The sequence below is a fragment of the Lagopus muta genome, chromosome 1 (genome assembly GCF_023343835.1).
Source record: "Lagopus muta isolate bLagMut1 chromosome 1, bLagMut1 primary, whole genome shotgun sequence".
NCBI classification, from domain to species: Eukaryota; Metazoa; Chordata; class Aves; order Galliformes; family Phasianidae; genus Lagopus; species Lagopus muta.
The window spans coordinates 41,491,522-41,563,610 of NC_064433.1; the positions used below are offsets into that span (position 1 = coordinate 41,491,522).

Below are 72,089 nucleotides of genomic sequence, written 5' to 3' on the forward strand. Positions count from 1 at the left end.
TGATCAGAAAGCTTAAAGATAATAAACTTTTTGTTTTGTTTATTTTGTCATTTCCCAAAGCAGCTCATAGTAAGTATTTTAATCATTCCTTTGGAAAAAACACTGCAGCATAGATATGTGCAATCTAGTTTTAACCAGAAAGTGCAGGTATAATTTCAGGGAATGCAAAGAGCCAAATTAACTTTTTACATGCAACAAAGTACAGATGTGTTACTGCCCTCCCATTCCCATTCTTTCCTCATACCCACCATTTGGTTCCAGCACCTATCTCACATAGCCTCTGGGACCTCATCCAATCTCCTGGAAAGCTGAAGAAACTCACTCAAATTACGACCCAGCAACAAGAGTTTGCTCTGTCTGTTTTGGACTGATTGACGCTGTGAGTTGGCTTATCTCAGGATCAAACAAGATCAGTCAGACAGTATGATTTCCAAAGCTGATGAAGGGAGGAGTTGAATCAGAAGCAGGACAAAAAGAAGGAAAGAGATGGAGCAAAGTAAAAGAAGGAATCAAAAAGAAAGGAAAGAATGAGACCTCCCCCTTTGGCTATGTGGTAGGACAGCTCGGCAGCAGAGAGTGTTTTAGCATGAAATGACTTCATCTAACCTAATGTCTTGCTGGCCTAAAAAACCGGAGGTCTCTTTCCACTCCCATTGGGCAGACTGCTGACCCTTTCCTTGTGTCAGATCAGGTTGTCAACAAGCTTTGGGCTTACATCATTTTACTTTTCAAATGAATGGAAAACTGATTTGACATGGGAAAGTGAATAAACAGTTTTTTGCTGTGCTAACTAAAGTCACTTACTGAGGTGTCTGGCAGTTGTCAGTAATAGCACACAGGGAGACAAAAAGGATCAAGTTGACAAGAGATGTGGGAAGAGGATTTCCCATCTGAGCAAAGCTGAGCAGCTAGATTGGCTCAGCCACATTGTGAGGCTTGATTCTGACTGCAGCAGTGAGCACCTCCATGGAAGCAGCAAAACTCCCTTAGAAACTAAATAAATTACCCATTCCTTGTTTGAGATTACTATGCGTAGTCCGCTTGTAGTACTCTGACAGCCACATTTTACAACATCATAAATACTTCTGTCTGCTTTAAGTGCAGCCAAGTGTATGAATATGTGACACTAGACTAAATGGTCCAATAGGTTAAGAGGGAAAGCTCAGTGCTGGGATTCTAACTGTTTTAAATGCAGGAAACTGGGTGATGTATCCTCAGAGAGCTCATGGATTTATGCTTTTCAACTTACTTCAGAAAATTTGCAAGAGAGACTCAGAAGACTGATGATAAACTGACAGATAAAAGCCATACTGATGACCTCAGCTCAGTTGGTTAAAGAAATATAACAACTATTTAGGATGAAATCAGGAATGAAGATGAAAAGCTCATTATGATACTGTAAACATTCATTCTGAGCCTACAATTTCAATATAGCAAGTAACCCAACTGAAAAAGAACATAGTAGTATGAGGAAAAGGGGGACAGCTAATGGCAGTGAGAATTTTAAGACACAGATTAATATATGATCAGAAATCCATTAGCAATAACATTTTTCAAGTTTAAAAATCTGTGAATATCTGATTACTATGGAAAAAGTCTATATTATGGAGAAGAAAGTTAGAACAGTGATAACTTCTGGTGTAAATACAAGGGCCTGCAGAAATAATCAGACAGCAAAGTTAAAATATCTTAGTTGCTCCAAAACTAATGCCACCTATTTATTTCCACATAAACTACAACAGATATAAAGAGCACAATAACACTATCTGACAGAGCAAATTCTCAGTAACAAAACACTTTTTTTCAACAGTCATCAATATTAGCTATGTATTTTTGCCAGTGATAAACAAAAGCCTGCACCAATGGAGATGACTCACTGTATTACAGCTATTATGGTGGTGGCATTGCTATGAAATGTCACCACTTGCCGTGCAAAAAACCTTCAGCTCAAACAGGTAGAAGTCAGAAAGCACTAAGTCTGGACTATAGAGTGAGTGTTTTAGGGCAGTCCAGCAAAGACTGGCAATGTGTTCCATCATGTTCAGACTGGTATAGGTCCTGGAATTATTGAATTGTCAGTAAAAGATTATCTCCTCTGGCCTGACTCTGAGAATTTGAGCATTCAGCTTAGTCCATGTTGCAATGTAGTGGTTAGAGTTATGGTTTGTCTGGGTTCCAGGAAATCTACAAGGATCACTCCTTTCCTATCCCAAAAAACAGTGCACATCACTTTATTTGTTGAGGGCTGTATCTCGAGTTTTTCTTCAATGGGGAATTCACATGGACTCCACAGACTGCCATTTTCACTCCGGTTCATAGTGGTGACACCATATCCCACCACCACCAATGACATGATCCAAGAAACTGTCCCTTTCAGACTTGTGTGGGTTCAATAGGTTCTGCATATGATGTTCCTTCTGTTCCTGTGTGAGCATTCATGTCACCCACCTGATGCAAACTTTGTCACGTTTCAACATTGTCACCATTGTTTCCAATGCATGATATTCAGCTGTGTACACAGTTCCCTAGTCATAACTCACTGATTTGCATGGATGAGCTGATTGAGACGCTTTTCACGTCATGGTTTGACAGCTGTACATGGCCATCTGGAATGTGGTTTGACTTTAATGCTGCTATCACCACTGATGAAATGTACCACCTCCACCTCACTTTGCTCACATCCATGATTTGGTCTCCATCAATGTTCAACAAGTGTCAATGAATGTCAGTGAGTATCATTTTTTACCCATGGAGGAATTCGATTACATGCCTTTGCTTTATATGCACTTCCATGTCAGATGCCATTTTGTCAGACTGCCCCTCTGCTGCCATCTGTCACACTGAAACAAAATGTAACGGAATATTGGTGGAAAGGTTCAACTTCTGCTGTACCATCAACATCAGCTTCTGACATCATGCCAACATAATAAAGTAGGAGGCATTACTTTCAGAGCAGCCCTTGTAAATCTGTGCTCTGACTGCCAACTCTGCCACGGACAGAAATGAGTGAATTCAAAAAGCAACTAGGCAAAACTAAACAGCTACTGGAGGTCATATGAATCACAGTTTTCCTAAGTCTTTATTGCCTCTGTACATTTGTTTCCTAAACCTTTTTTTTTCTTTTTTTTTTTTTTTTCTTTTTTTTTTTCCCCACTATCCTGCATTCCCACTGCATTCCCAGTAAAGGCATACCCTTCACTGCAGGAAATCTTGTAGGTTACAATTTGCAAATTGGATCCAGCTGGTGCACCACACCAGCCACTGTGTCCTGTGTAGAGGACTTCTACGTAAGGATTATCCTTACTTTAATACAACAGTAAACAAAACAGACAGCTTGCCCCTCTGTAACTAGGTTTTTATTGATAATTTCAGATACAGAACTAGTTTTACAGTCTACAAGCTCCAAGTACTCCTAACCATAAACATCATTCGATCTCAAGGGAGAGAACCACTCCCCAGATGTGGATTCAAATTCTGTCTCTGCAGAACTTCCAGTCAACACGTTGTTCATCCAGCCCCAAATCTCTTTCTGTCCTTGCTTTCACTGGGTACTGAGCTGATGTCCTGTGACTTATTTTTTTTTCCGTTTACAATACTTACCATTATACATATATTTATAACTTTACCTATAACCCTATAACTTTTTAATGATAAGTTTCTACTCTTTCTCTAATGGTAAATGTCTCTCATTTAGGTACCTGAACAGTCTGCAATAAGAGCTGAAGGAAATTAACCAAACACTGAGGTATACTAATGAATAACCTATCTATTATAGGACTAGTAGATATAATATAATTAAACAAGTTAAATGTAGTGGATTAAACAAGTTTTTGGCTCCAAATGTACTTAAACTGCTGATTACCTGATTTAGGGAATAAAAAGACTATTTCATATTTGCCTTATTTTTACCTTAAAAATCTACCAGTGCAGGACGTGTATCAGGGATAGAATGTGACACCAGTAAGGCATTTGGTGTAGTAAACCAGTTTGTCTGTTAATGATTGGACATAACAAAACAATTGCTCCATTCCTTATGTTTTTTGTTTTGTTTTGTTTTGTTTTTCCTCCAGCAGCCTATTAGATCTTTTTTCTTCACCCTATAATTTTGATTAAAGTGTGTTAAGAGACATGAGTTAATTTTTCAGCTCTTCCAGAACTGCACAGTAATCATGGAAACATCAGATAGAGATAAGTGATCCATCTAATACCCTCCTTTACTTTTTTTTTTTTTAATCCTCTTATGAAATATATAATTACTTTTCACAGCAGTTCATATGGCATGCTACAATAGTGCTTTGTGGTTATATTCTTTGGGTAAGTGTCTGACTTGGTAGTAGCTCTGACTATTGTGGCATCCACATCTAATAAAGCAGTTTGGATGAAATACTGTGTCCCAAGTTGCTGTGTCTGGGTCACCAATAACTGACATAAAGCCTTAATCAGAAAACCTAAAATGGATCTGAGAACAGCTCCAGGAGCCCTAGCTGAGATTGTACCCATTACAAAACACATGTTGGAAATATACCAGGTTCACCAAGAACATTTCCTATTCCTGGAAGAGGTTTAGCAGTTGAGAAGACATATACATATAAAAATAATTTTCCTTATTTAAAAATATACCAAAAATAGTTTTACTGGGGGGGAAGGGGTGGGGAGTGGGAAGGGATATAGATACAATGTGGGGCTATAAACACATCTGAATAAATATTTTCTGAAATTCATTAAATTGCTGAGAGGTTATGGCCAGATCTGATTCCTCAGATAAATACATATCTTGGGTTAATATTTTATTTTTCATCTGATATTTCTAAAGTCTCTCACTCAATTGAGCTGGAGCAATTGGTTCATTATCCAAGTTAGGTGCATTATTTAACACTTCAAGAGTGAAATTCATTTTTAAGTAATTTTAAGTAATTAGCATTTAGAAAAACTGATCTTTGCAACTGAAAATGATTTTCAGAAACAAGTCTCTGTGTCCGTTGAACATCTTTTAGAGCCAAACATCTGAAATACATGCCCCCTGAAGGTGAATACCACTCTAATCATTAGAGAAGCGCTTATGTACTTTAATGCTAGTTCCTAAGATTCTGACAGTACCTGCTCTGATTAAGCCTATCACTTTTCAACTTTACATCAAAATCCTTGATATTGTTTTTCTGATGTACATTTCCAGCATGCCTGTTTTCATCTGCATGGAGATCCTCTCCAGATGTCAGCTCACATATGGGCCAGATATACAAGCTTTCCCTCTTTCAAGATACTAGCCATTCATGAAAAACGCACAGACCTTCTCTAAATGACAAAATACCTCCATCCCTGCAGCCTATTTTCATGCAGGACAATAACAAAGATTTACACCCCTCAATCCTGTATCATGTAGGGAAGGATGGAAAGTATCACACATAATTCCACAGTGGCAGAAAGCTGCTGTTTCACAGTCTTATTCTAGCATACTGACAGTTCATGAATTACGTTTAAAGGAAATTAGTGTACCATGAAGAATAAGAAAGCTTCTTAATAGATAACATACGAAAATTCTAGGCTAAAACAGCCTCTAAATCTTTCTCTCACTCCATTTCTTCTTTAAAAAAAAAGACAAAAAAAGAAAAAAAAGACTTTTCAGCAAGGTTGGAATCTGCATATGATGTAATACCTGGAAACAATTAAATTCACATTTTACATGCTTTTTTGAAGCTTCTGCATTGAAGCCAGTGGGAGTTTTTTCTGATCAAGGCCTTCTTACACAAATGAACAACTGCAAATGTGTTAGGAAAGACTGATCTCCAGAACAATGAATGATGAATGTTTCTCTCCTTTAGGAGAAAAGAACGAACCTCCTGAGACTGGCCAGTAATTCATATTCAAAAGAATTTGTTACCTTCATCCTAACTGTAAGGCAAATTTATTTGACAGAACATTGACTTAACATCAATCTGGTGTTAACTTCAGAATAAAGCAATGCAAATAGAACCAATTTAAGATATAGAAATGAAAAAACAAAACAAAACAAAACAAAGCAAAACCAAACCACCTCCCACCAATAAAAGCAAACAAACAAACATGCAAACAAAAACAATTTTTAAAAATATTGAACCTGCTGCCTTGAAGGGGCAATATATTTTATACTGTATTTTCTGATCCTTTGCCAATTTCAAATTTAATATTACATTTGAAACTGTTTATGTTCTTCAAACATTTGAGTCACAATTTTTTGACAGATTAAGCATTAGCTCCAATGAGGGGAAGAGGTCTCTAAGGAAATATTTAGGAAGATTTGACATATATGAATTTTATGACCTAAATTCAAAATAAGAGATAGTATTGGAGACCAGCTGATAACAAGAAGATTTTCAAAGGGTGCAAAGCCATGTGGGATGCATGCTTGAATCTGACAAACCAAAAAGAAGCACTGGGAAGAAACAGATAACATAGAAGAGAGATAAATATATATCAAGACATACATCTTCTGAATATGTCGCTTTGGGTTGGACTAGGGTAGGATTCCTTACAGTGAAGTAGACTTGCTTTCCTGTAAACAGTCACTGCTGTGTAACTATCCTGTGCCTCTTGGTCAAGGACTTATTTTCCCCAACTAATTGTTTAATTATTGTTTCAGCAAGAAAATTGCCATGGTCCCCGGGACCTCGACTCTAGAGGATAAAAAGAATGTACCCCTTAATTTCTGCCCCATCCTCCTGGTGGCCAGTATCCATATTACTGACAAGTAGTATATGAGGATTATATTTATGTAACAAAGAGGTATTGACACTTTCGACTTAGTATTGCCTCAGGTCCAAATCCTCAAAGTTGCTTATATTATTAACTCCCAATGATTTTAATGAGTAAGGTTACTTGTATTATTTAAAACTAGCTCCCTTACACTAGAAGGTATAGAATTAGAGTGAAGTTAGTCAATCCCTGACTATGACTATGATCGACCATGTAGGCCTGTGTAATGACATGAAATGCTATTCAAAATAGATCTAGTTGGATAGGTGCATAAATCTATGACTGGGGACTGATGTATAGTCAAATCTATGACCACGAAGGGTATGGTCTGGCAAGAATCTGCCACTGAAGCCTATATGCAAAGGTGCAATAAATGACAGAGAACAGCACTGTATTGTTACACGTGGCAAACAAGTACCCTCTCCTTTTATCTTGCGAAGAATAGAAATTGCTGTCAGAACCACTTGTGGAATCTGCCTCTAGTACAAAGCCTCTATGCAGTGATGATGCTGGTGCTTGCACACTGCAAGCATTTCCAAATACAGCTGCAAGCCCTATTCCACTAAAAGAAAATGTACAGGTTCACTCAGCACTGGCTTACCTGATAAAGTTAGAATTATATCTGAACTACCCATCATAAACTACCTCTAACATTTATTTCTGAGAAACTTCAGAAGTGATTTTTAGAGTAGTAAAGTTGGTTAGTACTATGTTATATTCTCTATTAAGGTAAATATGAACTGAACTTCTGAAAACCTACACAGAGGATAATTCTCTCTACTCACAGTGAACATCCTCCTGCCGCAGCTTTGGACTGCAAAGAGTCAAAACTATCTACACTTGTTGTACCTGTATAAGCCTGTCATAGATAACATGCCACACCTGTTAAGTTTAATTTCTTCGCTCCTTTTGCATACCCCTTAGCTCTATAGTGATGCTATCTAACATTATTCTTTCTTCATTAGGACCTCAAGTGTCTGTTCCCACAGCAGAGGGACCTCATTTCTCATCTGCATAACCAAATCTTTTCCCTTTGATGACTTCTGTGGAAACAGAGGCAGAGAGGCTCACTTGCAACAAGTTGCATTGCTCATAGAGGTACAGCCCTATAGAGTGAGACCATTGCAGCTGTGCTTGCTAACCCTAACAGTGAATACCAGTCTATCTCACCAGTTGCCAGTGAGTACAGCTGGAGTATTTGTTCATCCAGAGGAGGCTGGGAAAAAGGAGCAAAAAGAAAAGAAATTGAAGTTTGTTGTTTTGCCCTAAGTTTTTATTCCTGATTTTCAAAAATTTCAGTTTTACCTAAATCAACAATGTGAAATGTTGCAATGGACCACCAGGTACATTTAATACTCTTTAATCCTACTTTTAACGTTGTATTGTTAAAACATTTTCAGTTAGTGCCCAAAGAATTTCAGAAGTTGAAACGAAGAGTTGCAATCCAGGGCTCTCTGTTTAAATCAACAGTTCATATTCTTCTTCACCATGGGTACTTGAAATTTACAGATACAGACAAGCTAGAGTTTCAGCAATTGAGTCATGCTATTCATCATAGAATTAGGCATGTATGAAGGTGTCTGCAGGACTGGGGCTACGTCATGTAGTGATTAGAAAACAGTGGCCTCTGGGTCTCAATTAAACATGGCTCCAGCAGCACTAATCAATGCACAAGGGGTGTGGTCTGAAGCTGAGATCATGTCTGCAGTACAAGGGATGGCTGACATCACTGTGCTAAACTGAGGTGTGAGCACCCTATGCTAGCTGAATCCCCCAGTTTACCTACTGTTGAAAGTAGGGGAGAAAAAAGCTTGGAAATGGATGGCAATTGCACATATGGAACTACTATCATGACACCTGGTCAGGAGCAGGATGCTCTGCTCTTGATGATTTTGATAAGTAACTGGGGTAAAGGTTGCATCTCTTCAGCAGTCCCAGTGATAAGCCTTACCAACACAAACAAGGCTACAAGGCTGGTATAGCCTGCTGCAGATGATGCTTTTTTTTTCTTTTTTTTTTTTTCTTCTTTCCAGAGCAGCATATACTTACAGCTGCATACTAGTTTAGACACAGCTTTAGTTAATTAATGCTTGAAAAGCACTGAAATTGAAAGGTGTTATGCAAATGCAAAATATTCATCAGATGAAAAGCCTGAATGCATTTTTTTCAGAAAAATGTTTGTTTTGTTTTGTTTTGTTTTTGTGTGTTTGCAAGTGATTCATTGCTTGTGTTTGCTGTTGCAAAATATTCCTATTACCACCCTGTCTTTCTTTATTGGAATGTCTGCTTTTTGGTCTCCAAGGAATTTCTTAAATGCTATACATGCAAATTTCAGTTTACAGATGTGCAAATTACATAGATGCTTTTCATCTCTCATAGGCTGCATGTTGCAGAAAGGGTGTAGATTTGGAATCTGCATGCTGGCACAATACTGAAACCACAGCTCACTGTGGTTCTGAAGATATTTTGGTTGTAAAGATAATTAATACATCAAGAGCAATCCAATCTAACATTTTTTAAAATGATTTACACATAAATGGTGATACCAAGCACCTTGTATATGAATAATAAATTTAAGTAAAAATAGTTCTTTTACCCTGTTTAATGAAGTTTTCTGAAAAAGGAAGATAAGTAAAAATAATAAGCAAAAACAAGAAACACTTCTACATAACGAGGTCATGATTGTTTTTTTTCATGCTACAGCAGACTGCAGTCAGTCATGCTACAGTCAGTGACTCCTGAGGCTTCTTCTTATGAAAACTGAAAGGTTACTGATAGTTAGGAAACCTGTTACAGTCTCCTGGTGAGGAACCCGTATCATGCTAAATCGAAGGTATCAGCATGATCTCACTGATTTACAGCAATAATAACATGTTGCTTCTCTACTGTGCACAAAGGAAATATTCCTCTGCATTTTTAACACAAGGTAGTTTCGTGGCTGTATGATTTCTAAGTAACTAGTTAAATTGAAACTGTCTCTTGGGAACAAGGAAATAGTGCGATTATTTAAGAAATTTGTGAAGGTGGCCTAAGAGGCAAAATAGAATAATTTCAATAATTTCACAGTGCAGGGTCCAATTCCTGCCTACATTATGTAAGTGCAGTATAACAATGAATACTACATATATATTTGGTTGCCATGTTCAAGGGAAAACTGAGGAACAATTGTTGACAAAATCAAAATATTGTTGGAAAAAGGCAGTCACGCTTCTGAATTCAGATCAATTTCATTTCACTCTTTCAATTTAGCACAAAATTTTCAAGCAGAATCACCCTGATAAACAGGGAATCACACAAATACGCAGTCTTCAATAGAGTTACATCAGGCTGTTCACCCATGTCCATTGTATATATTACATGCTGAAAGTTGCATTAAAATATTCACGGTTCACTGGAGACAAATGAAAAATTGATTAAGTTGGCTATTTGGAGAAAATATGTAATCAAGAAATAACAAAGATGCAGTCTGGCCTGGGGATGCACTGCTGAGAGGTGAAAGTAAGCAGGAGGTGTCCAAAGCATAACTCCCATGACACACTGTGGTGGCACTTCTAAACTGCACTGCTCGCTAGTATGAAGATACCAGTAAAAGAAAAAAAATGGAAAGTAGGAGTAGGAGGGAAGATAGTTTTCTTCCAGCCTATTTTATCCAAAATAATTTTCCTAAACAATGCCCAAACATTTACACATACATATGACTGAAAGGTTCACAATTTGGCAGTTCATAATAGCTTTAACTGCACATACATACAGCTGCATACGTTCCATACTTGCTTTACAGTCATAAAGACAGAATCTATTTTGCCAGCAGAAGGATTAGGGAATCTCAATGTCTCAAAAATGTAATGCCTATGTTTAAAATTAAAAAAAAAAATAAAAGAAAAAATGAGACTTTAGATCATTCTATTGAGATGATAACACCTAAAATATTCTGTGATTGGAGAACTGTGGGCCTTTGGGGTACTAAGATGTTGTTGCTATTTGAAGTGTCAAAGTATCACGAATAAAAACCTTGCCAGACATGTAGTCCTCAGATGCAGAGGCTGCACAAGAGTGCCTCTTTCACTGCCTCTTTCACAGCTTCAGACACTGGAACTTTAAAACTTAAAGAAATTAGCCATTAGATGTATATAAATCTGTGCTGATTTGCAGCTCATTGCAAAATGTGTCGTAGATTTGCTGTGTATTAAAAAAAAAAATCTGATTCAGATGATTGCTTTTAGGGTTTTTTTTGTTTTTGTTTTTGTTTTTCCTACAACAGTAAATTTCAGTATCATTCCGTTGGATCTTCAGTGTTTCCTTAAAGTGCACAATCTCACAAATTTCAAATATCATATGACAGAATGCGTAAAGGAGATGGAGTTTAGAATGGAGGGGATGCTTAATTTTTTATTTACTTAGGAATGATCCAGTTTGTGAAATGTCTTCCCTTACTTCCGAGCTTTTTTATGATACTGTCATCAGCAGCACAGATGGTCTCCAGAGTCTTAAGACTTTCAGCATTTGAACACAGCGCTAAAATTTGAGCATCACTGTCCTGACTAAACTGAATGAAAAACCCTAGACATATTTTGTGACAAAGAAAGTGATGCTGCAGACTTAAACTACCTGAGAAACTCATCTGCACTGTCTACTTTATACTTCAGATGTTCTCTACTTTTCTGGAGCTGACATGACAGAAATTAATGTTTCCAGTTTTATATCAAGAAAATTAACTTAAACTGCTGGTAGCCAAACTGCTGCAGGGGCAAAGCAACCTAAATCAACTAAATTTGAATTTGATATGATGAACTAGCATCTTGAGCCAGTGCGCTGTTTAAAAACTTGTGAAATAATTCCTAGGTGAATGAATCTTGAATGATTCATCTTCCATCTCCTGAAGGTTTGGATACAACATTCCTCTTCCCCAAACAAAAACCACACATGAACACAAAAATCTCAGACAAATTAATAATTTAATATCAAAATACAAACAGCCTGAATTGGATCTCATTCTCACTGTGCTTATTTTTGTTTCTAAGGCATAAAACTGCTAACTGGAAATAATGACTACCATATTATAGTTTCCACTATTTCCTATGGCAGAGTGGTTCTCTCCTTTCTGGTGCGTATAGTTTTTGTGTTAGGTGTCATCCACATGTAGAGATGGTATTTTTTTTTTGTTCCAGTGATGAAGTAAAGATATCTGTTCTTTAATGAATCTACCATTTGCCTAATAGTTTCACTATCTTCAGATGTCTCACAGTTGTGAATGGAGATGATTTGTGGGCCTGGATAGACTGTTTAAATCATGTTGAGGGCAAGCAGATAAAATGATTCCCAAGTGGACTAACGTTAATGAAGAGCTATACATGTTTTCTCTAGCTGAGAAATACTTAAGAAGAAAGAGGAATAGAAGGAGGTCTAAGAATTTGTTTTCCTTATAAAAGTTTTTCTGGGATAATCCTTTGCAAGAAAACAAGGCTCTTTCTCACCTTGCAGAAAACAAGGTGATTTAAGGCATTCATTTTTAAAAGGCTTGAAAGTACTAGCATGCAAGGAATAGAAGGAGCTACAGATGTAGAAAAGAGTTAGAAAAAGCAATCACAGGAACATCTGGGAAATAGAAGATAGTTTAGTTCTATTGGGAAAAAAAATGTAATTGTCCAAACTCAGTTATGCCTGATCCAGGGCATCTGAAGATAATGTGTGAAGAACATTCAACGTGATGAGAAAGCAAAGACTTTTAATACTGAAGTTTCTGCTTTTACATTTCTCTTGACAAAAACAAAACAAACAACAACAACAAAATAACAACTAAACAGGTGAAAACAGAACAATTATAAGAAATATTATGGCTCATAACATAACATACAGTCATTTCCTAAGATGCACGAATATTAGAATTCCAGGGTTATTATTTTTTATTTTAAAGCAATTAGGTGATTTTTTTAATGGCAGGAAAACTGGCAATTACTCTCTTCCTGAGGAAAAAAAAATAAAACGTCATTCCTATAAATTCCAGTTACATAAGAATATGGGCAATTACACTATTGAGGAAATCTGTGACAGAGAGTAGGCACTAGAAAATACCTATGAAATATGATTCTCATTCATAGAGCTGCCTGAACTGCAGAACACCCACAGAGCAAAATCAGCTGCAGATTGGTCTTTCTACATCACGGAAATAATAGAAAATGGGACTGGAGGGGAATATGAGTGGCCATCTAACCCCCATGCTAAGGCAGATGAGCTGTAGCTGAAACTTTCTGGCAGACTAGTATAGCCCACACAATGTGATAAATTTTTCCTTCCTTCCCTTCCCTTCCCTTCCCTTCCCTTCCCTTCCCTTCCCTTCCCTTCCCTTCCCTTCCCTTCCCTTCCCTTCCCTTCCCTTCCCTTCCCTTCCCTTCCCTTCCCTTCCCTTCCCTTCCCTTCCCTTCCCTTCCCTTCCCTTCCCTTCCCTTCCCTTCCCTTCCCTTCCCTTCCCTTCCCTTCCCTTCCCTTCCCTTCCCTTCCCTTCCCTTCCCTTCCCTTCCCTTCCCTTCCCTTCCCTTCCCTTCCCTTCCCTTCCCTTCCCTTCCCTTCCCTTCCCTTCCCTTCCCTTCCCTTCTTTTTTCCTTCTTTCTGTTTCCTTCTTAGTAAGGCAGAAAATGTGTTCCCACCAGTACACACAAACAGAGCTAATACCACTGGAATGCACTCAGCTGTATTTTTGCATGCATTTAAGCATCTACAACCCAAAATAGCTTACAAATTTAAATTTTATCCTGTTACAAAAGTTGATTCAGGGAAGAAGGAATTCAGTTAATTGAACTCTTCCCACCAGGTGTTCTCTGCAGCAGGGTTTTGAAATTTCTGCAGGTTTTCTGTTAATGAGGTATCTGTTTCATGGCACAGACAGGAATAGAAGGTAGACAAGGACAGAGGCACCCATCACCATTGAATTTCAAAGGAAACTTTCTATAGTGAAGAGAACATTAGTGCTAGCAGAATTCTACCAGAGTGCATTCCTGCTATATGTGGCATGTACATCCATCCTTAAATGCATTCACAGAGACCAAAATGTTCTGCAGCGTAATATCTCCATTCAACAGATGGAGCATTTCTCTGTATCTGAGACAAATCATGCTACGAGCAGCGCCGCGATGGAGGCTGATGCTAGTCTTCAGCTTCTCATTTGCACACTCCACGTTAAAGGTTAACCTGCCCTACCGTCTATTTCAGACAATTTCCGTGCCTTTTATTTTTTTTACGGCCGGTCTCTAGGAAGCAGAGGACAGACCGGGACAGTTAGTGGCAGCCCCCCTTCCCTCGCTGCCACTTCGCCCGTCCTGGGGCAGCGCCGTCTGCCCCTTGCTGTCTCCGCTTCGTCCCGCGGTGCCCCGCGGCTTTTGCGCTCGTGCGTTCCGGGCGCTGGCTGCAGAGTCCCCTCTTAGTGGGTTGTCTTACCGATGTCGTGAAATTCAAGCAGAACACCTACACCTTTGGATAAACGTCTTGACGGAGCGCTTACTCTCCTTGAAACAATAGCTGTTGTTTCTCTTTTCGGAAGGGGTAGTCTGGTTGTGGCGGACGTTAGCACTTCTTTGCACCTATGAAAAACCTTTATCAAGTGACTTTCCCGTTATCTCTCTCTCTCACACAGACTTCATTTGTTTCTATTATCCGTTGTCTCCTCCGTGTTTCCCCACGCTGCAGGGAAAACCAAACCAGACGACAAAGCACATCCCACGACGGCCGCACGAGGTGCTCGCGTCTCGGCGCAACCCGTGACCCGGCGCATCGCACGCGCAGGTGTCCGAGAAACTGCGGAAACTTTTTCTTTTCATAAATAATTATCATATCTGTAGATGGGAGCTTTTCGAGCTCAGCAGGCAGGTCGCTGCCGGGATACGAGCAGTCGGGCGCGTGGGTGGGAGTGGGGATGCTGCGCGCCCCGCTGCGCGCCCCGCGGGGCTCCGCGTGCGTCAGGCGGGAGGTGGCGTCAGCGGCGGAGGGTGCGGAGCGGCGGAGGGGGGCAGCGGGAGCGGGGGGGAAAGAAGGGGGGGGGGGGGGGGGGGCGAGGAAGGGGGGGGGCGAGGGGGAGGAGGGAGGGCTCTTCACCATGAGGCGATGGCGGCACCGCCGTGACATCACCCCGAGGCTTATATAGTTGGGGAAGGGTCCGGGTCCACCATCTGGTGCCTGCGGCCGCCCGCCAGTGTGTGTGCCGAGGCGCGGAGCGGCGGAGCTCTCTCTGTGTGTCTGTCTGTCTCTCTCTCCGTCTCTCCCCAGGATTTATGGACTTTACTTTCTAGAGAGTGGCGCGGCAAGGATGAGACCCCAGCTGGTGTGCGTGGTGCTGCTGGCCTTGGCCTCCTGCAGCCTGTGCTCAGGTAAGCTCCGCCGCGCCCTGCGCCCCGAGCCTCCGTGCGGTGGGCAGCACCACGCGGCCGGCAGCTCCCGCAACCTCGAGCGGGACCCAACGGGGCGGGGTGCGCTCGGTCTGACGCGGCTATGCTCTGCAGGTGCTCCCGGCTCGCACAGAGCGGGCTCTGTCCAGCATCACATTTTCCATCACTCCCGTAATTTACTCCCTATCTGCAAAACATTTCCCTCCGCAGCATCACTACCATGGTGTAACTGTAGAGTGGTCATTGAGGAACGTCGATGTAGGCTGTCCCATTAATTATGTTGCTACATTTGTGATATTTGAATCCCAGGTATTTCCAAGGTATCATAGATAGTGTGTTTTCTTCTTCCTTCCATCAAAGTCCAATCAGCATGACTATCTTTATATGTACTGTAGTCACTTTTTAGTAGCTGAAGTACAGTTTTAGGATTCTGGGGAAAAAAAAAAACAATCACTAGCAACTGCATTGAAATGACAAAAAATGCTTGTCACAAAGATACTGATCACACAATAGGATACTAGCTGAAAGTGCATTTCTGCTGTAAGATCAGTTGCTTTAGATACCTTAAAAATAGGGTCATACATGAAAATGCACTGCCAGCTTGTTTGGAGAGTGACAATAGCTAAGTGTGTGTTATTTAGATCATCAGTTTATGACCAAAAAAAAAAAAATATTGCAATTAAACAGGTGTACTGTGACAGATGTGTAGTAGAATAGTCTTCAAAATCCAATCTCACTAGTGTACAAATTACTGTTACTTGTAACTCCATTAAAATGTAAAGAGTAGCTTTACAAGTAGATTAATTTTTTAGCTTCAGTATCCAAGAGGATTCAGAATTCCTTGTTTTGGATGCAAGTTTCCGATATACATTCCCCCACAGAAGAAAAATGTAACACACTTAAACTTGTATTTTGTCATGGCTTAAGCATAATCTTTTTGTGTGCTTTACAGACCTGGTGTTCTTAGGGACAGGGCTAAAAGTTTATTATTTTCTCTGCATATGTATGTAGATTTTTAAGCAAAAACATGACTAACATTTTCTGTGAGACAATTTAAAATTCATAAACCACTGAAGTCAAAGATTCCAGTGGAAATTAAAATAGACTCGTATAAAAAAGAAGCAGAATTGTATGTGTAACTGACATGATGGTTCATTTGCTTGAAGATTTGGAATTATATTTAAATGAGAAATGTCACAGACAAGTTTGTGTTGAAAACCAAATGAATTTTTGCTAATGTGGACAAGTAAGTCATTAGGAAAATGATCAATTTTCTTTTGGAAATGTTTGCTCTCAGGGGAAAGTGTGTTTTAATAGAAGACAACTATTTCTGTAGAATGTAGATATACAGAAAGAAGCTGTATTTCCTATCAATAATAAGGTAAGCATACAAAAGACAGCAAAGTGTTTGGATTTTCCTCAGATTTGAACAATAATCTGTAATCAGATTGCTCTCTTGAGTGTTTGCTCTTTTTCTGCTTTTACCTGTCCTCTGTCTCTTTCACTCCTGAATTATCTGAATACGCTCCGTTTTCCTCCAGGCTTTGTTTCATTCTTCACTGTGCGAACAGCTTCCTAAGTAATATCCTCCAGATATTTTCTCATTAAAGATGTTTCTTAATATCCATCTATTCAGCAAGCTTTCCACTTCTGCATCTGTCTTCCAGCCTTGGTGGTGGGGAAACTATATTCTGTTCTACATAGCTTTTACAGGGTCCTAACCAGGTGTGAGTCATTTCATTGCCCCAGAATACAACAAATTGTGATGCTGTCTCACATGCACTATTCATCCCTTTGCAAGAGCTGTTAGTATCAGTAGTCAAAATTCAGGTGAACATGTGATGCCAGCAGAAAGGACTTCATCACTGGTGAAGCTATTGAGAAACTAGGTAATGATGAATACAGGTAGTGCTGAAAGGGCTGAAAGGCTTTAGCTATAGAGAAGTTGCTAGTGACATGCTGCAGTACTGACATCCAGTCTTTATCAATATTTTAAGTAAAAGCAGTTAGTGTAGCGTACTAGTAATGCAAAGCTGAACATCAGCATCACTGCAGAGAAAGACTGACATAAGGCACAGACATTTTTGGTGACTTTAATACAAATGGAAGCAGTACAACTGTGCAAAGTGATTGTTTAGTAAATAATATTCACTTCTATTAAAAACTCCTTTTATCAGAATCACAACTGGTAGAAATGTCTGAGGAGACAAAGAACTTGGGGATACTATTTTACCTTACTTGTATTAGAAGATGCTATGATTTTTCACATACGACAGAAGCAAAAGCCAAAAAATGTTCCAGAAAGCTACTTCCTTAGCAATTGATAAGCATAAAGGTGGTTAAAAACTGAGACTTCTGATCTCTCCTTTGCTGTACTGTACTGTACTCAGGCACAGAAGATGATCACTCTAATGACTCCGGGAATAGATGGCTGCTGTGTGAGAGCAGACTGGATTGGAGACAGAGACAGCCTAATAGATCTGAGCATAGCCCTTCAGCAAAGAAATGTTCACAGGGTTACCAGAGGAATGGCTTATCTCCAATAGACTGTAGTAGAATGACTTTGCATTAATTTGCCGGTCACCATTTAAAAACACCTTGAAGATCCAAGTTGAGAATGTTTGCAATTGCTCCCAAAAAAACAGCAGCTAAGTAAATGTTAGTTAGTAGAGGTGACAAGTAGTAATTAAGAAAATCAGTCTGATTTTGGATGAAGAAAATTGCACCATTTTTTGTACTGAAACAGCTGAAAATTAATGGGCCTGTCTACGAGCGAACAGTGAATTCATTCATTCATGTCAATAAGCTTGATCATGCTTTGAAATTTGATGGATATCCCTTTCAAAATAAATTTTTGGTACCAAAAACCTCCTTTTAGTCTCATTAGAACACAATGCTGTGAATCCACTTTTATTACTGTTTTGTTTTTTTTTCCCCAAAAAACCTCATTTATATATCTATATTTTGCTTGCTGAATTCAAATGTCCATGATTTATGATGAAATAATAAACATATGTTACTGGTTTATTCCCAGATTCAGAAGAGGAAATGAAAGCATTAGAAGCAGATTTATTGACCAATATGTATACATCAAAGGTAATTATTTTTCCTCTTTCAGCTAATGGTTAGAAAGCAAATGAATTCTCATTACAAACCTAAAAGTCTTCATACAAAGCAATAACCTATGGTCCAGGCCTGAAAGTTCAGTGCTAGACATCACTTTGGTGCAAGATTTTCTCATTTCAAAGGAAATTTAAAGGTGTTGATGTGACACACACAAAAAAGTGTTCCTCACGTGTAACATTGATACTTTCATTAAACTGTCAAAAATGTGTAGAGGGATAAATTTATAAGAGGAAATGTGTTTCCAATAAGATTATGCCTGCTGAAAGTTAAATTAACCTTTAGTCAAATCTCTAAGTGAGATTTTTATGTGGAAATTTTTTTCTATGTGCATATAAAATTGAGACAGTCATAAAGCAAAATCTGTTAATACATATGCTGATTTTGGTTTAGGAATTTCATTATAATGTTAGTATAAGAACATGGGACATGACTATGAAACTATTAATCTGGCAAATGACATTTCCTTGACAAGTAGCCAGACAATGAACGATAAACATGTTATTTAAAACAAGTAGACAAAAGTTCTGTTCCAAACTCATACTAATGTAGGTGAAGTAGCAAGTGTTGCACATATGTACTGAACAGGCTGACAGACATTTCCTCAGCACTGTTATTTTCCACAAGTGATCTAAGCCTAGTGTTTCTTCAGCAATATTTTGAAGAAAAAACTCTGAAACAAGATTCATAGGCTTAAAGTAGAATGATTTAACTCTTGGTGCTTGATTTCACTGGAAAATAAAACTACATTCTTCTGAAAATTTTCAAAAAAAAAAAAATAATTTCATAAGCCAATGGCTAGTTGTAAAAAAAAAGAAACAAAAAACCTGCCTGCAAGACTTATGTTTATACTGTATTTTCTTATATGTGAGCTTTTCCACAGTATCATTTGAATAAACCAGGATAAGAAATGAGGCTGGAAAATACATTGTTCTGATCTGGTCCAGCAGTTCTTAAGTTCCCACATTCTTTACTGGCATGGTAGATCACAAACAAACCTGCTTGCCACTGGTTTCTCTAAAGTAAAGAAAGATTTAATAGAGATTATTTCCCAGAGACAAATTTTAATGTTCTTTAAATAGTTCTTTCTCTGCCTGCCAAACCATAATACGCCCTGGGAGAAAACCCTGCAGCTATTCTATTGCTGCCACTGATTAGAGTGGAACTGTGACTGTAAATGCCACTTCCATCTTTTTTTCTCTTTTACTGTAGAGTGCAATTGAAGGTAACTAAAAATGCCCATATGAAGTGCACCTGTTGATAATACAAAGATGTTTGTTATATACTTTTACACATTGTTTTACGTCATGTAACTTAATTTTTAATGGCTTTATGGTATATATACTGCAAGTGACATGACACCTGAAGTTGACAGAAGCAATAGGTGATGGAGACATTTTAATTATAAGTGATAGAATTTTAAATCACTATTTTAAATTAGTTAGTATAAAATGTACTCTTTCTTGACAGTAAAGGCATAGTGGAACCACTTAAAAGGTGTATACTACTTCTACAAGAGATAGATCATTATTCCATTTGTTACTGAAATAATAAATTATTATTATTATTTTTTTGTTGGCCTCTGCTAGTTTTTAGTCTTCATTGGAATAGAACCATGTTTCTGATTTGAAAGACTAGTTTTAGGATGGTATGCATGATAACTGACTGTCTTTGTGCTTGAGATTAGTCTCTAGTTGAGAGCAATTACCATTAAATTGTATTAATCATCTTTAACACTGATTTGGTAATCATCAGCAAGGGAAATCCAGCCAATTAAAAAGACTCAGTGGTTCTCATCAATAAAGTGGAAGAAAAATAGAAGGAAAAAAATACGTTTATGAAAGCCCAGATCTAATGCAGTAAAATGCAGTAAAATCATTCATGTTTCTGGTATTTCACAGAAAAATTCTAGCTAAGTAAGTACTTGTGAAGTATGGCATCAAATCTATGCAATATTATGGAAATATGCTTTTTTTACCATATTCTTTTGACTTCACAGACTGTTGATAAATGTCTACTGGTCTTTTGCAAGATACTCTTTAAAGTCACCCATATGCTGAATATATCTCCATATTTAAAAAATTACATTCATGCTTTCATGAACTGCCTTCAACATTTAATATAGCTTATCACCTTTCCCTGCTCTTATGCCTCAACAAAGATGCAGGGATCAAGCAAGACCCTAAAAATTTTTACGTATCTTTCTTCTAAGATAAAGTCCAAGGAGCCTTTTGGAAAATTTAGTAAGATAACGTAATCTGAAGTATCACAAATATGCAAATGATTACCTGCTGACTGTCTTTTGCATCAGAAATATACATCTACTCACAGCTTCTTAAGTGCTAACATGAATCCACCATTTGCATGAAGACTGTCTTGAACTCAAACAAAACTGAAATGCTATTAGTTCAAGGGGAAAAAAAAAAAGAAGGAAAAAATGTTTATTTGAAGGAATCATTATTACTAGGATAGACATTTGAGATCCCTACATGCACAATTTTTAATGAAATCTTGAACCTTCTGAGCTTGAATGCCTGTTCCTAACTGTATATACCCAGAAAGTTTAGCCTTCGTATCAGGCAGATGAGGCTGCAGCTGTCTAAGAGTTTCTAACTTCCTGACTCAGTTATTGCATGCAAGTCCTTACATTTGTTAGCATTAGTATACATCACAGAAAACCTTAGGATGCAATTCATGTGCTTAAAGGAAGAAAATATTTTTGTTATCATTTCTACTGTTACGTTTTGAACAAAATTCAATTACTGTTCCGAAAAGGAACCATTGAAGCACCTATGTAGAGACAGTGCAGAAGTAATTCTGGGTCCCTTATGTGTTATTAATACTGCTGGAAAATAAGTGGTCTCCCTGTCTTATTCTGTGTAGAGGAAGTCATTAAACAAAACTAACGACAGTGAAATACACCAGAAAAGGCACTGTAACGAGCCCTCAGTTTTCTGCATTGTATCTCAGAAATTCTGTAAGCTATGTCAAGTGTTTTACCTAGTTGTTCAGTACCATGGATTTTGCTTGGTCCTGAATCTTTTTCACCTGCTTTCACTAGATAAAGGCAAGATTATTAAAAAAGGAGAACTGAATATTTGTATTTATTTTATTTTAATTAACATTTTGGGGGTATTCATTACAAAACAGAAACAGCAAAAATTATATTAAAATGTCCTGGAGCATCATTCAACCATAAATTGAAAGAAAAAAGCATGTATATTATCACTTGAGATTCTCTGTAGTTTTCACAGGAAAAGGTACTGTCTAAGAGGGAAATATTCCCAAGCTTGTTTCAGTTTCTTAGACAATTTTGAGTTCACTTTCAGTATTTAAAAAGGTATGGGAAACCATATATCTGAGTCATATTTCAGGAGCATGTTTAACAGTGGAAATACATATATCATATTCATTTCATGAATTCTTCATCATTAATAATTTTTAACTGTGATTCATATGGCAGTCTCTTTTGTTCCACCAGGTACCTCCCAGATTTTTTCAAGTTAATCTTCAAAACAGTTTATTCCTTCTTGGCAGATACAATTTCTTTGATCTCTCATGTAGGTGTTTTTCCAAAACATACGTTGAGCAACTGTAGTTGGTATTGCTTAGACATCTGTGGAAAATATTTCACATATTGAATTTCTACCTGAACATTTGTGTTACAGTCATCTGAAACTGTGTTTTCATGTTTTTTGTTTGTTTGTTTGTTTTGGTTTTGTTTGTTTATTTACTTTTTTAACATGCCCTCTTCAGTGATTTTCCATAACCTATAAAACAAAGCTGTGTGATTGTAATACTTGCTGTAATAGAGAAGTAGATTATAAGAAAGTAACATGCCTGCACTGTTCAGAAACTGGACATGATCTAGAGAGGTCCATGTTCAGTTAAAAAATTATTTCACTCTTGACTGAAGTTCTTAATGCGTCATGGTCTTATTCTGGGAGCTGGCAACAGTGTAAGTCAGAGGCATGCGTATCCAAGTGAAAATACTTTGAAGTGATGCATGTTATTAATGAGAATTAGACTCCCTTGACTAACAAAGTATGCTTGCATACAGCACTGTAAGATTTTTTCCCTAACCTCATAAGTAGCAGCCAAGACCAATTGCACATAATGGAGACTGCAATTTAGGTATTTTGCTAATATAGAGAGAAATGTTCCTTAAAAAAAGAAGACATACATCAAGGTTACATAGAATAATAACTTCAGATCAAAAAGATTCTAAAAGTTAAGCAGGAAAGCATAATACATTTCTCTAGTCCTTTTCTTTTCCAGTCATATCCATCAGCATAGTCTTGTTTTCAACTCTGAATTCTCACTTTCTCACACAGTACTGCTCCTGGATTTTATTCTTCATTGCAGTTTAGCTGGGGATGTTCTAGTTCATATTTCTTTCATATACAAGGAGAAAGAATTGTATTGGAAAAGCCTCCTCATTTGGCAAGAAAAGCTCTGTGTTTGCATTTCACAAATACTTTAAAACAGAGTAAAGATTTTGAAACTTCAGTGAACAGTTGCTTTTTGGCTAAATTAACTTTTGCTAATTAAATCAGGCATTCTGTACAGATGTCAATTTTGTTTTGAACCTGCCACAACTTTTTAAGTAATTAGACTGATGGGATGCCTGAGTGGAGAGCCCAGATGAGACAGCACATGAGCCCAAATTGAAAAATGTAGAACCTTCTGAATAAGGTTTGAGATTAGTTTCTTCTCAAAACAAAATACTGTTTGTTATCCAAGCCCTAATAGAAATCTAAGAACATAGCAGTTTTACTAAAAAGGCTAAATTACTCTCATTTTGAAATTCATGCATGTACTACTTGCATACTGAACTAATGATTACGGTAAGAAGGCAATTTCTTGTAACTACTGTTATTAGTGATGAGAGCTTTTCTTGTTTCTTCTTCACTTATCTACATTTTCTTTCTTTTAGTTTAAAAAATAGTTGCAAATATGCAGAAATCTTGCATATAATACCTCTTTGTTAGAAAATTTCCTTAAACAAACAACAGGTTGTGTGATTACTCAATGTTCACGTAGGTAAAAACTGCATCCACACACTTATTAAATGCTATTGGTGAGTAAGAGGCAATATCTGTACTAATGTAATGCCTGTATTTAACTTAACACACGCAGGACAAACAACAACATTTCAGTTCATAGGTAGAGCAGCATCCTAATATATGCCTCAAGGGCATTAATTGCCATTAATAAACAGGAATTTGCTATTTGACTTTTGATTGGAGATTGCTGTGTCACTGGTTCTACTTGAATGAAACTAATCTCTATATTCAGCACTAAGAGGGATACAATTTAGAAGAAATAATGACTAGGGTAATAAATAGATAATAACCAAGGAATTGGCAAAGACAACAGAGAAGGAAAACAGTGATTGAGATAGAAATTAGGTATTTCTAATGATAATTAAAAAAAACCTACTTCAATAACTGTCTTAAAATAGTGCCATTAAAAAGCAAAAATTCTTGTTATCATTTTCTAAAGGTTTTAAAAATCAAATTGCTCTGAAATAATGTAAACTATTGGATCAAATTATGGTGACATTTCTCTCTTTATTTCTGTCTTCCTGTAACATCTCTGAATTGTTCCATTATGGACCACCCAAAGACAGTTGATCTCATGAGGCATTTCAGTCTAGCCACCAAGTTCGTCTTTTGCACAACTCTGTTTCACCTATACTCCATCTTCATCCAAGCCCCTAGTCCTATTCACATCACTTAACACTCATGACTTTCCAATATCCAAAATCCCTGGGGCTTACAGATTCCATAACACTGGCTCCAGCTTCACCAGACAACTTGCCCTGAAGCAGGGACTCTGTTCCATTTCTTTAGGAATTTTGAAATGACTGCTATTTGTTCTGAACTGGGGAGGAGCATCTAGTTAACCACAGGCATCTAGCTTGGAATCTGGCACTGGAAATTTATCCACTGGGTCTGACTCACTGTCCTGATTTACACCTATGAATTTATATTATATTAATTTCCATTTGTGTTTTTGTTTGCACCTGTGCAGAATGACTATGAAATGCTACCTTTCTGGTTTGGTAACAGTTTATTTTTCCATCATGTATATCTACTTGGGGGGTAAAGAAGTGGGGAAACAGTCTTGGTGTTTTTAATAAAGGAGTTGTCCTAATTTCATGCTCTAATTATTGTCTTAAAGCTTGACAGATGAAAAGAACTTCAAACAAACAAGCTTCTTCCTTCCAAAATGTTTAAATGTCATACATTACCACTCAAAACAAAACAAAAGTTGCATTACATTACGTACCATGCGTTTGTATTTTCAGATGAACAGAGCAAAACTTTCTTACTGGAAAGTGACCCTGCTAAATGTCTGCAATCTTATCAACAACATGAACAACCAGGTGGGGGAAACAGTAGAGGTAGATGATGAGGATCTCATTTCTGGAAGACAGTTCCCTGCTGCTCTGGATGGCTTCAGCTTGGAAGCAATGCTGACAGTGTATCAACTCCAAAAAGTTTGCCACAGCAGAGCCTTTCAGCACTGGGAGGTAAAATGAAGCTTCACAAGTGCATGTTTCCATGACTGTTACACTTTCAAGCTCTGTTTGTCCTCACAATGGTCTTTTATACTTCAGATCCCAAGTGTTCCTCCAGATCTTAGGTGCTCTTGGCTTAAATCACCCCATCACATTGTCTAAACTATCCTATGTTTTTGCTATTTTCTAATATTTAATACTGATAATATACCACTTAGTGAAAGAGTTGTGACTTAATATAGTTTCTGAAGAGGTGAATATCTGTTTTGGATAAAGACACGTGAACAAATGTGAAATATCCTTAACTACATAATTTCTCCACTCTTTGTAACTATACCAAGGAATGAAATAAACATATGAAAATGAGCCAGAGCACAAAATTAATATGTGCTTAACAGACATGAAATTACTGCAGATTTATTCAAGCATAAGTAAATTTACATAGAGTTTCTGAAGGGCACTAAGACAAACAGGATTCAAAATACATACATGCCCATGTATACCTGTAATTTTACCAGGTACTCTGAACTTTTTATAATTGCTAAGAAACTAATAGCAAGGGAAATCCTGATTTTCTGTCCCTCCAAACCTTAGGGTTGCTACTCCTAAATAGTAATTGTTTTGTGATCCATCTGTGATATGTACCTTATTGTAACATTCACGTAAACACACTGGACAGAATCTACTCATGCTGTAAAAAAAACCCAACAAAACAAATATGTCTAAATATCAGTACCCGCTTTCCACTAAACCGAGATTCCTCAGTTATCACAGTTCATGGGCAATTTGACTGAGTCCTGATCCCCTTTTGCCTGCTGAAGCAGAGCTATGTGTTTGCTTAGGGTTCTCAGTCCACTGTACCATCTAGGATGACGCATGAAAAAGACTGCATCTTTGAGAACCAGAGTTTTCAGAGGATTCTTCACTGGTACATTTATTATTGAAAAGGATCTACCATGGAATCAATCACATGCCATAGCCTGGCTTAATCATGGCTCCTTATTTTATAGTTGTACCACCTTTTGTGGTGGTTGCAAAGCTCCACTTCTAATTATACTGCATGTGAAATTTAAAAAGGATGCTTCTGTATCAACCTAGGAGCATGGTTATCCAGTGCAAAATTTTCTGAGGCGCAACAGGGGGAGAAAGAATAGAGCTAGAGGGAGAAGAACTGAAGAAGACTTGAAATAAACACTTTATATAATGAAACAAGTTCTTGCGATCTTACTCATCCAGGATTGACTCCAAACTCTGTTGAAATCATGAGGTTTTTTCCATTTATATCAACAGGATTTAGATGAGCACTCATTTATTAAGTAATTAAGTGACTAACAGAATTTGATTGCTTAGGAAAATACTGAGGTGAGTCTAAAATGTTTCTAGCTTAATGCCTTTCAGCCTGGCCATGGAAGAGCATGGTAAAAGAACGGATGAAATCTTAACAGATAAAGCAAATATAAATCTGAAGAAAATACTTTAAAAACTATAAATAAAACTCAAATGCAGTTAAATAACATATTTTAATTGAAAAAATTGGTTTTCATGTACTTTATTTCCTTTCTTTTTACACATTTTGATTTTTAATGTAGAAATTCTGTGATAAAAATATTCCTCAAAATCTGAAATTAGCAAGGAGTGGGTGTTTTAGGAGGTTTTTAGGATAAATTAACCATTACTGAGTGACAGTGATAAGGAAACTTTAAGTCATATTTAGCTCCAGAGTGACACACCAGCTTTCTTATAGCTAAATCCAATGGTCTTACTAGTTTCAGTGGAATTTAAATATCACTTCTCTGTACCCTGATCTTCGGGAGATGTCTGAGTTTGGGGCAAATAGAACTCTTGTGGAATTTATGATTTTCAGTAGAAAGAAAAGCCATGATAATATCCTGTCTTTTCTTACATCCTACAGTTACTTCAGCAAGACGCTTTTGATCTAGAAAATTCAAGCCAAGAAAAGGAAATAATGAAAAGAAAAAATCCCTATATTCTGAAACGGCAACTACATGTGAACAAAGCTAGAAGACCATACATACTCAAGAGAAGTTCATATTACTGATGCAGCAGAGGAAAACAATGTGTATTTAGTTTATAGGTAACTGTGTGTTATAGTTATCTTATTTAACTTCAAAATCATACCTGTGTGAAAATATACTATGGAAGATCATCAAGAAGATAACATAACTGTGTCTTTTTTGCAATTGCTGTTACTTGATTGTGATTTTTTCCTACTTAAGATTAATTAGACCAATACATTTTCAAATAAATCTAGTTTCTAAGCATGACGTATTGTACACAATTGAGATTTCAACATCTTTCCAACAATATATCACTCTTTTCCTATTTTAGAAAGTACACTGTCATACACTGAGAAAATGGATACCATCCATAAATCTTACTGAAATTCTTAAAAATTTCTTACTGAAACACCTCAAACATGTATAGGCTTGCAAGTTTTTATATGATACAGTAGTCTGACCTGCCACAGCATTTTATATATTGTCTAGTTGAAATTATTAGGGATCAGATCTAAATAAAGAAGGCAATATGGTCCACTATTAAATGGTAAGTCCAAAATTCATATCTGAAATGGCCTGCTTGTAAGCGAATTTAAGTTCTTGATTCCTAATTTGTCTCTGAAGAGCCATAATTTAAGAAAATACAGTAATGAGACTTCAACAAAGTATGTGACTTAAAGCAAAGGCACATATACTTCAGAATTGCGGATATCAGTGGTTAAATAAGGAAAAGAGTTTAAATAATCAGTAAACTAATTTATGGTGTTTACCTTATACATGAGTGCTCAGGAAAAAAATAAAGACAAAAAATAAAACATGATTCATGCTTTTGTGGTGTTACTGGAAAATCAGTATACTATATATCCAGTTATATGAGAAATTTTGGAAAAATATTTGAAAGAGGACTTTAAGTAAGAACAACTTAAATTTACTATTGAAATTCATTTCCCTTTCTTTCCTCTACAAATTCATAATGTCAAACAAGTAGTTCCAGGAGTTAATAATAGTCTCGGAATTCCACAGACACAGGGAAGATTTCAGCATGAAAAGAGGTGTTTTCAACCTGTGAAGTACTCAAGAGCCACTGAAAATTCATGCTCCATCCATCCCAAAGTGTCTGATCCTTATATCAAATTTGGGATCTCATGCTCCCAGATTTCATCCTGGAAAAGAGTCTGAAAGAATTGAATGAAGAAACAGTTAAATTAGAGTGCCAGTTCATGATCCCTTCCCAAGGGACGCCTTGATTCCCAAACCAGGATACCAAAATGTCAGAATAGACATAGGTTTTGAAGTCTGCCTGTTTTCTGTTTGGCATATTTCCTCAGAATGTTCCAACAAATGGCCAGAAGAAATCACTCGAGGAATTACCATATGCTCTCATACATCAGATTTTCTGTCAAGTACTGTTAAACATATAGTGGGATACACATGTAATAACATACCCATACAAATAGTTATACCAATGTTGATACATGGAGAGGGATTTTTTTTTTTAACTGTAAAAAGTATTTCCACTACTCCAAAGCTAATTCTGTTTTCTTCCTGCAAATGTTATTAATCAGTTTATTTATTGAGTAGGCCCTAAAAGCACGCATTCACAAGATATAACTGAGCATACACTAATTACTACAATAATCATAATTTAAAACAGCTAAGTATTTAAGCACATTTTGTTTCAATGATTTAAATGCTTAATGAACTTAAGAGCTTTGCTTAAATATGGTTCCAACAGAGTCATACCCTTTAATTTTTTTTTTATGAAATGGTTGTAGAATTAGACTAGTGACACAGTATGCTCTCAAGTGAAGAACATCCCTCTTTCTAAAAACCTACTAGCTCTGTAGTTCCATTATAACAGCTTAGATTCCAAATTACCTGTTGATCTGAAGTAATAAGGCAGAATGGAGCTTGTTCTAAAATTTACTGCAAGTAATATATGAGGAAAAAAATCCCTAGATGGTCTTCAGATGATTATTTTGTAGAGAACAGGAAAAAAAAAATAAGTTGCCAAGGTAATTTTTTCTGTGTGTTCATTTTAAAAGCATGAAGAGTTTTAGAAAGTATTATAAAGTAATGTGACTGTCGTCTGAGAGAAAATGCTAGAATTTTCAGAAACACAAGCAAGCATCTATGTTTCATTTTGCAGGTGATTTAGATACTCAGGGTGATGGCAGTGGATCTCCTAGGGTGCTCTACCTGTCTAGTGGAAATAACCCTCTGACTGTGTGCTTGCTCCTTGCAAGTCACAGCAAACAGATTAGCCAGGTACTCTGGCTAAAAATGGCTTGAAATAACCCATTTACTTTCAGCACACTGAATTCATGCAGGGTCAGCTATTATGTGTCAGTGAGGGAGGCAGCTCTTAAAGTGTGACAGGGTAGCTTGTTAAACTGATCCCTAGCATTTGATAGAGGTGTTCAGGGATCTATGAGAGGAGTGTCATTCAGAATGAGAGGAAGTCCTAACTAGATGAGGATACAATATCCCTGACTGTAGGATGGTCAAAGATACAAAAGCCAGTGCTGGCATTTCATGTTACTGGTCACTGGTGAAAAGCAAGCATTAAGATGTTAGAAAGCACACCAAATCCTCACGATTAAGTCAGATAAACAGAGATGTAAAGGGATGTTTTGGTTGTCTGGGGAATCTTTATTTTCTTGAAATTTCATTTTATTTTTAGCTATTGCTACTTCCAGCTAACCTCGCTGCTGTGGAATTGCAAACTTTCTTTAACCCTGCAAAGCAAAAAAAAAATAGGCAGGCAGGCATATTTTTTTCTGTTTCCCTCATTATATCAATGAGGCTCTCAGGATGTGAACGTTGGCCCTAGTTGTGTATTGCCTGTAAAAACATTAGTATGATTAGTATGAAAACATTAGAGTGGTATTTAGAATCATAGAATCATAGAATTGGTCAGGTTGGAAAAGACCTTAAAGATCATCAAGTTCAACTGCAACCTAACCATTCTACCCTAACTTTAAAAACCCTCCGCTAAATCATGTCCCTGAACACCACATCCAAACGGTTTTTAAACACAGTTCAGAGATGGTGACTCAGCCACCTCCCCAAGCCTATTCCAGTGCTTAATAACTCTTTCTGTAAACAAGTTTTTCCTGATATCCAACCTAAGCCTCCCCTGGTGCAACTTGAGGCCATTTCCCCTTGTCCTGTATTTGCAGTAACAATGGGCAATAAATGGACTTCAAGACAGAGGAGGCCCTCACAATATGAAAAAATTTGTAAGCTCAGACAAGGCTTTTTTTTTTTTCTTCTTCTTTTTTCCCCTGAAGTTCAGAATTGCCTCATGTCTAAAAGTGTTGTTTTGAAGACCATTAACTCAGATTGTCACAATGGCTTAAATAAATTACTTTGATGTGGACTGTTTTATTTTCCAAAAGGCAGTTACTGAGAAATGTATTCTTTGTCTCCATAGAGGAGAACATTTTTCCTACCTAGTCCATTACTGATGCTTATAGATGAATAACTGTACTAATTTCTCAGAAATTTGATACTTAATTATTTCAGATATTCCTCAGATATTGGATATTTTTCATGCAGATTAATTGCATAAAACTCTGAATGATTTCTAATGTAGGATTAAACATAATTGAGATTTAATTTGATTTGGTATATTTTTCTAATAGCTATCCTCTATAAAAACAAAAATGTCCTATACAAGAAAAGTTAAGCATGCATAAAATAATAATTTATAATCTCTGAAACATATCTTTCTTTAAAATAAATAACATAAAAAGTAATAGTTACTTTTTTACCACTCTATGGTGATCAGCCTTTAGCTTTCTTGTGCATTGTTTGTGATATATATCTTCTGTTTTCAGTCTTTTCTCAATTGAATCTCAGTTTTAGGGAAGAGTTCAATGGCTGTGGTATGAACAGAGTAGATGAAACGGGTGGTTTTCAGATTAAATAGATGGCTGATTTAATTTTGTGATGCATGAATGTGGCTGTGCCTCATGATCTGCTCTTAACTAACACAGCCTCAATCTTAGGCTGACTGAAGGCAATCATAAAACAGCAGTTTCAGAGAACCCTCTAAACAAAGGACAATGACTTCTGTGACATGACAGTAGGAATCAAAAATCATGCCTTTCTGTCTAGTAAACAAAGAAAGTTGTGAGAGGGGCTGATGTCCTCAAGAAACTGGAAAATAATATTTTAATAACTACAAAACTGAAGCATTCAAAAGCCATGATTGCAAAAATCTGCAAAGTTACATTAAAAATACTGAATTCTAAATAAAGTATTAAATAGATCTCAAATGATTTTTATTTTTTTCTTTTTACTGTACTGCCAAGATACATAAGAAACAAATTTCTAAGCTTTGCCAGCAGGAGGAACTGAACATATTTGATTGCTTTTTCTCATTGCTACTGAAATTTGAAATTTTCATCCAATCTCTTGAACCTAGCTGGTATCACTTTAAAGCAAATACACAAAATACAGCGTTGATTATCAGGTTTCAAAAGTTGCCAGATTCAGGATACTTGGGTTGGTCTGAGAAACACAGTACACAGGCAATGGTCTGGACTAAAATGAACATCTAACTCTTCTGAAGCAGTAATGTTGGGCAATGACATGGGAAACATCCAAGAGCTTTTGAAGGGAGGCCAGATAGATATTAAGAAACATAAAGCCTTCAGAAGCTTCTTCTTGTCCAGCTATTGTTTTCCGGGTAGATGAGAATGCACATGTACAGACACTGTTTCAGGAAACTCCTCCTAGGCCCTTTTACAAAGGAAAACTTTAAGACTACACATGATTGCACTCAAATTACCAAGGTATAGCATTTGTTTTTTACAGTCCTATTGGGTCAGATACTGAATTGTTTTGACTCAAAAGATGAAGTGCAATATTAGCCTAGCACTATTTTCAAGCCTATAAGCTCAGCTGAGGGATATGAAAGTTCTAATAAGAATGGTTTTATCTATTTTACTCTTGAAATTCAGTTACAGAAGTGTTTTGTAGGATGTGTGTCTTTTATGTCTACATAATGGGCTTCTCAGACATTCTAAGTATTGCATCCATAAATATCTGCCAGCAGCATGAGTACACTTGTCCAGAGATAGTATCTAAGCTACTTAGCAAAGTGTTGTCACAAAGTATGTGAATGAAAAACTGATGTTTGTTTTTTTTTTACATTTTCTACATTGACTGGAGAAATTCTAATTATTATTATTTTTATGTTATTATAATTTTAATTATTATTATTATCATTATTATCATTAATATCAGGTGTTTTTTTTCCGATTCACCATTAAAAAATCAAACCTGATATTTATTTGTAATCTTATATTTTAGAAATTAAGACTTTTTTTTTTTTTTTCCCCTAGATATCTTTAACTCAAGGTCTAAAATAAATGTGTGCACACACGTACACAAATATGGGCTGCATCATGCCTTTTTTTCTTAAAGGAAGTTATTCATAGAGCAGTGTGTCTGGGGAATTATTTTGTCTGTTCTAATATGGTACAGTTCCTTCAACAAAAAACTTCAAATCCATAATGTTTTAATGCATTTAAAGACAATTATTCCAGAATATAATATTGTAAAGCCTTTTATTAGCAAGTAAAAGCAATTTAGCTAATTCAATGTATAATCCTTGTGGTTAAAAACCTATTTGCCTTCTTGAGACAATGGAGATTAAAGATATCTTATTTTATAGCAGGTATATAAGAGATATTAGAAATAGTTTACTTAGCAGTTAACAGTTCTTGCATGAATTAAATTAGTTGATTATTTTTGTGTACTACCAAGCCTTTAGGGTATTTGTATAACATGTATAACCAGTTGTTATGTTTCAGTACCACATTTACTGATCTTTTAAATAAAGAACAGTTTGGAACAGAAAACAAGACTTTTATTCTGTGCAAGAAGTGGGAATCAAAAGAATGAAAAGACGAAGAGAAAAGGTAGATGTCTATATACTCACAAATGGATGACTGGATTGGGAATGGCGAGGCTGGACTCTTTTCAGTGGTGAGTGGGGACAGGACCAGGGGAAACGGCCGGAAACTGCAGCATAGGAAGTTCCGCACAAATGTGCGCAAGAACTTCTTTACAGTGAGGTGACGGAGCACTGGAACAGGCTGCCCAGGGAGGTGGTGGAGTCTCCTTCTCTGGAGATGTTCAAGACCTGCCTGGATGCCTACCTGTGCAATCTGGTGTAGGGAACCTGCTTTGGCAGGGGGGTTGGACTCAATGATCTCTGGAGGTCCCTTCCAACCCCTACAACTCTGTGATTCTGTGAAATTTTGCTGTAAATAAAGTATAACTTACAGGGATATTTAACTGCACAATACAAAGGTACCGCGATGCTCTTTCAGTTTCATGTGGACACAGTGAATAAAGGCACAGATTTCTCAGTTATTGTCTTTAATATGTAGAAGGCACTGAAGTAGTAAGGTTGCAGATGCTTTTGCAGCTGAAATCCTTGGCAAATAGTTAACTGATATTTTCCTCAAAATTTGTCATGTACTGAAGGTAGTTTTTACAGTATAGTTGCGCTAAGTTAATATTCTGTGAAAACTACACGAATTATGAACTTTACAACTTCTTTTTAAAATAAGCATCACACCTATCTACCCTTCACCTTGTGATCTTACAGATTTCTATGTTAGATCAGGTGAAAGCATCTGTTAGGGAACAATCGAGTGGGAAAATGTAGATAACTAAGGGTCTTAACAGAAAAATGTGAGAAGATATTAACTGGGTATTCTTTCTATCTAGCTTTCTTGTGGTTTAAGACCAGCAGGCAGCCAAGCATCACTCAGTCACTCTGTCACTCCCTCTTCTGAACAGAACAAGGGGAGAAAACATTATGAAAAATCGCATGGGGTGACGTAAGGATATGGTGATTGTTCATCAAATACCGTCACAATCACAAGAGACTCAGCTTGGGAAAGACTATTTATCAATTAATTCAAGAGAGAACTAAAAGCAAACATGGCGCTAACACCTCCCTTTGTGCCTACCACACACAGTCAGTTGAACTGAAATATTATGTTATATGCCTCCGTGCAACTTGGTGAGTAAAACACAATGATTACTGATAACATTTTAACTTACGTATATGTGTGTATGCCTGTGAAGACACATTTTTTGTTATTAAGTAGATATGTAAGTTTTCTTATTTAATTAGCAAACTCATCATCCAATCATTAAAGCTGTGAATTTCATAAAATCCAAGGGGTTGAATCACCACCAATTCCAGAAGTCTCTAAAGTGGATGCTGATTATGGGGACATTGCTTATTTTTTTCAAGTAAGATGGCTAAGTTGGGGTAAGATGCTAGAAAGATTTAATTTGCAAAATGAAATCAAGACCTTTATAGAATCAAAAGGAAAATTTGTGCCGGAATTTGAAGATGAAAAATGGCTCACAGATTTATCACGTTCAGTGGATTTGACCACTCATTTAAATGAATTAAACATATATTGTCATGGTAGAAATCAACTTATCTGTGCTATATTTCATACCATAAGAACATTCAAAATGAAACTGAAGTGATGGCAAGCTCAAGTAATTGCAGATAATTTTGTGCATTTTGATATGTTAGCTAAACATAATTTTGTGAACAGTGAAAAATATGCAATACTGCTTTCCATTTTGAGAAAGGAATTTGAGATTTCAAGATTTACATAAAATTGTCAATTTTTTGCAATATCTGTGATTCCATTTTCAGTCAAATATACTGTATTCAGATTTTTCAAAGTAAATGTAAAGAATTACAATGAGACATGTAAGTAAAAATTTTAATCCTGTCTTTTTACTAGACTTTTACAAGACATAACAGAGAAAAATATGCCTCGCTCACAGTCATGCCTTATTTATGCCATCCCTTTTTGTTGGTGTGTACATTCATGAACAACTACTTATGAAGAATAAAACTTCATTAAAAAATTCTGACAAGCACCTTGAGAACTCACTAAGAATTGCAACCACTTCGATCCAACCAGATGCTGATGTATTATTTTCACAAAAACTAGGTATAATATCCCTCTGTTTTTATGGGTTTGTTGCCCTCTTTTTCTAATGTTTGAATAATATATATACTTATAAAAGAAGTTTTGTTAATTCTAGAAATTGATTATATTATATATTAAATGAGGTCCAAGACAATTCCTCTTTACTCAGTGCAGCTAAGGAAAGTCAAAAGGTTGCACACCCATGGTTTAGAAGGTCAAAACATGATATGCTTTCCACTTTTTTTTTTTTTTTTTGTTTTTTTTTTTTTTTTTATTTAAATGGTTTTTTAGTACTGAAGAAAAGTAAGGAAATTATTCTTTGAACAGGCAAAGGAATGTCTCCGTAAATACTCATGTAGCAAATATTTAACTTCAGGCAATGAAGTGCAGGAACTGTTCTAATACAAAAAAAGTCTAGGTAATAAAAGCTAAACTGAAGTGTTCCTGCAGGCAGACTAAGATAACTTAAAAAAATCCTAAATTACATTTTTTATATTTTTTCTTTGCTATTTTTGATATTTCTCTTTATTTATACTCTTAGTCCTTTTGAATCCCTTTATTCTAACAGGGCTTCATTTTGTTGCTCTGCTTCAAATAGGACACTCTTTTGATATGATATTTTAAGGAATAAAGAAGGTCAAATAAGGGTATATGGGGCAAAAATAAAACAAGCAAACAAAAATCCAACCCTAAAACAAACCACCTGAGATACTTCTGTTTCTATGAAATTTCTACAGTGTAAAAGCAAGGGGTGGCATTGGGAACTTCAGCTTCCACAAGACATATCTATATACTAAAAGTCCAGAAATTTATGTTATCTTTAAAAAGTTATCTGGAAATGGTCTTTGAACAAAGTAGATCTTCTTCAAGTATCTAGCTCAATGATGCAAATTATAAGGCATACTTTAATGCATAGTTCCATAATCTTTCCCCTAAATTCACATTTCTCCGACCTAGATGATAGAGATTATAAACAACATTTGACAAGGCAGAAGGCGAAAAAAGATATGCTATGATGAAACACTTTTGATGCCTTATTAGCAGTTCTTAGTAGTGTGTGAAGAAACATTATGTACTATTTGCACCCCTTCCCAAGGCACATCTTAATGTGAAAGGAGCTGACATTTACTGTGAAAAGTAAAGTCTTTATTTAGATAGAGTGAGTGTTAAAATCTCTGAAGCATGGTGCTTGTAAATCTGACTTCTCTTCACTGAGGCACTTCAGTGCTTTTCTGTTAAAAATACAAGTGGTCCTTGGAGGATAAAGAAAGGCACTCTGACTCATCTTCCTCATCTAAACCTTAACTAAGAAAATGTGGTTGGCAACTGGTATGAATGAGAACAGATAGCTCAAATTCACCATTATGGATATTCATCGAGATTAATAGAAAGCTATAGATTACTGAAACAGTATGGTTTTATATGACCATATGAAAGGCTTGGGAAAAAGGAAAACGGCTAATAAACAGATAATATTTCTTTTTCTACTATGTAAGCACATTCTATTACATGAAGATTTTATTATATGCAGATTTACTGCTGATATTTTAATAGTTGTTATATATTAGCAGTGCAGACCAAAGCAAAGACCAAAACACAATTGCTGCACTACTGGTATCTCATGGTCATCTTCCAGCATTTACAAAATTAGTTCCCTATCTTCAACAGTCACCTGTTGACCTTAAATGAACACAAAATTGGGAGTACAAGAAAGGGAAAAGAGGCTTTTTGACCCAACCTGGCAGAGAAGCCTTCCTCTTTTAAGACAGCAGTAGATACATTTTAAGAAACAGATATTGCAAATGGCAATAGGACAGCTTTCTTGGAAGTTGAAATGATGTATGGAAAAATAGTATAACTGATCCACCAAAAAATGAATTGTTACTATTAAAGTTAGACAGTGAAGAAAGGAATTTACTACAGCGTCCCCCACAAAGCATCAGATCAATATAATGTAAATTTACTTTAAAAGACATCTCAGTTCCTGAAAGTTACCTCTCTTCTCACACTAAGGCCAATGAGATTACGTATATTTTCTCCCAAGAATGAGAAATGGTAGGTTCTTCCCTGTCCTAGTGCCCTCCTGGACTTGCAGAAATCAAACAGGTGAGAGCTTGTATTTTGATTTTCCTACTAAGTTAGAACCTAGCTAGCAGCAGAAACTTGAAATGCACAAGCCAAAATCCATTCTTGATTTTTGAGAAGAGTAAACTGACACATGGTTATCATACTGTGTTTTACTTTCTTAAACTGCTGTCTAGTATCTTAGGCCTGTGTAAATTACAGTAGATCAGGACTACTCAGGAAATGACAGGTTCTTCTTCAATTCCCTGAGAGCATTCTAAGCGGTGTCATTACAGAACTGAAGGTTCAGTAAATTTGATATGAAGTAACAAAAGAGAACAGTAATAGAAGTTACTGTCAAGGTCACCTCGTTCAATCCTTCCCAACTGCAGACAGGTAAGTGTTATAGACTTTTTTGCATGGAATATGTCTCACCTGGCTGGAACCATCTGTAAGCCAGATACCTAGGTCTAAACTAGTTATGTAGACTTCTTCCATGAAAAGACAAGCACTTTAGGGGAGAAACCTAATGAAGTATTACCTATCTATAACCAGTGCAGCTTTGAATGTTACAGAGGCCAGAAGAATCTTCGTTTGAGCCTGAAATAATTCATATACATTTTTCTTTATAAAATATATATCATCAGTTGAAAAAAAATGACACAGCAAGAGAACAAGTTCTCTGAAACTAAGGTGAAAAGGAATAAAGCAAATCTGAACTTATTGGTCCTGTTGTCTGGTGTCATAGATACAGCATCATATAGAATATTAATTGTTTGAAAGAACTGTCAGTGATTTAGTGTGAGAATCCTTCTTTGTTTTTTTGGCTCAAAGCTTGCTTCCTGAGGCATTTCTTGCGATAAGACTCTGATTGATTTGTTGAGGAGGCAACTAATGGGTGCTAACCGTGTGACAATGGATATCGCTTTGGGAACATTTGAAAGCCCCTTCCCCCAGAACTGCTTGCTCTGTAGAAGAGCGGATGAGAATGCTCAGGAGTGTTTCCTGGTGGAAGATCTGGCCTGTGAATAAACAGCTCCAGCTAGGTGTGGGAAAATTGGGGAACGATACCATCGTGTTCTGTGAGAAACAGGATGCAGATGGGCACCCCTGCTCCCTCTTATCTGCTGGCAAGGCCCGGAAGATGGGAACAAAGGAGTTTCTGCTGAGATCCCAGAGCCAGAAGCTGCCACTCAAAGGAGAGCTGATTCGACCACTTTGGATTTGAGCTGTCACTCCAAAGATAGCTGACTTCACCACTTTGAAACCATTGAAAAGGGGCCATCATCACCATGGTCGTCTGTCGTCGTGCCTCGTCGTCGTTGTCAACAGGACAACTCTGCCTGACGACCCACCGCTACTGAAGATCAAAGACTGAACTACGGACCACGCTGGATCCATGGTGGTGACTATCTCCCTCTTGCTGCCTATAAGGACTCCTTGCTTCTTCTTTTCTATCTTTTCTATTGCCCTCCTTCCCTTCCCCCATTACCCTAATTCATAATAGTGTCCGTCCTCCCCTTCCCCATTTCCCTGATTAAGATTTGTAATAAACTGGTCGGACCAACATTTGAACCGTTGCTTCTTAATCTCACGCCGGGTATATAGATAATAAAAGAACCTCCTCTCCCTCCTATAAATTGGAGCGAGACATTTAGGAAACATGTCTTGAAATTGAAAGAGAAGAAAATCAACATTTCAGATACAATGAGCATAAGGAAAAAAGAGAGAGTGTGTGTCTAAAGAAGAAAAAGTCAATCTGGCGGAAAATAACTTGGCAGAGTATGGATAACAGTTGAACTGGGAGTCTGGGCTGCTTTATGTTAGGGACCAAAGGGTAGAATATCTGCTTTAATTATGCTTAATTTCTGAGATTTGACTTTCACAGGATAATTAGAATATGGGCCTGTTCTAGGCTTAAAGCCTAGTTTTCACATCCACACAGCTTAGGGTGTAATGTCAGGGCTTGTGTTGAATGTCATATTCCAAGGGGCCCAGAGCTCAGCCTCTAGAGTTTGAGGATTAGCAAAATGGACCCTTTTATTTGTTTATGAATATAAAGGCATGACTAGGAGAAACACAGTTAAATAAAGCATAGACAATGGCATTATTTCACCTTTTATGTTTTTCCTTTGTGAAAATTAGTAATAAACAGCTTTCATTGTTTGGATGATGAAATTACTGTTTTTCACTAAAAGATAATCACTGGTTTCACAGATGAGAATGTAAAGTTTGTAAGTGTGAGCTCTTCATCTTTTTTTTTTTTTTTTTTCCTTTTTTTCAATGATTGTAGGCACTGAAGTGAATGCAGATGCAGATGCAGATTCTAATTCAATACCACAATACTTGAAGGTGAACATAAAGAGTATTAACTAGCTAGAATAAGGCTCAACACATCACAAGTCACGCAAACCCCAGCTACCAATATCCATGGCTCTTGCAAGAAAAATCCATGCTCTGTATGAGCTTCAAAATCTCCTGTTTCTACCAAGTTACACAGCTCTAGAAGGTGATGGAACTGGAGTTTTCTCATGTTAAAGGCAAGCCCCATCTTTAAGCCAAAGTTAACTCTTGGGCTGATTTCAAAGCATTCGTAACATACAGGAGTTGTATCGTGATATCTAAATATACTTTCAATCCTTGCTTATGCTTTATCCATCAGAAATGTGCATCTGTGTTACAAGTGTGAACCAGAGGAAAATGCAACTAGTAGACTCTGCTAAGAATAAATAGGTGAACAGAGTCACTGCTGAGTTAGGACGGAGCTTTATTAAAAAAATTTATTTCATTTTATTCAAAATGAATATTCATATTCATTTTATTCAATCTTTGGAAAATAAAATTATCTGACTTCTGAAAGTATAAATAACAGACTTGAAGGAAAGTAATTTTACCAATGAAGTATTTCTCTTTTGGAGAAGGGAGTGGAAAGGCCTTGTGATTTTTTGCAGTATACCACCATCTGGTGGAAAGAAACAGAAAGATGAAGTGTCTCGATAATTGGGTGGGTTTACTATAAAAAAAACCAAACTAGTGCTAATTAAATTCAGTAGGTTTTTCTGGCTTTATTGTTACAAATCACTTAAAAACATGAACTTTCTGTGCTGTCAGCTTATTAATTTCAAACAGATATTTAATCTTAAGAAATTAAATGGTAAGGGACTTAAAGATACTCTTAAAGCTAGACATAAATTTCAGTATCAAGAATAACTAGTCAATAAGAAAAGGCAAAATTTTTCACATGATGTTGTTAGTTCAAAAATATTTTGTTAATAAATCTAACAGTATGTCTCATACAAACTACAAAATATTACTAGACATTCTTAGTATTGGTGGAATTTGATTATTTGTCAAAAATTCTGTATCAAGATAACTTTTCTTTTTTTTGCTGTTATTTTTTGTCCCCCTCACATTTCGATTAAAATTATGAAGTAAAAATCTGGTCTTACTATCCACGCCCTCTCACTTCTTTTTTTCTTTTTTTTTTTTTCTTTTTTCTTTTTCCTTTTTTCTTTTTTCTTTTTTCTTTTTTCTTTTTTCTTTTTTCTTCTTTTTTTTTTTTTTTTTTTTTCTGGCTGCTGGGCTTCTGGGCCATGGCAACCCATGTGTCCACTAACCACTTATTTAGGAAATTGAGGTCTGATACCAAAAGATGTTGGAAAAATGGCTACTGAGTGATTTGAACAGGCTTAGAGCCGTGTAACTTACTCAATCTTGGACATCAGAGCAAGCCAGCAAAAGCTTTCCTGCGTAATTAGCACTCCTGCTGAGCTAGTTCACACATTCACAGCTAAACAGTCAGCCTCTCTGCTGGTTACTACTGGAGCTTTGGCACGACCAACAACTTTACAGAAGTTTTGCAAGGCCAGACAATTGTCATTTTTTGATGGCAAAATATTTTCTTATAAATATTTTTATGCTTTCTTATAGTATTTTGACCAGACCTAGTATCACACTGTGGATAAAACTATATAACTTTATGAATAAAGACACTTTATCTCTTAATAAAATGTCTCTACCAAGATGGAAGGGAACTCTGCTGGCATGAACCGTCTTTGGTAATGAGCTGTTGTTCTCCTACCACGGTGCGAAGGAAGAAAAGGTCTTAAAAGAAGGTTAAGGTAAATGTTTAACATGCCATATGTTAATAATGGCTGCCTCACTTAAGTGATGGGGCAAGATTTCTGTAAGTGAATCTAGGGATGACTGAAGTCATAACTGTACCCAGCATATGTGTGCATCTGCTTTCCCACTTGGGTTCTGCCCACTACTGGATTTAGCCCATTACAATGCTTCCAAGAATAGGATTTAGCCTTTAATTTTTTTTCAGTACCCAAGTTCAGATTTTTCACTCTCCTCCTACCTATAGAAATCATAGAAATCATACAAATTATAGAGTGGCTTGGGTTGGAAGGGATCTCAAGGATTTTCAAGTTCCTACTGCCTTGCTACAGGAAGAGCTGTGAACTGCTAGATCAAATATTAGCTCAGATTGTCCAGGGTCCCATCCAGTCTGGCCTTAAACACTTCAGTAAGAGCTCAAAAACTAATTTTTAAATAACTACTCCTTTGCTTCTGTAAAATCATTAAAGTTCATTGTCTTTTCTTTCTTTTTTTCTTTTTTCTTTTTTTTTTAACTCCCTCCTCCTTTTTAAAAATTTCAACTCAAGTAAGTTTTAAAGGAAAAGCCTAGAATAATTTAATTGCTTTAATTAAAGTAGTGTCATCTTCATAGTGTACCTAAGCACATGGAACAGAGTTTACAGTTTCACTTCTAATACAGTGTTAGTTTTAAGCTATATGGCTGAAGGAAAATGGAAAACCTGTGCCAAGTACTGCATCAAGTTCTGCTGAAATAACTAAGAAGATTGTATGATTTTAGTTCCTCATATATTTACGAAACTAAAGATTCAGTCTATTGTATCAATATTGAAAAGCTTTGTTATACCAAATATTGCCAATTTATTAAGTAACTGCTCATTCCATATTGATCACATGGCAATGAATTTCACAAAATAATCACATCATACTAATAAGTTGCTTTGTGGTGAGCTGCCGTTTCCTTTTTAAAGGATACATAACATGATACAGCTAAATGATATGCTCCACTACCTAAAAATTTTTTGCACTACTGGATAGAAAAATATTTGTTGAGGAAAATGCTTTCTTCCTTAAAGAAATTACTGTATGGCCTACAGTACCTTGAAGAAATTATTGTATGGCCTACAGTACTTTTTAAATTATTGTAGGGTTTTTTTTTCCAGTTCTATGTTACTATTACATTTAGCACCATTACATCAAGCTCTGAAAACAGTTTCATACACATCCTTTGATATAGTAAGAAGTTCTATCCCACTTTGTTCTTTGCCAAAAGGAAGTACTAGATTCCCTTCTCACTTTCACAGTTTCATTTCTTGCTTCTGAGAACGTGATTTTATTTGTCCTATTTTTTGCCAATGGTTCAGTTTCCCCTGTTAATAAAATCATAAATATTCTCTGTCAGTCTATCCTTTTAACTGAAAAAAAGCCTGCAAAATTCTCTAATTCTGAACTTTCTATTTGATTGTATGATTTGATCCAAGGTTACAAAAATTTGCCTTACTAATTAGCATCACATCTTTTAATTATTTTTTGCCTGGTTGGAATAACCTCAGTCTTTCTGATCTTCTGAAACAAATGCTTGAGTTTTGTCCCTTCTGTCCGCAAGAGTGGTAGCCTGAAAAAACAGGTCCTACATTAAATATTTTAGTGGCATTGTAAAAAAGATGCTATTTTTCTGTATATATTTTACATTCCAATATTTTTTGTTTTGTTTTTAGACTTGTAGAAGGCAAATGTTTGAGGATTTTAATCCGTCTGCTTTTTTCTGAAATTTGTGTTCATTCAATCTTTATTACTAGATAGAGTTCAAATAATGACAATTAATAGGTAAAGGATGACAGACTGGATCATCGAGTCTGCCTTCTTCTTTCTATAAGGAAGATGACAATTTAATCAAGGCTAAAGCTAATTTTCCATGTAGCGACCAAAGAATTCGAAAGACAATGCACTTCCACCTTTGATAATCTTCTCCAAAGACAAATCATACTAACCACTGAAAACTGAAATAAATGGTACAAGTTAGAATATGTCAAGTGTTATTTTGTAGTCATTTTTTAATGCTTTTCTCTGCTAGATGAAATATCATCTAAATTAAATTATTTCCTCACTCACTGTGTAAAATGTTTCTGTCTCAAATGAGAATGAAATCCAGATTTTTTGTAAAGGCAAATTCTATTTGGTAAGAACTGACTGATGTGCTCCGGGGGAATGCAAGGCATGAGGCAGGAAGAATCAGATGTGGTGGCAAGACTTTGGGTATATTCAGGAGAACAGTGTTGTTAGGCTTGTGGCAAGGAAAATATGGGGCTTGTTTTTACTCTGTGATTAGGACCAGAGTCAAATAGGAATTTGCAGAAATTTGGCCTAGAAGGAAGGCTACAAAGGATTAGCTGTGTTTCACATAGCTGACCATTCAAGGGGAGTGGTGCTCAGCAAGCTGGGTGATGAATGAGACAAAAGACTGCTGAGGTTCCCTGATCCAACTCAGATCAATCTGCTCCTAGTATTCACAGGACATTTTGTACTGTGGACTTTTAGTATTCTAACCAGGAATTCTGCCTCTTCTTGTCTTCTGTGCTTTGTTCAAATATAGAGATTGAGGGCTGAAGAGAAAGAATTTGGACATTCCTTGTTGCTGCTGCAGAGGTAGAAAATAGCCAGGGCAGAGTTAGACACCTGAGATGATAATCATAAGATTATGTTGTTCCTTATTTATGTCCTGAAAGGAAGGAGAAGTAAGAATACTCTTCCACATTTCTTTTTAGGAAAGAAGACCATCCCTGTGTAATGCTTGAGTAATCAAAACTTCCTGTTCATAACTGCCTCAGTAAAACTTTAATATATCAAACTAAAAGAATTGGTCTTCTGCACAATATTTTTTCTCAATCCTTCACCCCTTAACAATATGTATATTTTCAACAGTAAGAGTAAGAGCGTTATTCAAATCCACATCCCTGGAATGGTATGAAATGGTGGAAGAGGTATGAAATTAGGTTGTTTGAATCTGTAAAGTGGGAATGACATGAAGAGAATTAAAAATGTATGGCCAGTAGGTGGTACCCTTATTCCAAATTAAAAAGGAGAGTCTAAAGCCGGAACACAGCATTAGATGAAAACTATGAAAACTTTTGCTTACTTTGTAAGAGCTGCGAACAATCTAATGAGGGATTGGACACAGCAGCTGTATGTGCATGAGTCTGATTCAGTTGTTGAGAAGCCCTTAAGATGGAATTAGGTATTTTGTAGTTTTCAGTGTTAAGAAGCTTTGACAATTTTGTAATCAAGCTTTTATCCATTCAGCAACTTCATAGTCACACTAAGTATGCACACCTCTGACTCATGAATTGCACTACTGATAAATAAGATTAACTTAAAAAAACTAAAAGCTGTTTAAGAATTTCATAGTTTGTGAGAATTGTACATATATATATCTTAAATGAGACAATTTATTATTTTAGACAATTGTAAGAACACAGAAGGAATTTAGGAAGACAAGTGAGTTTCATAACATGGAACATTAATTAGTCAATGTACTGTTCTTTGCACATGAACACATAAACATACTACAAAATGTCAGTGTTTGTGAAATAAAAGCCTTGCCCAAGACATTATGGTAGAGTGGATAGTCTTTGGAACTGATCATCAAGTTTTTGCTTAATAAATTGAGACCAGAAAAATTGAAACCTCTGGAAGAAATTATAGCTTTTATTTTTGGAAAAGTATAGAAACAAGCATGTTCTGTTTAAAACATCAGTCTGAATACTCTTTGGGGGTATATGTGACAGAACTGAACTTAAGAGTTGAAACAGTTGAACACTGGAAGTCTTTCATCCAAGCCTGATTTCAGTCCCTTACAATCGAAATACCCTAAGAGGTTGCTCTTTTTATTTTTTTAGCTAAACCTAGAATGTGAGTAATAGTTCTCTGGAGAATGGGTATCTCTCTACTGATTATAAATTGTCTTACCCCATCCACTGTAAATCAAATGCTTCATTTTAGGCCACTTTAATATTGAGGCTTATTGCTTTATTTTTATTTATAAATCCTGATAGATAACAACAATACTTGGCCTCCAGATGACACTACTGATAGCTGTTTGTTTCTCATAAGATTTAATATCGAACCCGAATCTCAGATATGTGTGATGCAATAATATCTAAAACGGCAACAAACATCAGTACTAATGAAACTGAATGCTATCCAAAAACAATTACCAATTTTCCCCATTTATTGACCCCAAGCAAATAAAATTCATTTGAAAGTGCTTATTATACTTGTCATTAAGTGCTTAGATTATTTTTTCTTTTTTTTCTTCCTTCTCTTTGATTTTCTCTATTTGTAACTGAAGTCAAAATCAAAATGGAATTCCAAGTGTGAGAAATATTGAGTACAACACTTTTGGTATTTTTTGGTATTTACATTTATATAGAATAGAAATACATATAAAAGATCTTGCTTTTTAAACAAACAAACAAACAAACAAACAAACAAACAAAAAATGCCTGTGTAATCACATAAATTGAGTAGCCTGATAATAAACAGTGATTTCTGTTGAAAATACCTTCTGAACTGAACTCAGCTTTGGACATTCCAAGATGAACGTAACTTAGAACCTGCCCTTCACACTGAAAACTTGTATATAACAGCAGTTGAGATTTGATGTCTCTAAACTTAACTTCATGGGCCTCACTAGATTATTTCTCTTCGATCAGCACCAGAAACTATATTATTAAGAATGTAAATTGCACAAACATATGTATCTAAATTTGGTCTAAATTATTCTTTAAGTGAAGGAAAAATATTCATGTGGGTGTAAATTCTACTGGCTCTTTAGTTTTGCTGTTCTTTCCTGCTTTCTGGATCCACCTGATATTGATCTGTGCTGTAGCCCCTCTGATTTCTCTCAGTCTCTACCTGCCTCTCAGTGAGACTGGCTGCACGAGAAGCTTTTTCCTCCACCTTGTCATTTTTTTAAAAATTACTGAAGGTCATAACTCTTATGACCAGTCTGCTATGAAATCGAAAGGATTGATGTAATTTTATCCTTTTTAGCTTTACCATCTCTCTCCCATGCTATAGTGGAGATTTTTTATATGTTTTTTTAAACTGAAATCTCCTGTCCTTGCACACAGAAAATTGGAGTTATTTTACAAAGCTATGCAATCCCAAATGTCTTTTTCAATGTTAAAAACATCAAAGAATTGTGAAAACTACATTAGAATACTGTACAAGAATGAGTTTAGTTCATCTTCTGTTTTCTCTCTCTGGGATTACAACTATGCATATCTTCTTTGTTTTCCCCACAACATTCCTTCCACAGTCCCATGACTTTTCATCTTCTCACTATTAAACTTGTTTACTGGCAGTGAAGTTTGTCTCTGACTATCTTCTGTTCACACTCTTAGTTGTCTTAATGTAATTGTCTTCACATAGTGGTGAGAGGTGTTGAATAAACTGAAAGTAGACATACAGACACAGAAACTGGGACAGCCACCAAGGTTCCATAGCAGTCTTCGTATCTGCACTCTGCAGCCTCATGCACTTGATAAACAGTTATCCACAGTTATCCACATTATGTTATACATAGTTATTTCCATTTATGCTTTCATGTAGATTAAGAAGTATATTCATAATATATATGTGTTTATAAATTTTTGGGAAAATACTTAACATACTAAAAAAAATAAATTTGAACTTTTTTCTTTTTCTTTTTGTTTTTCTTTGTTTTTCTCTTTGTCTTTGTCTTTTTTTTCTTTTTCTTTTTTTTTTTCCTTTTCCTTTTTTTTTTCTTTAATACAATTCAAACAAGTTTCTTTAGTTTTCTGTTTATAGTTTTCTTAACCCATACACAAAGCTTCTGTTTAAAACTCAGTTGACTTTAGAAGTCAGCTACCAACAGTGTTAATCTCTTTGGCTATGGAGATGGAAAAGTCAGAGCTGGTATTCCAATAAGTTTTAAAATTTATGTATGTCAGGTAATTTTTCCAAGTAAGTATGATTTGAAATCATGGAAAATGCTTGTCTGTGACAATGGTTAGTAAAAATGTAACAGGAGACATGAGTGAAATTGAAGAGAATTTCTTTACAAGAATTGCTTTTTAAGATACACAACCTGACTTTTTTTCTTATTGCAATTACAGTTTATGTAAAATTATTGCAGTTTATGTAAAACTAGACTAGTGAAGATGCAAAACAAACAAAAAAGTATTTGCAACTGAAGAATGTGAATACACTGAGACCTGTTTGGGCCTTTGTTACAGTTTTATTTTCTGGTTTTGAGAAATCCTATTAGAGTTTCTGTGCTTTACTTCATCTGTTTGTATTAACATTTTTTTCATTCTTCTGAATATGTTTTTTATCTTTTTCGATCTTCAACAATGAGATTATTATGTATGTTGGTACAGACACTAAAGTAAAAGGGTTATAAATATTACAACCACTATAAACAACTGCTGAGTCAATAAATACACATTGTCTTCTTTCTGTCTAACTGAATTCTTTGAGCTGCATTCCCTCAACTCTGCCAGGACAAGCATACATACAGCCAAATGGTAACTGATCAGGTCCATATTTTATTCTTCTCTTTGATTCATTGCCTGACTGTGCTGGGTAATTGTACAAGCAACATGTAGGGACATGGTGCAAAGATCACAGAATTACAGAATTGTGGGTTTGGAAGGGACATCCAGAGATCATCAAGTCCAACCCCCCTGCCAAAGATGGGGACAAAAGTGGGGGAGAAAATCAAAACCCTATTTCAACTTATGGAAAATCATGCTAAGTGATTTTTTTATGAAATCTTGAATAACTCTGAGCTCTAAGTGCTATTGCAGTTCATGCCCACTTCTTCCTGCATCCTTTAATTTGTAGTTATAAAAGAAAGCAATAGATCATTTTGATACAGAATGCATTTATTACAACTAATTTCTATTCTGATTAAAAAAAAAAAGAGAAAAACAATCTTCAAACTGGAGTAGTTAACATGTCCTCATCTGACTTTCAGTATAGCCAAAGAAAATCTGCCCAAACAAAGACCAGCCAACAAAAAGAAGAAAGAAAAAGCCAACAAAAAAATACCTCAGGTTCATAACAGACAGTGATTGCTTAAATACAACAGAAAACTGGAAGAAGTTAAAGAAAAAAAAAAAAAAAAAAAAAAAAAAAGGGCATTATCTTTTAGGAATGTGCTCCAAACAGGAGCCTGATTGCCAAAAGTCTGTTCTGAGGTGCCATATGGGAGAAAAGATCAGTTTTCCAACAAAAGGGATTAAAAAAATCGAGCAGTTCTCCTGAAGGCTATAAACAGTTCTAATTGTTTCTTTGTGTCTCCCACAAGATAACTATGAGGAGAAAAAAAGTCTTGAAACTTTTTGTCTTTAAAGACCAAAACCTGAAAACCAAGTCTTTTGGCAGAAGTGCAGTGGAATCACTTAAGCTACTGAGTGCAGCCCAGATCGATGCACACCCCATTTATGAAATTCTGATTATCATGTTGAATAAAGACTGTTTTAGTAGAAAGGCTTAGCCATAACTTACATGATGAGGAATAAGATTCTAAATACTTGAGAACAGTTTTCAAATGCTTGGGAATTCTGCATGAAAATACAAAATTGATTTTGTAAGAGTGAATGAGTTAAACTAAAGATCTTCCCCTTAAAAATGTTTTGGAGCTATTTTATTAACCTGATTCTGTTGAATTATAATGAAAACTCAAAGAAAACAAAGAAAGGAAAAAAAATATAGCTTCTGTTTTTAATTGGTATTGGAAGTAGTTATTTGCACCACTGTAGCTGAGGTAAGTGTCTGGCCCAAAATCCACACTGGCACAGGGAAAGATTTTATTTCTTTTAATAAGAACTAGGAATTGTTCCAAGACAGTCTGACTACTGGGAGCAGAGCATCTGACCAAAATATGCTCACCAGATGGTAGATGTTTCCTTGTGGATAAATGCTGAAAACTGTGAAGTAAGGGTGGGAAAGTTTGCTCTTGTTGGTTTCAGTTTTTAGTTGTCTCTGCAGCTAATAAATGTGAGAGGGAGAAATAAAGCTAGATTTAATGGAAGAAAAATGTGTCATTATTTATTGCTGAGATATTGTAAATGACTAACTAGGGAAAATTCACAAGCCCTTTTTTTTCCCCTTACCTTAATATCTTTATTACTTTGCTATTCCAAAACTCACTGCAGTTAAATATGACAGGTCCACAATCAATAACAAGAAGGATTGTTTGCTATGTGGAAAAACATTTTTACAAACAGTCCTATGGGCCTGTTGGAAACACGGCACAGTGAGCTGCTCTGCCAGTCTCTGCGTACTGATGTGGAAGGAACTGCGGTGTCTTGAAGCCCAGCCTGGCAACTTGCTTGAAAAACCAATGAAGTAGATTTGCACAGAGGTCCTGCACCAAGCAGTGGCTTTGCTGCTCCTTTTCACAACTCCAGCCCCAGTGATGTGACTTCAGACAAAGTGAGCTCAAGAGTGCCTCTGCAGAGCATGGTGCATTTTGACCAGGAAGAAAGCTGGCTGACATGCCAGGTGATTTATAGCAGAAAAGCTCAGCAAAATACTGCAAAGTTGACGGAAAAATTTTCACTCATAGAATTACATGGAATGGAATGAGTGTCACAGTGAGAAGCCAAGGCAGCAGGAGAAAACATTTTTAACTTTCTTTGTATTGAGCTTGAAATAAAGACATGTTCTAATTCTCTTTCTCATGCTCTCCTTCTCTTATTGCTTTCAATGCATTTATTTATTTATTTATTTATTTATTTATTTTGCTGGTTTTTTTTTTGTTTGTTTGTTTTTTTTCGCCACCTTGTGAATATGTGTCTGCAGTAAGTGTGAGGAGTGGCAAAACCTGGATATGAAGAAAGTAACGGAAATAGGTGATGGAGAAATATAACTTGTCCCCACCTTTGCCTTTAGAAAGTCTGTTTCTATGAAAATAAAGAAATAAAAATAACTTCTAGCCACTGATTTTCAAAGCAATGAAACATTAACAACATCTTTCTAATATCGTCATCTCTAAGTCTGTGGAAGATAACAGTTCAATATTTAGTAAGTGTGAAAAGATATATATTTATTGAACTGAATTCATTCATGGGGATTCAGTAGAGGTAAGGGAAATATAATTACAGAAAGAAACTGGGTTTATTGAAGTAGAACTGGAGAAATGCAATGCTCTGCTGCTGGCAGAAGAGATGAAAGTTTGTGAAAGGAAATTTTTCAGTAATTTTATTTTACTTATGCATTTTTTTTTGCTCAAAATCCTGAAACAAAGATACTCTAATACATTTTTAAAGACAAATAATTTTTTAAAATGTATCTATGTGGTTCCTAAACTATTTTATTTTATTTTATTTTATTTTATTTTATTTTATTTTATTTTATTTTACCAAAGTTTTTATTCTAAAATTCTATTGTAAAGAATAGCTGTTTTTCCACAGTTCAAAAAGAAATTAATATTAAGATCCCAAATATAACAAAGTAATAAACATATGTTACCAATTGTTTATGGTCAAGGTAAATGTATCAATTGTGTCATTTATCCCCCAAATATAAGAGTTTCTGGTTAGAGTAAAAGTACTCATTTCCAAAAGAAAATGAGAATGTGCAGATGGGAAAGAGCTGAGGCATTAGGAAGATGGGAGACCACATATTGAAATTAACATGCAGTTTTTAGTGGGAGAAGGGAAGGAACATATGGAAGAAATTGCGTCTTTGAAAGGTAGCAGACAACCACTAGAGAGAAGACCTATTTGGGGCTTCTTTTTTTTCTTCCTTGAAAGACGCTATTCAGCTGTGTGGAGGAGAGAAACCTGGCTCAATTTGCAAATGCAAAACCAGACTGCTGCCAGGAAACATTTTCAGGAGTGATTAACAAAGCCACTTTGCTTTACTAGATTTTCATGAAGGTAAAAAGGTATGCATCTGATTTTGACACAATCAAACAGAGCATTCTTTGCTTTAAGGCAAAAAAGAACTAGCACTTTTTCTCTAAAAGGGTGTCTCGTTAAAGAATCTTATTGCCTTCACAGGAGACGTGACATTTAAATCTACTGAGCACTGACTAAGAGAAAGAAGTAATTTTGAGAAATAAACAACAGAAATTGGCCCAGTTTCCTGAATGAAGGTGAAAGGGTTTTGACAGTATTTACCCACCAAGATGTTAATTTATTCAGTACTTAAATTAAAGAGAGAGGGAAGGACTGCTTGCATGTGTTGCTAAAAGTGTAGCATGAAATTAGAATTGATTCTGAGGCTGCAGATAAACTGAAATCTCACAAGTGGTGGCAGCACAAGGCAAGAGACTCAATATCAGCACATATTGCTGTAAAGGCATAATTTATGCCTAAAGCCCTCTGCTGTTGCAGGTACAATGTGTACTGAGGAAAGACAGAATATTTTAAATATCAGCTTAAGATTTTGGTTTGAGCAGAAGCTCTAAATCCAGATTATCAGAACAAGCTGAAGGTACATTTGGGAAAGGAAGTTATACAAGAATCCACTGTCACATTTCTTTTCTTCTTAGGTCGTATATAGTTTTGTCCCAAGTTAAACATATGTAAATGTAGAACATATGATTAAAAGAAAAGTGAATCGTAACATGATTAAAGAGAAAGGTACTAAGCCAGTGAGTCTTTTCCAATCTTACATTTATTTAAAAAAATATTCTGGATACCATGGTAAGAACATGAGCTGTTCCTTGTCACATGTTCACCCCTAAGTCTGTTAGACATAAGTCTTCCAGTGCTACCATACAGCAAGCTGGACAGACAGCCTGTGTTATCCTTTGTGTTCTCCATCAATGCGCATGACCAAGGCAGTGCTTTTTAAAGTTGAATTTATTATTTTTATTGAGATGTCAAAAAAAAAGAGCAGTTCTGGGGGACATCACAGACTCCCTTTTGCTGTAAAAGGGATAATACAATGATGATACTCTGACAAAGAACAACTCTTAAATAATAAGTTAGTTTAAGTGCAATCATACTGCAGAAATATACCTGGCTGACCCTGTTGCTCAGCAACACACACCTTCTCTTCATTGCTAAAGACATGGTATTTATTTAACCTTTTCTTGCCATCACGCTACTCTCATCTCTTCTGCCCAAATTGCTACAGATAGATGAAGCCTGATCACAAAAGAAACCTTGAACCTGTTTTTAAAAAGTTAAGTGCATAATGATTTTTTTTCTTGTTAGTGCCTTTTTTAATGCCCTTTCTTCATGCAGTTATCTAGAAGGAAAACCCTCTCTAATTATGCCAGGGGAAAGAGACCAAGAAACTAAGCACTGTGCTTTTGCTGGTGTTAAAAAAAATAATAAATGCGAGTGTGTTCAGAAACTGGAACGTTTTATGCAATACAAACACAGTATCTTTGACTGAGAATTTGCAGACTGAGATCTCCATGGTTGCCAGTCAGGTTTCTCTGAACTGGAAAGAGCAAACCCGGTGTTAATGAGTAAAAAGCAAAAAGGAGGGATGGCAGCTATTTAAGCAGCTGAACAGAGGAAATAAATGTCAGCTGTTGATGTCTGGCTTTATCCATTAAACGTGAACCTCTCACATAAGTCTAGCAAAGAGCCAGAAAAGGGTTTAATTAATAATGTAACCCTACGTAAAGTACTTTCAAGTTCAAGAGGGAATTTTAAGAGCCTTTTTACTGCCTTTAAGGGCAAAGTGGAATTTTATTTGAGAGTTTGTAATAGGCAATATGAGAACTGAAAAACATCTAGAAATAGAGCTAAAAAGATTAGCTCAAATGCCAGTTCAATTTTATGCCAACAACACCAAATCAGTGTTTATGGAAATGTTATTGTAATTAATCCATCTCTGTAGTTAATTTAATCCTTAAACTAACATATAATAAATAATAAGATTGAAGGGGGAGGTTTATCTTTCTTATTTTAAAGCTGAACTAATTATTTTCATTAAAACTGCAAATTAACTTTTGTGAAGAAGACACTGAACATCCCTTCTGTGAAAAGTAACTACAGCAGCAGTGCTTCTGATTAGAAAGTATATTTAAATATTTGGTTCCTATGTATCATATGTCTTTATATAGTTTTATATGTATTATGTTTAATAATACAAAAGGGATGGATCTCCTGTATCTTTAGTTATCTAGTAATTGAATATTCAGGTCAAATGACTTTCATAGCCTTCTCAAAAGAATAAACAAAGATAGATGGACCTTAGACATCTATTGTATCCTGATGTGACTCCAGACATGTTCCTTCTTTTCTTCTTTTACAATAGGAATCAGCAAACTTAGACTATAAGCCTGACTGTGCTACTTACAGTTAGAGGTCCTGAACCTCTGTGTCCCTTAGCAACACAGGATGCATTTGCTGAATCAAAGTTAGTAAAAGAGGCAGTAACTTAGAAAACGCAGCGCAGAGATAACAAAATACATCTGTTCAGAAATTATTTGGATTTCAGCCTTCTTAGATGGCTAAAAAAATAAGGAAAAAATAAAAAGATAAGAGAAATATTAAATTCAATGCAAAAAGAAAAGAAAAGAAAAGAAAAGAAAAGAAAAGAAAAGAAAAGAAAAGAAAAGAAAAGAAAAGAAAAGAAAAGAAAAGAAAAGAAAAGAAAAGAAAAGAAAAGAAAAGAAAAGAAAAGAAAAGAAAAGAAAAGAAAAAATATTAACATGTTCAAAATTTTATAGCTTTTATTTTCCAAAGACTGAGAGAAGGAAAAGTATTAAGCCCCTTGTTTTGCCTTATCTGCAAAGCTGTTCAGGTGGTGGAGACACTTCAATACATTTGTCTTAGTATATAGAATATGAAAACAAAAGTTCTTAGTTTTCATTACAATTCATCCATATTTTCCACCTGTTTACTGTAAAACATTACACTGTACCATTTGAGGATATGACATTGCTTGAGTTCATAATTCATGTTCTGTACTACTACTGATAATTTAGCAATTACTGAACATGTAGTCACAAAGGACTGTAAATTTAACATGAGATGAAGCTAGTAAAAAGATACAATTTCCAGCGGAATCTCTGAAGTGCTTCACAATGAAAACTACTTGCATCTGCAGTTCTGAAGTTTAAATGATGCCTATGTTTTCTTTTTTTTTCCCTTAGTAGCTTTTCAGTTTTAAGTTCTTACAATTTATTCTTTATTTCACTTCTAGCAAATCAGTAATGATCAGGATCCGAATTTCCTATTAAAAAATAAAAAAAAAAATTGATCCCTAACAGAAGAAAATAAGCAGAGTGTAAAACAGAGCATCATGTTAAAAATGTCAAAGCACTTATCTACAAACAATACATTCATTATCCTTATGGTAATAAATACAGCAAATATGCTAAAACTGACAGCTTTCATCTTTTGAGTTTGTTCTTCATAAAACTGGGAACTCAGTTCTTCTTTTACTTCACAAGGAGAAGTATTTTACTTCCCTAAAATTCCCTATATCAAAGGGATCACACTATTTGTAGAAAGATAGAAGACAAATCGGCTTTTAATTAAGAAAAGAAAAAAAAAAATCCCAGGGGAATTATACAATAATAGTCCCAAACAGCGCTAATAGAAACAATACATGCACGTTCAGTTAAGAATTGACTGATCAATGTGCAGAACACAATGGAAGATTTTCAGTATTAGCATTTCAGTGTGAAAATACTGACATTTTGTCCACAAATGAACACAAGAAACACACTAACCAACAGTGTACATCAATGAACAGAGACACTGCCAATCTTTTGTTTCATCACTGCTTTTATAAAAAAAAAAAGAAAATCTGAACTTTGGGAAGCATCAGTGAACATATACACTTCCAGTTAAATATTTCTCTTTCTGAAGGCAATCACTTAACACATGAAGAAAAGATATATCAATTACGTCTTTCTGAAATCTGTCTGAAGACCAGCTAACACTACTTTTTCTTCTCTTTTCTAGGCAGAAAAAAAAAAGTTGGCAACAATTTTCATGTTAATGAGTTGGGTAAAATATGAATTACTTGGAGGTGGAAGTGGAAGCACACACTCAAGTGAATGCTCAGATGTTCTATAGGACAATGTTCTTGCTTCTCCTGAGTTAAATGAATCTTTAATTTTTTTGTTTTGTTTTGTTTTCAAATAAAATAAAATATAAGAGGAAGGCTAATGCATGCCTCTCATTCCCAGAGCATACTGCTATCCGCACCTGAGGCAAGCTTCCTTTGGGGGCATATGCTTGACATTCATGGATTTGACCCTCGCAGATAGGGAAGATCCTACATCCAAATGAGGTTTTATTACATTTGTATGGTGCAGGAGATAAAACTCACTGCTAGTGTTTTAGAAAGGAAAGCAGTTGTGTTCTGTTCTCGAAGGAATGGTGAAAAGTACTGTGAATCTAAAAAGAGTAAAAACACTCAGTAAGCTGTAGATCAGAAGGTTACAGTCTCCTAAATCCAGAGAATCAACAAATTTAGCATAAGGTGTTGGTCTTGGCATTTTCAAACAGCCCCCTGTTCAGCTGACATGTCCAGCTCCTCCCAGCTGTTGCAGCATGGCCAGGCATCAAATGCCAGTGTCTAGGCCTCAGTTTGAAATTACATTTCTGAGGGTTATTTAGTATACAACTTAAAATTATTTTGTTTACCATAAGCACAACAAAAAATATATTATTAGGTAAGTTTTTGCACAGTTGAACTGATTATTTTCATTTCTAGTTCATGAAATACTCTTTAAGCTTTTGTTGAGTGCATTTAATGTGTATCATCCATTCACATTGTGTATGGTGTTGATTACAAGAACATTACAGACAGTATTATAGAACATATAGACTATGTTCTCCATCCTGATTTGGAAGATTTGGTTGGAAATATTGCATTTCAGAGTAAAAGTAAACACTCCTCGTCAGCCTAGTTGTATTTGCTTTAGCACTAATAGTTGACAATCAAGGAAAGGAAATGTAGAAAGACATTTCATTTAAAGCTTCATGTTGACTCATTACTAATTATCAACTAGTTAGTTGACAATCATGGGAAATCACTGCTAAAAAACAGGTCCTTTTATAGCTTTTATAACCATTTGAGAATGGTACATATTTTTCATTAAGAAAAATGTGATATTTTCCTTTCCAGATTGGACATGTATGTTGCTTTTAAGATATTTTTCCATAGACATATGAGAAGAATAGAGATTTAGGTGTATATTAAGGAGAATAGACTCTTCTTAAAGGCAAGGATATTTTTTCAAGCTATGTGTAAGCATGTACAACAAGATTTATTTAAAAATGTACCTTGCCTCCAAACGTAGACTTGAATTTAGCAGAATTTATGAATCAGGAAAAGCAATATCATTGCTGTTTCGTGTAGATTTTCAAATATTATTTTCTGAAATAGCTATGTCAGGTTTGGATGTACTGAGTACAGTAGCTAGTTCACTCTTGGTCAGTGCAGACATTCTGAAATTTAATCCTTGCTTCCCAGGTTTAACTAAAACCCATACATGTAAATTAGATGATAACTGCAGTATTCTTGGGTTTGATAATACAATGTTCATTGGTGTCACATCTGATATTCCTATGGACATTTTAGTGTCTACTGAGAATGTCTGCAGAATTTCTTAGAGAAAAAAAAACAACCACGTGTAGATTCTACTCATGCAAATGTATGTGTGTAATATAAGTACCATTTCCATATAGCCTCCCTGTGTGATACACTGGAAACCCAGAGATAACACTGAAGTCACTAGGACTCAGGAAACTTTCTGTTGATTGGCTCAAGCCAGGCAAAATAAATTTGTAGGGAAAAACTTGAGGCCATTAAAAGATGGCAACAGGACCAATATGATAAAATTTAGAGAACGATAGAAAAAAAAAAGATCAGAAACATATTAATTGCTCCTTAAATTAAGAATCTTCATTTTTCATGTGGTCTGTTGCCTAGACATCAGCCAGTAAAGAATGGTGTAGCATTCACTTCCAATTGCTTAACCTGGTACACTCTACGTTTGTATCATGTATAGATTGGATGTGTAAGTAGGGAAGGTGGAAAAATTTTCAGGAGGAATACTGCAGCTATGTGCATAAGGGAGTTCTGCGTCTATTAAAGGAACAGAAAATTATGAAACTTAAATATGTTATGAAACTTAAGATGCCTAAGAGACAAAGATTGCCCTGGGGGTGCCTGGATTTGATACTGACATCTGTACTCAAACAGAATGTTTTCTTACTATGAGGAATTTTATTTGAATGAGATTAAATTATTCCCCTAATAAAAAACATTAGTAGTATTTCTTTCACCTAGGAAAAAGAACAAACAATATTTGTTGAGACAGAATAATAGATGCAGTTATCTATTTTTCACATAGTAATCATGTCAGATTCATAATTTTACATACATTCCCTTTTGAAAAGAATTTTCAATGACAAGCCACAATATTTTCTTACAGTGCTCAGAATGAAATTGCCAGTTTCAGGACAGACATCCTTGTCATAACTGCCTTTAAAAGAAACATATCACCAACTATTTTACAAACGCATACTACCATAACATTTTAAATTTGAATGTGCATAAGGTGGAATCCAATTTCTGTTCACAACGTAGTGATCATAGCTCTAAACATTTTGGTAATTATGTTTTGTTTTGATCTGAACAGTCCAGAAGATCTCTCTATAAAGAGAAATTACAATTAAAAAAAAAAAAAAAAAAAAAGAGGATTCAAGATCTCAAGAAAAGTTTCAGAACTTTGCATTTCCTATAAAATTCAAAATTTTCAACAAGTAAATGCTTGTATATTGCCTGGCCAAACTAGTAAAAAATAAATTGCTTTGATAATTTCATTGTTTCCCCAGATTTTCTGTGTCTCTAGGAAAGAGTTGGAAATAAATCAGTTTATCTGGGAAATGGTACCAGTTGGGACCCAGCTGATTGCATTTAATGTGTATTTTCTCAGGTAGCTTCGTTTTACTGACTTGATGTTTGAGAAGTCCAGATGCTAATGCTCCTAATGATTAGCCACTCTTTTTGACTTTTGGTAACAAGAATTCTCATGCAGCTAATATCAAACAGAACTTTGTGCTCTACATCTGTCATTTCAAAATTCCCATTTTTGAATTCCCCTAGTCTCAAGTACGTAGTACATTTTCTCCCTATTTTACTCCCTACAATCTTCTCTCCTACTTCCAAGGCCCCATGATGCAAAATGTCATTTTGCCGGTCTTCAGTTCCAGTTATAACTTTAATCTTACTGATTTTAATAGGCTTTTCAAATACAATCCCATAAAAGTCCCCCGTAGAAGGAGGCTTGCCCCAGAAGTACTCATCAATGCTGCTGTAAGCCTTGCTTGCTTCGTAGTTTTCAAATACATTCATGTTGGTGTGCAAGTTTGCAGGTGGGTTGTCAGGGATATCAAATGATTCCTCTTCAAAATCATCATCCTTTAGTTTGTTTTCAGCTCCTTTGTAAGATGAATAATATCCCATGTGCTGGAACAGCGATGGCTTAAAACGTATCACTTCCTTTTGAGCTAACAGCCCACGAAAGTGGATCAACAACCAATCGCAAGGCATTTCTTGGTAAAACATCAACAAAAAATGGGCCAGGCGTGGGAGGTCATGGGAATGGTAAAGCTTTCCAATATACCCCAGTTTGGAGAATTCCAAAGTTACCCAGTAGGATCCTTCTCTTGAGGTAATTACTTTCTTAACAGTGGTCAAAAAGTTCTTTGAACAACGAACGTCATCTTCTAGCATCACATAATAGTCAGAAAGATTAGCACAGAAGTTAAGCAGGAAAGCATAATCAACATTTTGTTTGGATCGAAACTTCACGCGGTCTTCTGGGTCATTGTAATTTCTCTTGAGACCATCTAGTATTGGATAATACTCCTCAGGGACGTGAATAACTATTAGTCTGCCTGCAATTATGTGATGTGCAAATTTCTGTGAAATATCCTGGACCATCCCTTCACACCAGGTTGAATCAAAATCTGCCAGCTGTACTACCACTGTGATTTCTTTAAGTTCCTCATAACTTGACTGTTCAAATATGGACTTGATGGTCTCAAGCAAGTAGTTTCCTTTTTTCCGTTTCACAGAAGATAGCCCAATTGTAAGATACCCTGTACAAAAGAGAAATCAGACAAAAACAGAGAATCTGACATTGCAAACTAGTTTCAAAGCTATCATCTGGGGCTGTGTTAATGTTGAATAAAGCTTTTGAATGGTGAACCTACTGAGATGCATGCAGCAAAGAATGTTTATTCCTTTTTCATGAAACAAGAATCATACTGCATACTAGTGTGAAATGGACAAAATCCAAACAGTGTGAATGTGTACGCCTGGGACAGGAAAAAATCCACTGATCAAAAATTCAATGTTAAGACTATGAAAATCTGAAAGAAAGAAAGGTGATTATGATTTATGATTCACACAATAATTTTGAAACAAGGCACTGTGAAGTACAGCACCAAAACATGAGCTAAACTTTCATCATTTTAAGCACTATACAGAACTAGTTCCATTTATGCATATATTTACCATTTTGTGAATGTAGCATGGATGATTTCTCTCTGCATTTTCATTTTCAACTGAACTTGTCCAATTTTCCCCTGTTGAATTTTTTTCTAACCCTTCTTCAGAACTCACTGAGTAAGCACACGCAAGTCCCTTTTGCAAGATGTAATTTGGACATCATTTTGAAATAGAAGAGAATTTACCACTGCTTATCTGTATTTCCATAAGCTGTTTTCAATGCTGCTACATTTTGCTGGGGAAAGATGCATCTTCACTGTAAGCAAACAATTTAAATCTCTGCTGCCTTGCAGTTATTACTATTATATATTTCTTTCCTGGCAGTCCAAATCAGTACTTTCAGATATCTTCTGATGTATATCTATTTTAATGTAATAAATGCTAAGACTTGATAATTAAGTTGAGTCTGCACCAACTTTCTTAAAAAAGTGGTTTGTAAAAGACTACTCTGATATGACGATGCATAGTTTTCCTTGAGTCTAAATTCCACTTAAAATGTAATTGTACAGTGAAGTACAATCCCTAGAAGCCAGGCATGCTGCCTACATAGTCAGGATTTTCTCAAATCTAATTTGAACAAACTATACCTTACAGCTTTACTTTATACCTAATACCTATGAAGATCAGCAAGTCACAATTCTATTTTACTGTCTGTGCTTGGACTCCGGAGCCCTGTTTATGCTGGTGAAATGATTGATTTGGAAGAACTGTTGGATAAAATTGAAGTATGTCTATATTTCACTTCAGATGAAGGTCTTGAGGCCTGCTTGAAGTCAGAATGAGCATATAGTTTGTTTGGCTGGGAGAAAGATGGGAGAAGAATCCTCCTCTACCTTCTCCATAAATATTGCAACTCCTATTTCTAGTTATCATAGTTAAATAAACAATGAATTTCAGCTGCAAGACTGATCCAACAGGGGACCTGAAAGCTGTATCTGATCCCAATCATATTGACTGTACAGGCACAGGCTGTGTCTAGTCTTAGGGAATGGGTGCAGAGCACCATCATCATGTGCATAGCTCCCAGTTTCTGAATCATCTCTGCCAGCTTTGGAGAAGATCCGCAGAAATATCCACAGAAAATCTGGGGCTGCCTGAAGGACAGCTTATCAGGCAGGCATGTGATTAGAAGATAAAGAAGTTGTAGGACACTCACTGCTTGGGCTGAATTAGCAGCTACCCAGGAACTGCCTGTTCAGAGATACCTGTCCCACCACACTCTCTGAGATCCTCACCGTTTAACTGATTTATCTTTCCTAGAAACACCACAGGAACTACATGGATTTCACCCATTTTAAATTACCTCGTTTCATAACAGTCAGATTGCAGGTACTTACTTCTCCTTGGCAAAGGCGTGCCAGCTAGGTAGCGATAGGAAATGTTTATAGATCCTGAGAAATTAGACAAATCTTTGTACGTGTGAGCATAGCGCTCTGGGTTGAGCTGATGCGTGGCTGTTTCTCTGATTAATTGCTTGTCCCCTTCCTATTAGTGAGAAAACAAGAAGAATAGGAGAAGGAGAGAGATACAGAGAAACACATTTATGAATGCTAGCCAGAAAGGCAACACAGACAGGCAGGTTTCCAAAAATAACATTTTTCAGTGTCAGCTTTCTTGAAAGCATGTAGATGTTACCTCATTTTTTAAAACCCATTACTGAATATCACACATTTTTGGTTGCAGGAAATAACTTTTCAGATTATGGTAAAAAGAAAAGAAGAAAAAGCAGTTTGGAGAAAAATTCTTTAAATGTTGTTTTTTGAAAGGTTTTGGATCAGTTAATTATCACAAAAAAAAGCTGGCATACTGAGAACAGGGAAAAGAGAACATCAGTTCACAGTACATGAGATAATTTTCCTTGAAAGAAGAAGTGGTGGAGGAAATCTTTTCGAAAATACTTTCAGTGATTAAAAGCAAAACAGCCCAAACCAACCCTCAAACAAGAAAACTATTAAAAAAGCCCTAAACAGAGCAAAGAGCAGTTTACATCACCACATTCTCTCTCTCTGTCCCCTATTCTTGTTTTTTGTTTTTTGTTTTTTTCTTTCAAGAGGCCTCCTGAGCCTTAAAAAAATCACACAAGAGAAAGAGAGACTTCATCAGCAAATCATCCATTTAACCTTTCCCTCAGACTTTAAAAAAAAGTATATAACAAGATGCAGCACCATGAGACTGTTTACAGTTTACATTGTTTGAGCCTAGTCTGATGACAGGCCAATTAAGAAATGAGTTTATTTCTTCTATTACAGTATGTTACTATGCTAAAAAATGTCCTGACCTGTCTTAAATGAGAGCATTGTGCAGCATTAGTTCTGCTTCTAACAAGAATAACGGTAAGCAAAATTTATGTTTGATGGTATAAACATTCTAAATATGTGAAGATGTATTTTATGGTGAAAATAAATATTACTGTAAACCGATCCCATGTACATTTTAAGTTCACTATTTTTCTTCCATAGAAGAGTAAATAATTGGCATCTGAGTAAAGATCTTTTGGATGATGTCCCGCACTGTTATACTCTCTAGTGCTGCTATACTACTTCACATTTTCTCGTAAGTTAGGTGAAGAAGGCTTATTCTAGGTTAAAATGCAAATCAGTGGACTGGCTCGAAAACAAAACAGAAAACAACAACAAGCAACAACAATGACAAATGCACAAAACAATTGTTCTAGTACTAGTATAACTTTTTCAAACAGTGTTTTTCATTAAGGTCAAAATGTCATTTGTAATTCCAAAACAGAACACCAAAATTCCTCATTTCATAGGATGTGAGAATGTAAACGCAACTTATTGCATAAAAAGTTTAAAAATAATTTGAAATTGTAAATGTGAAGACAACATGTTAAAATGAACTGACCACACAAAAACAAAACAAAACAAAGAAAAAACAAAAAGTTTTTTCATTTTACTCTTGAAGGAATGCCTCTTATGGGTAGATTTTGCTGTTCATTCAAAAAATGAATGGAAAGCAAAACTGAAATATTGATTTTTCCTTAAATATAAGGGGTTTTTTTGTTTTGTTTTTCTCCTGACTGCTGTGGAGAGATCAGTGAAGATGAAGAGCTAATTACTCTCTTTAGCTGTCTTTGTTTTACAATAGCTCTGACTCTTCTTTCTTGATTAACCTTTAGAACATGTTCTACTGTTTGCTGGATCTTGAAGGATTCCTGTAAGTGTCAGAATAGTCCAAAGTGCTCCATTTTTATATACATACACTGCTCCACTAAAGATTCTATGTCAACTACAATATTGCTACTGTTTTCACAGTGCCCAAATAAGGTCTGGTATTCATAGAAGAGTTAGGAATCCATTTATCACTTATAACTCAGAGTATGTAGAACAAGTCACTGTATCCCAACAGAGATATTGCAATATAAGTTATATTAATTCAGAATGTTTTCTAAATGTTTGAATAAAGTGGCACTCACACTACTGCAGAACCATAAGCATATATCAGCACTGCATACCATCTATTAAAACAATTTAAATAATTTCTCCTGGTGAGCCATTAATTTTCACAGTCATTACTTTCCACTTTCACTGCAAATGCCCTGCAGAGACCAATGAAAGGGTTTATTTGAACATGCAAGATTCTCCTCGTGAAAAAGGAGTATCTCAGTTTTAATTTGTAACTTCCTGAAAATCTGCTCTTTACATGTTGTGTGTGGTGAAAGTTGCACCAGCTGTCCAAAACTGGGAAGAAAAGCTGGGCAATTACACGCATACTCTGTCTCTTATCTACAGGAGATCTTCCAGCAGGAAACAAGCTGTAGTTAGAAAGTCAGAAGGCCTTCAGGACTCTGAGAACTTTCAGATTCTAATTTCCTGAGGCACACTGGTTAGCTTGCTGTCCTCAAAATCTATCCAGAATTGTGTCTTTCCTCACTACTAACACTAAAGCTGCTTTTTTTTTTTTTCTGCTTTTTTTTTTTTTTACCTCAGCAGAGCACATACACTAGTAAATTAACGGAGCTGTCAGACATGGTCGGAAAAGTTGAAAATCAAAATAAATAAATAAGATAAAAAGTCAACAGCCTGACACATTTGAAAAATGCTTGATGGACCAGAAATGTATCAAGAGATCTGGGAGAACTGTCAGGAGATTTGGCAAGAGACTTGGCTGGGAGATACATGAATGCAAACATGCCAGAACTGTGATGAGAGAAGCAATGAAGAAGAGTGAATTTCTAAAAAAAGATGGGAAAAAGAGCAAATTAAGAATAAGACATGGAGCCATCTGGGGAGTTGGCAAATAGGATAGGAAAAGAATTAAAAAACAAATCAAGAGGAACGCCATTAGCAGTGATAATAAAAGAACTTTCAGAGACATCTGGGGGAGTTAGAAGCAATTACTGAAAGAAGAAAATACTGCTAGGAAAAAAAAAAATGATAAGCCAGGTCAAATTCAATTACAATGAAGAAATCATGAATAAATCAAACAGTGTAAAATCTTAGTACTAGTGCTGTTAGAGAAAGCATTATGTCAGTAATGGAGTAACATACTGGAAGTATGAGTTATCTTTTCTAAAGTTCAAAAAGCACTAGGATGGCCCTAATTGTATTCACAAAGTTAACAATATTGCTGTGGGTAATGCAGTGAGTAAAATGTTTTTAATTAATATCACTAGTAAGATATACATTGTTGTGATAAATTCGTATAAGAATTTTACTATTTACATATTGCACATATCTCATATTATCGTATTGCTATTCAGATCCAGCAAAGACTTCACCTTCCACAATACTGGGAAGTCTGTACTGCCCCATTACACGAGTCAGACAAAGAAGAATCACAAAGCCATTCATTAGTTCAACTTAAGAAAGAAGGCAGTCTAATTGTATCACAATGCTATATGTTTAGTTTAGCAATTTTATTATTTGTAAGCTCCACCTTTCAGGCTATCACGCCTTCCACTGGGCCCAATCCAATTTCTGATGAACTGGAAATTCAAAATATAACTAAAACTTCATATCATACTTCTCATTCTCCAGTGAGACATCGATAGGGTACATATAAATTTATGTTACATTCTCGATAACCTACTTGTTGAAATTCTTAACAGACTTTCTGATTATCTATTTATTTATTTATTTATTTATTTGTTGCTACCATTGACTTACACTAGGTGTCATTTCCATCTAATTGTTCACACTGTAGCACTGAACCTAGAAGATTCAAATATGGGAAACAGAATATGACAAAAACATAGAATAAAAGCAGTGAAAATAAATTACTCATACAAGAGCCTAAAAGTAATATGGAATTAATGTAGATTCTCTTCTATAATTATATTCCCTATCATCATGTAATGAAGTATTTACAAGTGAGATTCATAGTACAGACTGAAGAAGGAACTCCTAGCTTACATGAATATTCCAGATGTAGGCAATTTCTACATTAAAACGGAAGGAAATCAAGAAATATGGGAAACACAGAATACATTTTGGCTTAGAAGGAGGTATCTGATAGAAAAAAAATTCTACATTAATTTCCTCCTGTACTTAGGGCAAAAAGTAAAGGACAGTTCAGATCTTACTGACACACCTGTGTGTGTTGTATATTGATCAGATGACTTCATCAGGACACGTTTTTCTGTTAGCTGTACACCAAAAGGAGGAGACTACAGGAATTATGAACGTTAATGATTCTCTAGGGATGTATTTTATTGTTCCAGAATTTCTTTCATCTAAGAAACTTACCAAAACATAACCATCTTCAATGTACAAGTTCATGAACAGCAAGCAAATGACAAGGACGCCTAAGAATGACACTGCTGATCGTTTCCGCAAGCATCTCATTTTATCAAAATATTTCAAGTTGTGTCTCATATGAAGAAAGGCATACGGTAGTGTCACCTATGAAAGAAAATCACAGTGTTACAAGAACTCTTAATCTACCTGATAGGTGTGAGAGTAAAACAATATGTATCAAAGCTCTTCAAATATACATAGAATATACTCCTTAAGGTGGGATTTGTTTCATGTAATCTTGGTCATCTTCAAGCTAAATCTATAATTCTACCTATAATTTAACCTTCCTTTTCCAGTCAATAAAGAAAAGCACACTTTATCCTACACATTTTAGGCTGGCACTATAAAAACATTGTGACAGGAGAGCATCAGCTATTCAGTTCCCCCTGCATAAATTTCTTAGATTCCATCTAGATGACTAGGAAAGATGATTTGTACCTGTACTTCCTTTCAAATACAGCTCAAGCCAAAAGGCCAGGAAGAAGTTATTGCTCGTCTCAATATCCTTGCCAATGGGAAAGGTGTGGATACTCCCAGGCGTGAATGAGGTACTTTTCCTGCAGAAAGGAGGTAACATCAGGAATCTGCAGCACCCCTCAGCCTCAGGCACTTGTACTAGTATGAAAAAAAGTATGAAAAAAACTTCCATCGGAGCTGTTATTTTCTGCACTGAGTGTAGAAAAAAGATCAATATCTACCTTAGACTGAACACATATAGCTGTCAGAAAGCCCTTATTGCTCCAATTAAACAAATCAAAGAAAAGTGGCAGAAAGAGTCAGAAAGCTCATTAGTAGAGTTCAAGATCAAGAAGGCTGTCTAATCATATCACAATGTTACATATTTATTGTAGTGATGTTACTATTTAAACAATATGAAAGTCATTCTTGGATATCAGATCACAAACATTAACTTGTTCTAATGTATTTAACTACTTCTCTTTGAACTACATTTGATTGAATATCGTCTGACCACAAACTAAAATGAAAACCACACAGATTCCAGACTGCACTGCTCAAACACCGAGGAATTCTTAACTGAAAAGTAGATTATAAACTCACTGTTTATGTTTTCACTGTTTTTTAAGTACAAAAGTGTTATGGCTGTTGTTTATAACAATGTATGATTTGTCTATAATATTTAATACATTGAAAACATATGAATAGAGTGCAAATATCTACTAATCTACATGAAGTGATGCACTACATGTGCATGTTTAAACTCTGTATTTAAATACCTTCATTTTTTAAAGCACTGAACAACTGACAGAAAATGTATCCAACTATGAATTCCACACGAGATTTATTACGTCAAGTTGATAGTTTTCTGGACTACTGATGAAAAATCTTTAAAATGTAGAATTCAATCTATATTTACATTGCCAAATTAATTAAATATATCTGACAGTCCATTAGACTCTAGAGAAATGAGAGGTAAGTACATCAGGTGTAAGTAGTGCAAAAATGTAACTAACCAAGTTTTTTGCATATAGATGAACTGCAGTGGATGGATGCTGGCTGCTTTTAATATCATTGGCTTTAAAATCACTATGTTGAGAACAATAAGAGCAACATATCTTGCACAAAGGAAAAGAACTATTAACGAACAACTAAGTATTTTTCATAAATTGGCCAGATTTATCCCTGTTTGTTTCAGGGTGGGCAGAACCAAAGCAGACTGATCACCATGAATCTGAATAAATCAAATGTAGGCATTTTTTTTTAAGGTTACAATAGTCCTTTGCATTTCCTTACCGTCTAATGGAAATGAGCACCAGGAAGGAGCTATCAAGGCCATGAATCTTCAAACTCTTGCCCTCCATCCACTGACAGCACAGTGATTACTGGTGATCTGTGGATTCAACAGGCTGTCAGAGGACACCATATCAGTTGTGGAAATGAAAGATTGCCCCTGTTCTAGAATAGGCCATGAAACATATGCACATGCATACATATATGTATGTATACTTACATATATGTATATACATATATATATATATAAATACTTTTTCTCACAGTGTAACTATGCCTTTTCAAAGCAATACACTCTTAAAAACTGATGAAACTAACACTGGAAAGATTAGATACTGGCAGTTCTTAGAGAACGGTGTGAGACAGCTTGACAGCTGAAAATTCAAGCAGCAAGACACAGAGTGCTTAGAACCACTATCAACTTTAGGGGTATCAGAGATGCGCTGCAGCTGCACATAGAGAATTTTTCCTTTGGAATGCTTGAGAATAAATAAGTGACTTTTCAGACACAGGATGACTGTTCACGTTGCTGATTGCACTGTGGTACCTCCCTTGTCTTTGCTCTGACCAACTTTGACCAAAGTCAGTAAGTGTGAGGAAGGTGTTTGTAACTACATTTTCTGGTTATATTTTCTTCCTTTAAGGACCAGCAATTTTCATTAGATAATTACTTTGTTGAATTAAGAAACAGGCATTGCTAGAATTACACAAGTGAGACTGGAGGAAGGCTATTATTATTAATGATAATGGAGGACTATTAATGCAGAAAGATAATTGTTGCACATGGCCAACATTCAGTAGAAATTGCTTATATTTATTGTGTTGGTTTCACACAAAGCCATTAAAACGTTCTTGATTACAGACATAATCCTTGAAACTGTTGAAATTAAAACTTAGTTCCAATGTTGATTTTTTTATGCTCATAAAACTTACAGGACCCTACCAACCAGAGGAACTACAGAGAAGGACATCCAGTTGTGATGAAACCTCTGCTGACAGCACTTCATGAAGGAGACACAGCTGCAATCACTAACACCAGATGGCACTGCAGATGTGTCTTCAACTGCCATCAACCTGCTCGAAAACCTGCTTCTTCCAGCCAGTTTGTCTGAATGTACTATTTGGCATACTTATAATGTAAGCCTTTAGCTAAAAATATTCAAGCCTCATACATATGGAATTCCTTACATTGTCCTAGAACTGCTTTTTCTTGCATCGCTATTTCCAATCTGTAACATGGCACTTTGAAACACTACAAAAGTGAAATATGAAAGGTTAAAAAGATAGTGGTAGGCACTGCCAGTCATCTTTTGAAAAAATATCAGAACTTCTCACAAAGATTTTTTTGCTGTTCTGTAAGCCCATTTGAGCAGAATATACACAGTCACACAAAACTAAGGCTCTGAGATTGAAAAAAAAAATGCTTCAACTTGTCAGTTATGAAGCCATAACTTTGCCATAGGATTTTATGCTTTCATTATTCATGCACAATTAAGTAGATATTAGAATTCTATAAGTGCAATTTGTTTTGTAAAGCTAGCATTAAGTTGTTACAATGTAGCTATTAATACACCTGCATGGATTCTAACTCTTGTCCTTTCTAGATGAGATGTATCATTTTCTTCCCTCTCTTTGGACTCCAAAACTCTAATATACATTCGTATTCACACGTGCTTGTGCTGTTATGCATAGTAATTTAAACTATAATTCTTGTGACTTTCCAAGATGATACAGACATAAAAGAACAATGAACTAAAATATGCAATCACATACCTTACAGAGAGAAGCTGTTTTTTATAAGACCTGTAAAGGTGTGAAGGCTTTATAAAGATCAGAACTGATTTTCACATAATAATGTGATGCTTTCTCTTGCAGAATTTGCAACACTCAACAGAATTTTTAAAAAATGTTTTAGAAAGCAAATTCTGAATGCACTTCTAGTAATAGTCTGTTCCTAATAGCCAAGTCTTTGAAACAAACAAACAAAAAGTTAAATTTAAATTTAAAGCTGTTAAAAGTTTTAAACAACTTTCAATTGTGATGTCTAGGTGGCTTTTTCCAAGAATAAAAAGTGGCTAAAAGCAAAGCTTCTTCCTTATTTTCCCCCTTCTCAGAGGTAAGAGGATATTTTTGCTAGTTCTGCAATAATTTCTGTGTACCACATATACGCAATTTCACTGTGACAAACCATTTCATATTCAATCTTGTCTAATTCTTCATGACTTTCTGACAATATTTGCCACATTTGCTCTGTCCCACTTTCAGAGACCACTGTTCAATTACCTGATCAATTTCCTTTGAAAAGATAAATGTTAAAAGACCCTGTAGTCTTCCTTTACAACCTAAACATAAACTTACCTAACCAATATGGTGGATCTACTTGTGTCTACAAATGTAAAGAGGTGCAGCAGTGAGATCATCTGCTATGTTCTGAGTCGCCATCCCTGGATGTGTTTAAAAACTGTTTGGATGTGGTGCTCAGGGACGTGATTTAATGGAGGGTTGTTATTTAGGGTAGTATGGTTAGGTCATGGTTGGACTCAAAGATCCTTAAGGTCTTTTCCAACATTACTGATTCTATGATTCTATGATTCTACTCTGGGTTTCTTGGGTGCTGTGCCCTAGCAGCTAAAGAAAAGTTGCATATTTACAGAGGAACAGATGGATGTCAGAAATGACAACTTTTTTTTAATATATTTCCAAATCAGGCACAAAGCTTTGCCTGTCACTAGTCTTCCAGGGCATACAATAGACAAGATCTGTTACCATGCTAATTATATAAAGAAAATTCTGAGATAACATTCGCAAAAAATCATGACTGGATTGCTAAATCCTTTGTGAATTTTATTGCAATCCTTGATTTGACTAAGATGCTCTGAATTAGGTCCTTCACTTCTGAGCTCTGAGATATATCATTCCACCATTGTATAACTAAACTGCTTGCACTTCTTGATGATTGTCCAATTTCTTTTTCAGATTTTCTGTTTGGAAGACTGCAGATGATGCCTCAAGGGTTCCATTCAGTCCTCTTTACAAATAGCAAATTAAGCACAGGAAAAAATAAAAGGAATTTTTGTACATGATTACTATTAAATTCTGCATGTGTCATGGTCTTCTTACATAAGATGAAAACACAGCTAAGCAAAAAAAAAAAAAAAAGGACACTGAACCCTAAATTACCATATACATCTGAGCTACAGTTTTTGGCAGACTAGAAAATTACAATGGATAAGTTTTTGCTATTTCATAGAGCTCAGATAGACTCACAGCAAAATTTACTGTCTATCTTACTGAAAGCCTGAAAATATGGATAAAATGTTTAAGGCTGACAGGCAGGATGCTTGCTGTCACTGGCAGCAGAAAAGTAAAAACTGTTGTGAGGGAAAAGAAGCACTAGCTCAGAATGAGGCTAACAAATCCAGATTTTAGAACTTGAGTTTTAAGCTGGCAATAAATACAGTTTTTAGATGGTTTGCTGTTTTATTTTGTAGCTCCAAATGCTAAAATTGTCCTAGAGATTGTCATGTCTTCTGAAATTTATATTCTATATACAGAAAGTCAAAAACAGATGTAGAAGAATGGACTACTCAAAATTTTGTATATAAAATGTAGAGCTTTAACTCAATATACTATTGGAGGATGAAATGTCTTCAGCATCAGAATGACGTAAAACAGAGCAACAAAACTTACTTTAGCTGTAGTGCTCTGAGCAAAACGTAAAGTAGATCCCTTGGTCAAGTCTAATCAAGGTGAAGAGGTGACTAAAAGTAAGAAGATGTATTGACTTAGATGTTAAACTACTATCTAATTAATCACTGAGTGAGTAGGAGCGTATATATTTTATCAAGTATGTTGTGGTTTGAAAGATGGATTTTAGAAAAATTGTTACAGGTGATGATTTGATGGGATGTGGAAAAAACCTAGAAGGCTACAAAAAATGGCAGGCAAATCTGAAAGAGACCTTCAAGTTCTGATCCCGAGAGACGAAGCAAAGGGAAAAAAGAACAGTATAGGAGAGAATGCTGCTCACTAAAACATCCAGAGAAAGTAACCTTAGAAACAGATGGAAACTCAAGAGTGAGGGTTTAGGTGGCATCAGAAATAAGGCAAAAATGACTCAGTATTGAAATTAGCAGTGGAATTAAAAGATACTCAGTAAATTTATCAGTTTACTCATCAGTGAATAAAAGGAAGACATGGATACAAGCACTGCTGTGTTCAACAGCAAGTTCAGACTTTCATGGATGATTATCATATATGGCATTTGTGTAGCAAACTAAATTCCTTGAATCTATTAGACACCAATCTGACTATACTAATGGGAATACATATACTATACTTGCCTGAATACCTCCCTACATGTTTCAATACCTTCACTGGAATCACAGTCTGTATTAGCTAATCATTCTGTAAGCTAATCACTCCGTAAGCTAACTTTTGGCTCAGGGTTCTACAGTTTCTTACCTGAGGTTTATGTTATGAACTTATCCTTGGCCATAATCAAGTATTTTTGATGTCATATTTGTAGTAAGCAAACACTCCAGTCTTCCAAACTGGATGGTAAAAGCAGCATAAGCATTTGACAAAAGCCAATTAAGAATCATCAGAAAAGTTGCATTCTGACCTTGGCTGAATCTGATCATCTAACAGAAACATGAGTAACTTCTCTGTTCATTTATAATCCTGATTTGAAGAGAAGAGTCTCCTTGAAGACATATAAGTATGTGACTAATTTGGTTCAGTCATTGGTGAATCTCAAAATGTGGTGTTAGCTACTGAGCTGTCATAATCCTCCATACTCTTCTTGCTTCACAGTTTCTGTGGCTAGTTACAACATGGTACTGTTAACACAAGTGCAGAACCCTGAGAGGTTTTATGTGCTGTGGAACAAGGAATATCTTTTGTGAGAAATCTGTGCTTCTGAGGAGCCACCCCTTGCATAGCATTCTATGAACCTATGTCAGGTACTGAAGGCTATTTTAGCATGGCATCTTTACATATCATTTCACAATACTTCCATAATAATGTGTGTTTGGAATACCATGATCAAAAAGCAATGATTTTTTATTGGGTGAGTTCGTTCAAAACATATATATATTCATATATGTGTATATATTTTTCATATATATAAATATAATTATATATATATATTTCCGAAAGGTAAAATGGCATTGCTGGCT

General features: G+C 35.8%; 2 protein-coding genes across 5 annotated transcripts in view; one reads left to right on the forward strand and one right to left on the reverse strand.

The window, feature by feature from the left end:
* The first annotated feature begins 14,810 nt into the window (after nucleotides 1-14,810).
* Nucleotides 14,811-32,120, forward strand: NTS (neurotensin). The gene is made up of 4 exons (XM_048934665.1): nucleotides 14,811-15,086; nucleotides 18,139-18,200; nucleotides 24,541-24,765; nucleotides 26,666-32,120. The coding sequence occupies exons 1-4, from the start codon at nucleotides 15,026-15,028 to the stop codon at nucleotides 26,810-26,812; spliced, it is 495 nt and encodes a 164-aa protein (XP_048790622.1). The 5' UTR covers nucleotides 14,811-15,025; the 3' UTR covers nucleotides 26,813-32,120.
* Nucleotides 32,121-56,777: 24,657 nt separating this feature from the next.
* The window catches only part of MGAT4C (MGAT4 family member C), a 287,399-nt gene continuing 272,087 nt past the window's right edge, over nucleotides 56,778-72,089 (reverse strand). For 2 of the 4 annotated variants that reach the window (XM_048934642.1, XM_048934641.1), the window contains 3 exons: nucleotides 65,110-65,265; nucleotides 60,745-60,892; nucleotides 56,778-58,995 (listed from right to left, as the gene is read on the reverse strand). In XM_048934642.1, coding sequence (XP_048790599.1) covers nucleotides 57,839-58,995; nucleotides 60,745-60,892; nucleotides 65,110-65,238 — 1,434 coding nt within the window. In that variant the 5' untranslated portion in view covers nucleotides 65,239-65,265 and the 3' untranslated portion in view covers nucleotides 56,778-57,838. Of the gene's footprint in view, nucleotides 58,996-60,744; nucleotides 60,893-64,530; nucleotides 64,576-65,109; nucleotides 65,266-65,598; nucleotides 65,718-66,912; nucleotides 67,010-72,089 lie in introns of those variants that run through there. The other 2 variants (XM_048934640.1, XM_048934644.1) reach the window with 2 other exon arrangements.

What these genes read in the sequence shown, in the direction of transcription:
- NTS (XM_048934665.1), top strand. Translation starts at nt 15,026, where the DNA reads ATGAGACCCCAGCTGGTGTGCGTGGTGCTGCTGGCCTTGGCCTCCTGC. An exon ending in CTCCTGCAGCCTGTGCTCAG is followed by an intron (nt 15,087 to 18,138) that starts GTAAGCTCCGCC and finishes GTTTATTCCCAG; the next exon opens with ATTCAGAAGAGGAAATGAAA. An exon ending in CCAATATGTATACATCAAAG is followed by an intron (nt 18,201 to 24,540) that starts GTAATTATTTTT and finishes TTGTATTTTCAG; the next exon opens with ATGAACAGAGCAAAACTTTC.